We start from the raw sequence: 59,321 nt of genomic DNA, 5'->3' as shown, positions 1-59,321 counted from the left end.
GCGTAGCAAAAGGACAGGAGGTAGTGGTTTTAAACTAAAAGAAGGCAGATTTAGATTAGGGATTAGGAAAAAATTCTTCACTGCGGGGGTGGTGAGGCACCAGAAGAGGTTGCCCAGAGAAGCTGTGGATGCTCCGTAGCTGTGGGCAACATGATCTGATGGAAGGTGTCCCTGCCCGTGGCAGGAGAGGTGGAACTAAATGATCTTTAAGGTCCCTTTCATTTTGTGATTCTATGAGACATAACACATTGTAACATACTTCTGACTTTATAACCACAGTCCCTTCTCTTTATACTTTACCTTCTACTGAACATTTCCAGCAGTCTTTAATGTTACACATCTACTTATATCCTGTATTTTGCTAGTAAGCTTTACAATTGAGTCATCAGTTATACACAGTATACAGTGGCTGTGTGTGACTACACTGAGCCTTAATTAAAAATATCTTAACAAGCAAAGGGCATAAATTTTACTTTGAGTATTTAAAGAAATTTCAGAGCTTATAGTAAAAAAATCTAACAAGGGACTGTCTTAAAACCCCTCCATCACCAAACCTTATTTAAATGAAAGACTAAATATTAACTTGACATTGATACCTTCTTATCAGTAGTGCATTTGCATAGAGATTCTTCATAAAAACCTGCAAATTCACAATTATACCTTGCAAACATACAACTGTTCAAGCTAACAGTACTTTTAAAATATTCATTTAGTTCATGGAAATGGTATCTTCAAGTCACCTCCATCAGAAGATAATGACATGAAACACAGATGAAACGTTCATAGTTAGATTAACACTGAAAATTCAAACAGACAAACATAATGCAAGTATTTTAACAGAAACAATACAAACTTTCACTGGCTTAAAAAAAGATCTGAAGGAGAAATCTTGGCTATTTCAGTGTATTGCTCTACCTTACATTTAAAATGGTATATTTACAGAACTCTTCAGATGAATTAGGCTTCTACTATAAAACTAAATACTGGAATTCTGATAATTTGTGCAAGTATTAAAATATTAACATTTTAAATGTTAACATTACAATTTTAAATAGCCTTGCAAGTGCAATGTTACAAATATTTTTTAAAAATCGGAGCTACAATTTTATATAAGTTATATGAGTAAATGAAAGTGCTTTTCAAGTATTCATGTTCATTTGCAGTTGGGTTCTCTTGTTAAGTCAGTGCTCAGTGGTACAATTTAAGTATCAATCTTGTTTCAGTTTTGGATGCATGAATTTAACTGGATGGAATAAATGAAATCTGAAGGAGTTTGTGCTCAATATTTCAAAATAGTATATAATTCATGATCAATATTTCAGAGTTGAATATTAAGAAAATGAAATACAGATTACTTCCTGGAGGCTCTGTAATAACCCAGTAATGCTGTGGGAGCTTCTTAACCACAGAGTCATTGTAAATTCTGCTGATTTCTTAAATTATGATATGCTAAATGTTTGTTCTTTAGTAGAGACAAAACCATGGGAACAAAATAAAGCTCAATACTATCAAGTTCTGAAGAATTTTTAAGATCCCATAATCTATGTCAAAAGCATGGTGTCTAAAGAAGGTTTTCTTACACTTTCAATTAGGCAGCACTTAGCTGAAGTCACTCGAGAGCACAGCCAGTGCACATCAGCACTGTAGTGTCTACCCAGTGCACAGTGTAGCTTCCTTCCTGGCTAGCTGGAAGTCATTCTTATTGCAGTGACACAAATAATACTGTATGCCTGTTTCCCAGCCAAGGAAAGGTGAGCTAAGTGGGGAAATGCTTGTTTATTAGACAAGAAAACCAAGCCAAACCAACCCTAAATTAATCAATATGTATTTAAAAGTGCACTGAAAATATTTCATATCGAACCTGTCTCTCATAAGTGCTGGATTTTCATCTTAAATTATACCTGCTTTGAACACTGATCATCTGTAAGCTGATATTAGAGCATTTTGTTTGTCTTTGCCATTTGAAAAGCACACGACGAGGCACCATTAATGTCCTTCATTAAAGACTGGCAATACCACAGATTTTATCATGAAGATGCAGCTTAGAGATGACAGTCTGCAGGGTCTTCTCCAAAACTGTGTCATTACAAGCTTAATCCAACAAAGTGCTTTGTAATTTGCCAAAGACAAAAGTCAAACTGTTGCCCTACCTCACCACAGTGCTGCACTGGCAAGCATAGTTTTCTTTCCAGGTGCATTTCCATTGGACTTTAATAAATTATAGCTCTCCAAATTTAAGCAATTCTTTGCAATAAAAGCAGGGTTTCATGCTCTGTCAAGACTGGCCATTGTTTATACTGGTCTCTTCATGCAGACCTGACAACGGCTGATGACGTTTTCTAGTTCTCCTGCTTTCAATGTCTGTGGCATAGGTTTCCTAAAAGAAAGAAAACATTTACTTTTTGTTATTGCTGTTAAAAACTAGGGAGAGGTGATGAAACTCTGTATACGGAATGAAGTTCAAAAAGGCTAACTTCAAGATCCGGAAGATAGGTTGAGGCAATCCTGAGCAAAAATCCAAGATGAGTAGAAAATAGATTGAGAGGAGCCCTGAGGAGGAGGACTTGAAGTTGTTGGTTGAGGAAAAGCTCAAGGTGACCTGGCGTCGTGTGCTTGCAGCCCAGAAAGCCAACTGTAACCATGGCTACATCAAAGCAAGTGTGAACAGCAGGGTGAGGGAGGTGCTCCTCTCTTTCTGCTCTGCTCTCTACAGACTCCACCTCAAGTTTTGGGTTCACCCCTGGGGATCCCAACAACGTAAGGACATGGGTAAGGGCTTTAAATTGAGAAAGGGTAGATTTAGGTTAGATATAAGGAAGAAATTCTGCACTATGAGGGTAGTGAGGCATCAGAACAGGTTGCTTAGAGAAGACATGGATGCCCCATTTGTAGAAACGTTCAAGGCCGGGCTGGATAGGGCTTTGAGCAATCTGATGTAGTGGGAAGTGTCATTACCCATGACTGGAGAGCTGGAACAAGATGGTCTTTATGGTCCTTTCCATGCCAAGCCATTCTATGACTATGAATCAGATGTTTGTCTCACTTTAGGTCTCTTTGTGCTATGTAATGACCATAAACCTGATAAATGGGGATGTCTAATTTGATGGGAATTACTAGGGGAGACTTTGCTTGTTATGTAGGCAGTTACTGGCTTGTAAGCCATCTGCAGCATGGATGCAATGTGCATAGGTGAAGGAAGTAGGGCTGAGGCTGCTGAGAAAGCACAGTTTACCTGAACATTCTTCTTGGATTTAGTGATGCCAACCAGAAGCTGTAGGAGTTTGTGTAGTAGTTGCACGTCCCCCTGCCATGGCACTCTATGAATGGGATGGCTCGAAATTCTTCCAGACAAGATCCAGGAGACGCCAGTGCTTGGCCAGAAGCTTCTGAGCCAGCACTTGTATACTGTAACAACCAATCAATGCTTTTAGAGGAGAACTTTTGCATCAGCTTTTAGTAAACTGCAGGCAAAAAAAAATCTCTGAAGTTTATCATATGTTCTGTGCCATATCTTGGACAAGACAAAAATTAGCATAGATTAGTTTTATCAGACTCACAATGAAGTACAGAAACTTTATGAAAATTCAAGCATAGTTATGCTATTTCTTAGTTCTTGCAAAGGCCTTTTTCTGCTCTAAGAAAAGCCTTAAAATGTAAACGAGCAAAATGTCTATAAAATAGCTGGCTTCCATCCATTTGAGGGCTACAGTAACTGAATTACAAATAAGCTAAATTTCATCTTGTGTGTGTTGCTCCCATTCATATTTTTGTTAAATTGATTCCTTCTCCAAACACAAAAAAAACAAAGAATGCATTTTCATTCTCTGATTCTCTGACAATGCTTGTAGAAAGAGCTCTACAACAATTTATGACAGCAGAATATTTGCTGGAAAAATACATTTAAATTTGATGATGTTTGAAAAGACTGTAATTTAGCCAGAAGCTGAGAAAATTTTTTTTCCCCAAAGATGTTTATTATAACTTAGGGCCAAATGACAGGAGCGACAACAAATTCCACACTAAAAGGACTTTCCATCATGCAACAAACAAACAAAAACAAACCAAACCAATCAGACCTTTGAAGAGGGATTTTTATTTCTGTCTCTTACCCTCATTTGCTGGCATCCCTATGGTATGCCTCAGTCATGGATAACAAAGATGAAGTGCCACTCCCCTGGTATAGATACACCCCTTATTCCCATTCTCAGATCTCACCTTGCAAGCACATTATTTACTTTCTTCACTAATATCTCATTATGGCACCAAAATTGCTGAAGCAGTCCTCTGTAGAGAGTGTACTGCATTTGTTTTGATTTTAGCTTTCTATGAAGATTGGCCCAAAGACCTGAATTACAAGAAGAACTGCCAGGCATAGTAGCAGGTAGCTTATTTCTGTGCATCTGTGGTCAGGACTGCTTTAACCACCCCAGGCCCCAAACCTGTCCTCCCAAGAGCTCAGCAGAACACATGAGTGTGCAGTTATTTTTGTGAGACTAAAATCCAGTTGTTTTCCTTTCATTATGCCCCCTTTTCCTTCTGCCACTTATTTCCTGACAGATCGGAATAGTTGTTTCTATGCTTTTGTCATTAAATAAGAGTTAATAGAATTATTGTCTCATTCCAGGCAAAGAAAAAAAATTAGCCATTATTAAGACACAAACATAGATGAAAATGCTACTGAAAGTGAGATGAAGGAAAATGAGTATTTCCAGTGTTTTTATCTTTACCATAACAAAAGAAAATCCCTTCCAGAGAGATATCCAGCCTCCTGGACATGCAGGAACTGCAGTTGTTTGGCTGTGAACTGCTATTACCATTGCAGGTCCTTCACAGACAATGCATCTGTAAGAAGAAGCACGCATGCATTCAGTGCAGAGTGAGGGAAAATATGTAAGCAGACCAAAAGCTGCATCTGCTATGATACTAGCTACCCAAATCTAGGGCTCACTAGAAATACTGTACCTCACTTACATTTCTGCTGTTGAATGAGGAGATCAGTAAATTGAAGGTAATCCAAATACCCTTTTTTGCAATATCTATTAGACAGAAGTTGGTGAAAGATAAGAACTAATTCCAGAGCATTTGACTTTCCTAATACTGCCTTTACCAAAGTAACACTCTAAATTTTACTTTCATCACGTGCTCATTATTTTATGTTGCTATGGTTTAGATCAAAGTTCTGTACCTTTATTCACTAGTATGAAATTTAAAAAATACTTTATTTCCTAAATGCAAAAAGTCTGAAGCTGAGCTACTAGATTGCAACAACTGTGTAGAGCAGACTAGAAGGAAGAATTGAAAGCTTGCCTTCCTATTTTTTGTTTTTCTAATCCTGGTCTTTTAAAGCTTTCCCCCTTAAGAGGCTCTTATCTTTTTCAGGCATCCTAAAGCAAATGAAAAGGTTCGCATTTATACGAGGGTGTTTTATAGCAGAGACCCTTCAGCTCCAGTTTATAATGTTCTTCAACAACTACAGTAAATTTATTAGATGTAATTGGAAACAGAAATTGACTTGTACTGTATTACAAACATTGAAACTGTCATTATGCCACTTTAGCCTGCTTCTAATATATATGACATGAGTATTAAAAATATGTGTGTATGTGCATGTGTGCATATATACCTCTACGTCATTACGAGCAGTAGAACTGTTTTCCCTTTTCTCATGTCAGCTACACTAATTAAGCCTGTGGCAGTACCTTACCTATAATCTAACTTTTCTCAGAGAATACTGAATATCCGATATATTCAGATGAGTAATAAAAAAAATACATAAATTAATTAAAAAAATCAAGCAATTATAAAAAATGCTTCTATTTACTGAGGTAAAGGTGCTTCTCTAAGATTTATTGTTCAAAATAACTTGCACTCTGTGTGGCTGCTGGCCAGAAAAACTAAAATTCTTATACTCTTACCTGCTTATATGGGGCTCTAGTGCTTTACCAGAAATTGGTGCCATGTCTACTGGCATTGCTGTTGCAGTTGACAGCCAGTATGAATAGTCATTGCGAGAAGCAAAACTGCACACATCGTTGGTATTGCAGAATAAGAATGGCATGGTGGTAAATCTCTGCAAGCAGCTACCAGCTGTTCCTGAAGTACAGAAGAGAGAAATTTGTGACAAATAGGAGACTATATTCAGCATGACAAAGGAGACCAGGGAAAAATTTTAAAAATTGATGACTATAAAGAGTTAAGGTCTATACAGTGAAACTGCATGAAATCAAAATACTTATCACATAGATAAAAGTAAGTATTTAAAAATCAAGGGCCAAGAACAAAATCTGTTAAAAATACTGTCTTACTGAATGATATCAGTCCTTGACACAATGGCAGGGATTAAACACAAGGTTATGAGGCCATTTCTGACACTATAGCACTCAATCTGTCATCCACAAAGCACTGTGCTCCCCTACACCTCATAATATTACTGTCAGCCCTACACAGATGCTACTGACATTTACACTAGGCATCTATTCAGAAGTAACCAAATTGCTCCTGAAAACATGTATGGAGAGCAAAACAAAGTATAGGAGAAGAAGGAAAGCTGTCTTTTGAATTGTGATTACTGAAATTTACTCAGAGCAGCAGACCACTGATAGTTGAAGCCAATGTTCATCTCAGACACAACGAGTTTGGTTTCATGAAGACAGCTTAGCATTACTGTACCCTACAGAAGGTGATATGAACATTTCACTAATATAGTACCAAGGTCTTGTCCATGCGCTCGTTCATTTCCTTGTACAAAAAGCAGTGAATAGCCAATGTAGATTTGTGATGTCCCAGGTGGGCATGAAGGAATCTTTGTTGATTGACTATGTCGAGTGAAGATAAAACCTCTTCTTGTTGGACCAGTGGTGGTAGTACCTGGTGATCCAGGCAATCCCTGTAGGCCAGGGAAGCCAATCAATCCAGGTTGCCCTGTGAAGGTGAAGCAAATATCATCATGTTCTTTGAATTCCTGCTTTACTTGAATTAGTGAAACCACTTGAAAGTAAGCAAAAGAAATTTAAATTAAAAATGAATAACAGTTTTTACTAGATTCATTAATTCCTTTGAATCTAGCTCACCTAGCTTTCCTTTTTGGACCTAGCTTTACTTTGCATCAGTTTGTGGCATTGTGAAAACTTTTTTTTTTTTTTTTTTTAAGTTTAAATTATTTAGTTTAAATATTCAAGTTGACATCATGTAAAGGCACACTGATTTGAACAGATTTTCAAGTGGGTGAGTAAATGTAGTTAGTAACAGAGGAGCACAGTCAAGGCACACTTTTATAAATGTTGCAAACTACTATTGCTGTTGTGAACATGAATCTGTTAAAAGCTAAGCATGCGCTACTGCAACTGTTACAGAATCTCAATATATGCCAAAAGAAGACTTGATGAAAATTGGGAATACAGTTTATTTATAATTTCAGTAGTAGTCAAACAGATGTCTGCTTTCTTGTACCTCTTTGTCCTGGAAATCCCCTGTCTCCTTTTGGACCAGGCTGTCCTGGTTGACCTGGACGACCAAAACTTCCTGGTAGACCTTTTACTCCTTTAGGTCCTAAATAGAAATCAAGAAAAACAGATTAATATAGCAGTATTATGCTAGACTTTAATAAATGAAATTAAAATCCCTCTGTGAATGTAGCTGTGTTAGAATAAGAACAGCAGTGCAAAGTTCACAAATGTTGGGTCTGTCCATAGTATTACTATCAGCATATTTCACATTAAGAAGATGACAAGGAAGTACTGAATATATTTAGAAAATGATTATTCTCATAAAGAACTTGTACATAAATCACAGCAAATAGCTTTTACTTTTTAGCATGTGTTAAACTATAGGAATATTTCAAAAACATAATAACAGGTCATAATCATGTTGTTCACAGTTCATAATACCATAAATAATGTAGCTCCTTTGTAAAACAAATTTAAGGAAGGTGTAAAAGAACAGTTATTTAATGTCTGCTTTGTTATGCCAGAGGGAATTTTGTCATTCCCGAGTCAGTCAGGTCCAAGACTCTGAGAAGTTCCCTCCTGGTGTGGAAAGCTGTGGTATGAGAACATGGTTGGTGGTTGAGATAACATCCACCTCATCTCACTTGATTCTTGTTCCCACGTTCCTCACAGCCATGGCAGGCTTCACTTCTACCATTTTTGTTGATTAGCCTTATACTGAGGGAAAAACTTGCACGCTCTTTGACTGCAGGTGTGGTGAGCAGATGGAATGGGCCAGGTTACAAATACAAGGTTGTTAACAAGGCAATAATAAAAATAACAAGAGTTATTTTAAAATTCTGAGACGTATTTTAAAAAATATATCAATTTTCTATCCAGCTGTGTGTTTTCCTGCCAAACTGAAATGTTCCATCGTATGAGACACACAAACATGTTCAGAGATAAAATTATAAACTACCTTGTAATCCAGGAATCCCTTGAACTCCTTGATCACCTGGTGTGCCTGGGATTCCTGGCAGTCCAGGAGGCCCCTTGCTCCCTGGGACAGAGAATATTCTCCCAGAGACACCAGGTGGACCTAGAAGAAAAATGTAATGAAGAACTCTTATGTTAAAAACAAGCAAAATTGTTAAAACAAAACACCACCAACAAAATCAAGCTAAGTTAGCTGGTATTCCAATAAAAGTTGTAACAATAGTTACCGGGTTGGCCTTTTGGTCCCCTTGGTCCTTCTGCCCCTCGTGGTCCAGGTGGTCCTTGATTACCCTTCTCTCCTGAAGAAAGAGATTGGAAATACGTTTGGTTTTTTTTTTTTTCTGCTTTGAAATGTCAAAACAACTGTCAGATTTATGAGTCTTGTGTGATCCATGCAACCTTTCTGAAGAGTAACACAGTCAGCAGCCTCATTTGAAATAGGAGAGTGCACTTCTACGTGTCTTTTGTTACTTTGGAATTCATAGGCCAAGTGTAATCTGTTAATAATTTGTTTCCATATCCCTGTAATGCAGTTCAACTCCCTTCAATCCCAATTGTAAGTTATACTGATGGCTGTCAGGAGGATTATGAAGTTCTTCAAAAGTTTGAAACTTAACAAACAATTCCTTTCACAGTGTAAAATATGAGGTTACATCCAGAATATTCCCTAACAGCTCTGCTGTAAATAATAATAAAGGAAAACTTTTACTGAGCCAGGAGATTTGACTGACAGTGTGAAGAAATGAGAAAGTATAATCATTGTCTGTACAGTGATTTTTAAAATTAGAACTATAAACATAAAATATACAGCATGGAACACAAAGCAGTGGGTTTAACAAGTAAATGACAATTGTGTATTATTTTATATTAGGTAACTGAAAATGAACATATTGGAATGATGCAGGCCTAAATCAGATCACACACACACAGACAAAGTCTTAAAGAACTCTTAGCCAGCAGCTTATCTGACTAACCCTTGGGAATATAAAATCAATAAGTCTAATACATTTTATAGTTTGTCTGCTGATAAACTGGTGAATGAGATCATAATTGGGACTGTTTTATGGCAAGAAAACAACCTAGTGCTTTGTATCATAATTATGATTAAATACTCCTGAGTTCATAGCTAAGAGGTCGCCAAAAATCACATCGTTTAGTGGTGGTGTGGCATTTCTAATTAGCAAACCCTGTTCCAATGTCTTTACACATCATTAGTAAGACGAACATTTTGAAGTTGCCTGAAATGGAGACAATTGAAGCTGCAGCCGTTCCTCACTTTAACAGCATTTTGAACATACTCAGAGCATTTAACTACAGAAAAAATGCTCTCTTAGTGAATGCTTTCTTTCACAGCTGACATGCATTCTGCTCTTGACGGAAAAACTCCATGTCTCTAGGATCTGACCTGGTAGGTGCTATTACATATACTGTTACAACACAATATGGAAATTTTTCTGTTTGCCTCACAGAAGCATACATAGAAAGTACATGAATACCTTTTACACCTGGAAATCCAAGAAAGCCAGGATCCCCTCTAGCACCAGGATAACCTGGCCGACCTTCTACTCCCTGGAAATCAGATATCATCAATAATGAAGACAAAGCAACATCTGCATGCAACAAAGAACATTTCTTTTTTGTTCAAAAATACTTTAAGGGTTATGTACATGGAACATCCCACAACTAAAATAATTTGCTCAATTTTTCAGCATGTTAGAAACAGTCATATCATTGCTAATATCATTCTGTAATACCTAATGGCCAAAGAAATGACATGTCAGAAATACTCAACGATTCCTTTTTGGTCTGCTTAATTTTACGACAGCTGTTTTTAATATCCATTTTAGTATCTTTATTACGCATTTATTTCTTTCACTGTGGGTGTTATTTTCATGGTAAGAATGAAATTTACAATTGAAACACTGTTTTCAATGTTTTCAATGTAAAAGAAACACGTAGCATTCTTTTCACTGACTTTTGGACCCGGAGGACCACTGTCACCAGCTGGGCCCATTGGTCCTTGTATGCCATCTGCTCCTCTAACACCTTTGCTTCCTTTTATGCTCATAGTGGGAAGACCAGGCAGCCCTTGAAATCCAGGAATACCTGTACAGAAACAGAATATATAAAGAACACCACCAACACCATTTCACATACATTACATACAATGCAGCTCTATAATGGTACTTAATGTTCATTGTCTCAGTGATTCCCAAGGAAATACACCCATTTATTTATTTATTAAAAAAAATAATAATAACTAAAATTCATTTTTCTCTAGCCTCTTAATTTAATCTGAGATCAGAGATGAGTTCTTGCAATCCTCTGTAGCACTACAGTTTGTTTGTTTTTTTTATATCCTTCAGTTAATTAAGTCTGGAATACCATGCATGGTATCTCACTTCTTTGAAGTCAGATTTCAGACACCATACAGCTTGCAAAGGAAGAAAGCAAAATTGAGTGGAGGGTAAAACTTATATCATACTGCATGGACCATTCTGGTGTTTGCAGTTGTAACACTGCATGAATTCATAAAGGAACTACCTGTTTAATTATGAAGTTCTCTGGGGAAGAATTCCCTCCAATCTTGAGTTTTGGACAGGCTGAATTCTGCTTTCAATTATCAGTATATCATTTCAGATAAATAAGGAGTTATAACAATATACCTGGTCTTCCATCTGCACCAGGAATGCCTCTATTCCCTTTTGGGCCAGTAATTGCCATGCCTGTTGCTCCTTGAAATCCAGGTAATCCCATTAAGCCAGGAGGTCCAATGGGTCCTTGGTCACCCTGATGACCTTTCATACCTGGTGGCCCAGGAAAACCAGGCAGCCCCATGTCCCCTTTGACTCCTGTAGAGTATAAAGAATATATTTGAGGAGAATCGGCTCGATGGTGAGATGGTATGACAACTTTCAGAAATAGGACTACACAGAACATATGCTTTTACCACACTGTAAAGGTGGAATTCAGCCTTTGGTTTTAGTATATGTCTGTCCCCAATGCCATCTTGCTACTGTACAGCAAAATGGTTACATGAAGGCACAATGCAAGGTAGTGTACACCCGCTTTTCTTTTAAAACTCCACTTCAGAGTTTGCTCATACAAAGGAAGAAACTTGAAGAGAGGGTAGAAAGACCAGATAGGGGAATATTCCCCTATTTCTTGATGTAGTAGTAGAAGCAATGCTAGTTCAAACATCAGAACTGTCAAATCCTATTAAATTAAATTTTGGATAAAACTAAGAGCACAATAACACTACTTGGTAGAGCAAATTCTCAGTTACAAAACACTATTTTTCAACATAGTCTCCACTATTAGTTGTACATTTTGCCAGTAATGAACAAGAGTCTGCATGCCACACTTGTAAAAATCTGCACCAGTGGAGCAGACCCACTGTTTCACAGCTGCTATGATGGCAACATTGGTAAGAAAATGTTGCCCACATCTTTCATCATCTTTCATCATCCTGACTGAATGGAAGTCAGAAGGCACCAAATCTGGACCATATGGTGGGCGTGGCAGGACAGTGCAGCCAAGATTGGTAATGTGTTCTGTGGTCTTCAAACTGGTACAGAGCCTAGCATTATCACGTTGGAGAAGATAGGCTGTCTTCTTCTTTGGCCTGACTCTCTAGAAGTTCAAACCTTCAAATTAGTCAGCATTCTGATGTAGCAGTCAGAGTTGATGGTTTGCCCAGGTTCCAGGAAATCCAGAAGTATACAAGTCCTCTCCTGTACCAAAAGTCAGTGCATATATCAAGTTACCTTCAAGTTACCTGCTGATGGCTGCATTTTGAACTTTTTCTTCAATGAGGAATTAACATATCCTCACTCCATGGACTGCTGTTTTGACTCCGGCTTGCAATGGTAACACCACATCTCATTACCAGTAATGATGTAATTCAGGAAATTGTCACCTTCAGCCACATATTGGTTCAACAGATCCTGACAAAATTGCATACAATGTTCTTCCTGTTCCTGTGTGAGTGTTCATGGTACCCACCTGGAGCAAACTATGTGATATGCCAATACTACCATCATCATTTCCAACACACTGAATCTGATATTCAGCCCTTTACAGAGTTTCCAGGTCATAATCCACTGATTTGCAAGGATGAGTTGATCAAGACACTGTTCATTTCATGGTTTGACTGCTGTGCATGGCTGTCCAGCATGTGACTTGTCTTTCACGTCACTGTCACCACTGCTGAAACACACCACCCACCACCTCACAGCACTCACATCCACTGTCGGTCTCCAGAAACATTCAGCAAACATCAATTAATGCCATCAGGTGCAATTTTTTTCTGTATGGAGGAATTCAATTACATACATTTGCTTCATACACAATTCCTTGTCAGCCACAATTCTGTCACATTGCCCCTCTGCTGCCATCTGTTGCACGGCAAGAAAGTTTAACAGAGTTTTGTAGAGAAGGTTCTATCTCTACTGCTGTATCACCAACATCTGCCCCGATGTTTTGGGACAGCATAATAAAAGAAGAGGCATTACTTTCAGAGCAGCCCTTCTATGTGCCATTTTAAACATCTAAAAACAACTTAAAGATGAAGACTCTAGTATGAAAAAAATGAAAAAAAATAAAGCTCCTATTTTCTGGGGGAAAAAAAAAAAACCAACAAAAAACTCACCTCTACGACCAGGAACACCTTGAAGGCCAGGGATTCCTCTCCCTGGTGCTCCTACAAAATATTAGGTCACATTATACTTAATAGACCAGTGTAGTTGCTAAAAAATGTAATTGTCTAGCACTTCATATTTCACTTCAAAATTCACTGAATCAAAGCATAGGTTTTTGTTACATATCCAATAACTGATACTTTATATTTTGAATCAGTTCTATCCTGAAAAACAAATGATATTTGTAAGCTTTTCTTTACAGCAGGAATTCTTATTTACCAGTTGTATATGAGGCAGAGTCTATAATAAAAGACAAAACTTATTTTCAAGAGGAAAAAGCCAAGTAACAATTTGCATTAGTTAAAAAGAAAAAATAAAAGAACATATATAGTTATAAAAATGAAAATACTTTAACGGTGATTACTCAAAACTGAATATGAAAAAACACATGAATATCTAAAGTACAGGTGTCAAGAGGATGGGGCCAGAATCTTTTGTCAGGGCAACAAGCACAGTTTGGAGCACAGGAAGTTCCATCTGAACATGAAGAAAAGATTCTTTACTTTGAGGCGACAGAGCACTGGAACAGGCTGCCCAAAGAGGCAGTGAAACTTCCTTCTCTGGAGATATTCGAAACCTGCCAGGACGCTTTCCTGTGTAACTTACTCTAGGGAATGCGCTTTAGCAGCAGGACTGAACTGGACGATCTCCAGAGGTCCTGTCCAATCCCTGCAAGCCTGTGATTCTATGAAATGGCTTATTAGGAATGCCTTCTCAGGATTTTATTTTATTTTTAAGGTATTAATATATAAGAATATTTTGACTGTAAAACATTAGAACATTCTGTCAGAATTCAGCACAGGATTGTATCTATCTGTGGACACTGATGATATCAGGAATGACATGTAAAAGCTGGAAGCTTTTACACACTGATTCCTTTCATCCTTTTCGTGTGTGAAAGCTGAGACCCCTTCTTTAAAGGGATTTCAGTTCTCCTAGGTTTTCTCAGGTGAAACACATAATAAACATTAATAGCAGTGCTTAGACTCTTGCAGAAATTAACATTTTAAGGGGAAATTATGACAAATCACATGTATAATAGATGAGTGATATGCATTTCATTAATAGCATGTACTACAATTACATAGAAAGTCAATAAATTAAGTAAAATTAAAAGCCTTCTACCCACAAAGTCCTCTTCAGCTCCACAGAATTTTCTTATTAATTCTTCCCCCAAAAATTCCTGTCAGTTTAGCTGGAGAAAAAAAGTAAATTTTAAAATATAATGCAAGTATTTCACTGCAGTTACCTGGTTCTCCCTTTAGTCCTGGGGCACCTGGCATACCGTCCTGACCCTGATTACCTCTTTCACCAGCAAGTCCATTTTCTCCAGGGTATCCAGCAGCACCTGTGAATTAAAAAGGACCACAGTATCATTTTTTCTTCTATTATTTTACACAGAAAAGAGAGAAGATCTGAATTTCTTTTATAAAAAAAATTATTAGTGCAGCTACTTCAAAGATAGAGATAACCATCTTGTATAAAAACATTTGTCAGAAGCAGACTATCTTTTGTATTGAGTCACTGGACTTCAGTGGATTTAGAACTCTCACAATTTCCACCATTCCCACTATTAACATGGAACCCGTGGTGCTGGAAATCCATACAAACAGCATGCTTTCTTTCCCTAGCTTTATTACAAAATCAAGTTTTCCAGTAGATTCTGATCTTTGCTAAGTGCTGATAAGCCAGCATTAGTTCACTAAAGCCAACAGCACAACATAATTTAGATGAAGATCTGCAAATGAGAATATTCTATGCCCTTTTTTGAAGACAGGGACTGACTGACTTTTGTGAAGTCTATATTACAAACCTCTTCTGCCACATATTTACACACTACCCCTTATGCATTTTCTTAAATGGCTCAATATTTTCTGCTGCTTTAAGAAATGACTGCCATGCTCTTCCTCTTCTTTCGTCACCAATTTACTTTCTCCTTCATGTCTAGTTATGTCTTAGTTTATTATTCCCTTTTAGTAGGTAAAACAAGCCTTTCCTACTATCTGTGTTGCTATCGTATCTTGAGACTTTTGGACTGAAAAAAGAAAAAGAGTATCAAGGAAAAGGTTTCACAGTACTGAAGTGAAATTAAAACTTATTCCCTGAGCTGAACTGAGAACACTGAAAATAGGCTGTTAAAGAACTCAGCTGAAATTGAAGAAGACAAACAAAGCTTCATACCAATATTAACAGAGAATGTAACTATATCAGGTAAAGTCTAAAAGCTCATAATAATATCAACTGTCTCATTACAAAGAAAATAATAAACCAGAGGGCAGCAATCTGGAAGAAATGCTATATACCATACCAGGAGGGCCTGTAACACCCTGTTGTCCTGGGTGGCCCTGCTGTCCTTTAACACCAACATCTCCAGGAAGTCCAAGTCTCCCTGTAAGAAAGAGTATGGGAGAGAAAAAGAGGCAATTCCTATTATCTCTTGGAATGTAGTTAGCCTGGATGTGCTGACAATAAAGGAGCTGCTTGAAGTTTATGACAGCTGAATGTAAAAGTGCCACCCCACAGGCACCTTGCGTAGCTTACTGAGAAATTCTCTTCTAATAGAATATCAGCATTTAATCCCTCTCCAAAACAAAACATACCTGGGTTTCCAGCAACTCCTGTTTCTCCTCTGAACCCAGGTAGTCCTGGTGCTCCTTTATGTCCTGGCTGACCTTGGGATCCTTTTTCTCCTTTCCTGCCCAAGGCCCCAGGAGCCCCTGGATCTCCCTAAGAAATAGCAGTTGCACACAAACAGGTAAAGAATGACATTATATTCTGTATTTGAAGAATAGAAAAATCATGCTTATTTTTAAACTTACAAATTAACTTTAGTCCTTAGATGTTTTTTTTCATAGACTTTTTCCAATTTTATTCTAACAGTTGCTCTTTTGATAAAAAAAAAAACCAACATTCTACACATAATATACAGGTATACAAAATAGTAAAATGCACATTTTATCTTGAATTACATCCAACTTGCAGAACAACAATCTCTTTCTTGATATCCAGCCAATAAAGAAAGTAAACTGATAATCTGGACAAATTACAGGAAGTAATAATAAAAAAATAAAAAAAAATTAAAAAATAGTTTTTCATCATCAACCACATCTTTTGGGTAAACTCACATGTAAAGATTCACAGTTAACCAACAAACAAAACATGTGAAACAAAATTGCATCCACTTTGTCTAACTCATATCTAACTAAACATACTACTAAAAAAAAAAAAAAATTTTAAATGGTATCAATAGGCTTTCAAAAACCAACATAGTTTTAGAGTACACAATTTTGGCATTTTCTGAGACTATTTTTCTGCAATTCTTGATGTACAACAGGATTTTTGTATGCATCATCATAAGCATATTATCTACTTATCTCCTGCAAATTCTACAATTCTTGCTTACACATTTTTCTGTTTCTATTGTCAAGGACTCTGCTTTTTAATATGACAATGTTTCTATTGCCTCTATACCTGAGGACCAGGTTCTCCTGGGAGTCCAGGAGATGGGTGCCCAGGGTCTCCTTTTTCACCTGGAAAGCCACCATAGCCTGTTGGACCAGGGTCACCTGAAGTTCCTGGAAAGCCCGGAGATCCCTTCTGTCCTTTTTGACCTGGAAATGAACAGATAATAACAGCATTCTTAAATGGATCATAATCACAAATCACATTTCATGCTTTGGTAACTAGTGCTTGTATATTCAGATATACATTCTTCATCAGAAATAAAGTATTTTGTACAATTACTGATTTTAATTCCAAACATGTTTAAAAAAAAGTTTATTACAATTAACAGTATATAAATTAAATAATTTGTATTTAATTTATTATCTCTAATTTCAATAGTTGAAACTTGTAAGTCTTATGACCACTAGCCAGGCATTTGGTTACAAAACCAGATTAAGCCACTATACATTACCATGAACTGAATAATTAATGACCTGAAATTATTATTTAAGAAGTTATTATAAGCTATATAAAGAGATAGTCAGTTACAATACATTATTAACATCCGGTCTAAAATTCAAGAAAGAGAGAAGTCCTTTCTATAATTCAGGCAAATGCTGGGGTGTAAGAAGTCTAAAAATACTGCAGAGAATAAACCTCAACTTGAGTAAGTCTTGTCTGTGCACTTACAGTAACTGCTCAGATCTGCGTGAATACTTCTGTACAGCTCTATCAATTTACAACATGACTTAATAGAAAATAACCTGGAATTCCCATGTTCCCTTTGTTTCCTGGTGCACCAGGAAATCCTTGTCCTCCAGGAATCCCTGGAAGACCCATAAATCCTTTGACACCTGCAAGATGAAAAAAAAAGTGTCATCTTCATATGCCCTGCTTAGATACTGTCTAGTAGAGCTGAGATTAATATGGAATCTTTTACTTCACACATTGCATGTTGTCTTGTCATTTTATAAATCAACAAACAGTGAATTTTAATTCTTTCTAGTGCTCTGGATGCACATAAAATTATCAGTATTGTTATCAAGGAAAAAAATTAAATATCTTAAATATTGACACTAACATATTAAGGTTTGTGACTCACCACAGCACTTCAGAATGGCAACTGAACCTTTGAACATTTTATCAAGATCAGTAATTTCTGTTCATACGTTGGACTTTTCTTCCATGGTTCAGCTGAATTCAGACTGGTCTCTTGGTGTGTCACAATCACTTTAGATTAATTTAGCTAAATTAACATTCAGTTTAACAATTGCAAAGTAGAGCTTCATCTAGACATCTAAATTCCAGGGTATTGGTAATCCCTGAATATTTAGGCACGTCATGTCTGATTTTCTCCCATAAAAAGTCAGAGAGTACTAAAGTATTTGCAGCTTTTTTCGTGATGGCTACGCTGCAACAACTACAAAGGACATATCGGTGATGATAGTGGTTAATCCCATCATGATAGGAGACTAAAATTATTTCTCATTTCATAATTGTCAAAATTTCTATGTATCTAATTACACTATTGCGATTACTAGAAATAAATTATCTTAAAGAACAAAAAATACAGAAATACGGAGAAGTAAAATTTTTTAGTAGCATTCATTTGGAAAAAAACCCACCATATTCATTTCTCACTCAAGGCCGACGTGTATCATTATGCATGAGGGCCTGGTGATGTCAGAGCAAACTGTGAAAGGTAGGTTTATAATTTACACTGAATTTTTTTAAGACTTATACTGAAGACCCAGTAACTTTCAAAATAATATTATCTTACCCTTCATGTGATATGGTAATTTTCAACATACATACTCCATACCTGGTACACCAGGTACTCCTTCAGATCCAATAAGACCTGGGGAACCTTGGACACCTGCATCTCCTTTTTCTCCTTTTAGGCCCATTCTTCCTTGAACTCCTAAAATGGTTTAAAAAAAAAAAAAAATTAAAAATTGCAGAACAGCATTTTAGAATGTGAGTTTTCTAACTCTTCTAAAATAATGAAACTGCAATGGAGTAAAATATTTTATTGACAAACACAAGAGACAAGCTCACAGTCCATGCCTTCTCTATTTCCCATATGAAGACAAAAGGAAGTTCCTGAAATCTACCACATGAAAAGGTCTACACAAAGACAGACAGCATTAGTTGAGCTTGCACAACTCATATGCCTAGTCTCTGCTAATATTACACAGAAAATAAATCCTCTGACAGTCAAATATATCTAAGCAGAGTCAACTTCTTTACGAATATGGTACTCAGCTGGTAAGCACACTTGTTTCTGCTCAAAAGCTACTGTGTGTGTAAAGACACATAGGATTTATTTATATAAACTTACAATCACATTTTATTACTGATTTAACATTACAATGTGAGGATTATTAAGGATGGACTTGGCAAAACAGAGATAAATATTCAATGTAATATCCAGCTATCTCACAAGAAAAGGCAGTTAGAGTGTTCAGCAATAATTATTAGAAAGCTGTGTGAATACTTTGAGTAGTAAAGTTACTGTCTTCCATATGTTAGAATCCACTGAAACTGCAACACACATGACAACCCTAACTAGCTTTGAATGATGAAAAAGTGAATGGGTACCTTTTGAGCCTTGTTCTCCTTTATTTCCAATCACAACCAAGGTTTCAGATGGTCCAGGAAAACCTTTGTCACCTGGTTCACCTTGTGCTCCAAGAAACCCTTTTCTTCCTTTTAGCCCTGGAGAGCCAAAAGAACCTGAAAGAAAATATATTTTCTAAGGATAATATGTTGAACATGAATGAGACAGAAAAAACAAAAACAAAAACAGAGCAAGAAGCTCTGTAGCAAATCATTAACCATTTTCACAAATACCATGAAGTAGGAAAGGTGACAATTCAGTACTGCTAAAAGAAAAACTCTACTGTTCTGTTGGTTGACTGCTAGGGTCCAGAAGTCAAAGATTTACCAAGACACAAAGAAATTCTGGTTAAGCTCCTGTATTCTTAAGGAATAATGAAGGCACATAGTTTTGTCACTTGCCTCTGATACCAGGGTTGCCTGGACTTCCAATCCTGCCAGGGGGTCCAGGAATTCCTAACGGCCCCATTATACCTGGCTCTCCTCTAGGGCCTGTGGAAATGAAACAATAGAAATGTATTCATTAATACTGATCAGTAACATAGAACATTACTTTAGAAAGTTATGCATGTGTCTACGATTTAAATGGTTAATTGATTCTTTTGATTTTTTTCTCCATTTCTAGAACATAACCATTGAAGCAAGTTCATCAGCTTTTAACAACTGAAACAGCACTTACATACAGATCAACCTGGGTAGTTTGAGGGGTTACTATCAGCTGCAATGGCTTTTACCAATTATTGAAATAATTGAGAGTGAATGTAATATACTTGATATCTGCACTGAGCTGTGACATCTATCACAGGATGTGTGGAAAAGACATTCCTTTCTGACTCGGGAGCTGGGAGCCAGCCAAGACATGACAGCTCATCTCAAACAACATTAGAAGCCTAGGTTTGGCCTGAAGGTTCGTCATTATTTTTACAGTTGTATATATGAAAATGTACTTGCCATCTCCTTCCAACAGTATAACAAAGGATTTAAGAGTACCGAAAAATCTTTATTAAAAAAGCTGCATTACATACATGATTTCTTTTATTCTACCAACAAAGTACAAACGTGTTTCTGAAAAAAAATAACCCAACTAAACAGCTCATCCTATAGGGATTACCGACTTAAGTCAGCTCTGTAACAGTTTGAGTCATAACTTTGAGAGACTCAAGACATGAGCTTTTTTTTCCTTTTTCCCCAGAAAAAAGAAGAAAGGTAGCATTAATAAGCCATCCATTTGAAAAGGGATGCTGCGTAAGAGCTATTAAGTTCTTTACACTTTCATTATGCTGGGAAGACTCTGAATGTTAACTACTAGTATTCTGTTTCAGACATTGCCATACAGAAAACAATGTGAAGTAACCTGTTCTCTAAAGAGCGCTGTAGGAAACTTGGTACCGGTTCATAACAGCTTCTAGATATCCTAATGATGATTGATTTTCTTCCATTTAAGATCATACAGGTCTCTGTATGAAAACTGCTAATGTAAACTATTTCTGTATTTTCAACTTAGAGTTAATTACATGTCACCATGACTGACATCTTTTTGCAGAGACTGACTAGCTTTCCATGTCAAAACACATATTTGCAAGACCTTACCTGGCACACCAAAGACTCCTGGCCTTCCAGCCTGCCCCTTGAGACCAGGTAATCCTGTGTTTCCCAGGAGACCTATTAATCCAGGTTCCCCAGGCTTTCCATCAATTCCTGGGATACCCAAACCAGGAGGACCTAGTTTGCCTTTTGAACCTAGTGAACCTCTTCTTCCTAAGAAAAAATACATGACGGTGTATGTAAGTATACCTTGCTGGAAAATTAACCTTCATCTCTATCTTGCCATCGTAAGCACAAAGCTCTTCATGAACTCTGACAACTATACAGAAGATATATATGTGAAAACACACAGGACAGATCAGACAAACGTAAAATACCAATTGTACATTCATCCTCCAAAAACTGTGGGGAGTGATTTCCCACCATGATAAAAAAAAATTTTTGAGTTCACATACAGGAGAATAACTGAGCTGAGTGTCTGAGTGTGTTTCTCTTGAAATGGAAATCATATGCAGTGGATGCAGGTACTCTGAGTTCCCGAACTGGTTTTCCCTATAGTTAAGACTCTTCCTCTGTTTTACTTCTTTATCAATAACATTGCACGATGTTCAACCCCATATGAGACAGATGACTGAAACAGACTTTTACCTGTGGAATTTGCATCAGTTCATAATCACTTTTTGGGCTATAAAATGCAATCTGACTCTTAATTTATCTTAATCAGTTGTCCGCTTCCTCCAATCTGCAGATAATAATTCTTCTTAAATGAAATCTCATTTTGTTGCAGATTATCCCATAATCAATATCCATAAACAACTTCAGATCCCTCAGGACATTGGAAGGCAGAAATAAAACCCAGAACCACTTAGCCAAAAAGCTTGTTTGATTTGGAGCATCCTACCTGGTGGGCCTGTAGCTCCCTGGGCACCTGGAAAACCTGGCAGGCCAGTAAGACATTCAGCCGGTTTCCCTGGAAAACCTGGATCCCCAGGAACACCAGATGAGCCTGGATCTCCTAAAAGAAAGGAGACTATTTTCATAACAATTTAGATAGTAGTTCGAAGCTTTGAGTGAACACTGTTTGACTTGGCTTCCCTTTCCTTAAAATACGGATGTAACTTGCTGTGTTCCTTATGCTTATTTGACCACAGTACCTCTTAGGCCACTATTGCCATCACGTCCAGCATGCCCTGGTAAGCCTGGAAGTCCTGGAAATCCAGTATCACCTTTTGGGCCAGGAATGCCACGACCTCCTGGTGAACCTAGTTTGCCTGGCTCTCCAGGAATAATTATGCCTGGGTCACCCTGCAACACAGAAATACGGACAATCACTGTGTACTGTGCTTTGCAAATCTGCCAAAATATTTTCTTCACTCTGTGATCAGCTAGATTTTTTTTTTTATTAATCATCATCTTTTCTTGGGGATCTTTCACTTTGCCATATATATTGTCTACAATTCAGTAGAACACTGGATGTTTCTTATTGATCAGCTGCAGATTCCATACCAATATATTAATTTGTCCAAATAGCTTTTGAACTCTTACCTCCTACCTCTAAGAAATTGCTACTAAGCATAAAAAGGCAATTCCCTCTGTTTGGCTGTTACTGCATTATGATGCTTGCTTAACTGAAAAATGTTGGACCTATACCTGAAAATAAATTTTTTCCTTTATTTTACATGACAGTCATTTTTTTCATTATGATGTTTATTTAAGTAATCAAACTCAGCACCTAGAATATTCACAATATTCATGGTTTTCTTCTTTTCCCCTTGTAATTCTTCTGAACACTGTTTTCCATGAACACTGTTTTTTTATGACAAACATGTCAACTCTCTTCCTTGAAAGGAAAAGTTGAACTGTTTGTTCTTACTGGCTGACCAAAGTGTTGGCTGTTAGGGGTACAAGCAAACCAGTATGTTCTTAAGGCTCGTGAGTAGAGCTTAGCATATACAAGCCACTGATTACATATTTGGACCAGAAAGGTCACTTTAAATAAGTTGTTCTGTGGCATGAAGCACAGCATAAATAATAATTAAACAAACAAACCCAAACAATTTAAACCTTCATTCTTTGTCATATTAAAAAAAGAAACAAACAAACAACAACAACAAGACACATAAAAGAATGTTATATGAACACACACAAAAGAAGAAATGCCATCTTTTCAAAACAGCGAAGCGTTATTATTTTGTTCACATTTAGATCCTGATTACAGATTAGTCAAGTGTCCTACAATTACATATGCCATCATATATTTCTGAGTAGCCATCTTTTCAGAAGCTGTGGCATTTATTAATTATTTATTTTGCTGAAAGCAAAGCAATAACCTCACTGTGCTGTGAAAACAGAAGTACCAAAACATCCCAAACATCTGGAGATCTGAGATCCTGCAGCTTTAGTTAAAATTTTACTTTACACTTCTCTTATAAGAGATTTCATTTGATTGATTGTGCATCACAGGTCACTAAATACAGGAGTTCTTATTTTCCTTACATTTCTTAATTTATTTGCACACTGTCACATTTAATGAATGGTACCTATGGAAAAGTCTGTGCTGTATTTCTACACAAACCTTCTCTCCTGGTTGTCCTAGATTTCCAGCGCGGCCTGGCTCTCCAATCTTTCCTTCACAACCTGGTGCCCCTCTGCTTCCAGGAAGTCCTTTGTCTCCTGCAAATGAAATAAAATGTCAGACCAAATGCTGTATTTATCAACTTAGTTTACAAATGGGTATTTGTATGTCTGCTGTTAAGCACTTCTTTCACTAAGTTATACTTAACACGCATCTGCCACGCGGTCTTATTCTCTAAGTATTATCACAATACTCATTGTAACACTGCTCAGTTACTCATTTCAAGTGTTAAATAACTGTCTGGAGTGAACCTGTTGATGTGCCAGTTCCCTACTATTCTCTTCAACAAGCTACATTGTAGTAATTTTAGTATCATAGCTTTCTACTTTTTGTTTGTAGGTTTCCTGGTGGGGCTATGAGAGCAGTTCATATTTCGAGAATCCAAAGGCACATATAAAAGATGGGCACGACTGTGCACGAGGAGGGGCCAAATTCACAGCATTCAAAATGCTTTCTATTTCCTCCAGAATAGACCAGATACAACACTGCACTGAATCAACACTGATTAAATTAAAGTACTGCTACTTTTTCAGCTCTGTTGCATGCATGCAGGTAAGCAGAATCCATCTGAAGTAAGTGAGGAGTGAGGCACTCAGAACTATTTATTAGGCCAATATTCCGGGAAGCATCAATTCTTTGAATCATCTTTTAAAATATCTTCCTACTGACAACTTCAGTACATCTCTGAAATACTTCATATTTGCACTCTGAACGCAGTGTTGCAATTATTGCGACTTGAAGGCAGTAAAATTCTTTTTGTGTTTTTTTGTTTGTTTGTTTGTTGTTGTTGTTGTTTTAAGATCAAAAAATATGTTTTACCTTTTGGGCCCGGATTTCCAGGAAACCCAAGCCCTGGAAAGCCTGTGTCACCTGTTGGCCCTGGATGCCCCACATCACCTGGCTGACCACTTGTTCCAATCCTACCTGTTCAAAGAAAATACATAAACTGTGATGCATCTTACCACAGAACTTTATCATATAATAACTTGGTGTTTTCTAGTTTATCATTATTAATTAGAACATCACTGTAGATCATACTATTGGATCTTTGACACTATTTATCCTCCACATCACTTACAATAATAATTGTGATCTTTGTGTTCACAACATCAAAGCAGACATGAGTCTATGAGCTAAGTCTTTATGCAATACTCCCAATTTCAATTTTTTTGAACAACTATGTACAGATACAAATCTTCCACTTGCTGAGGTTGTTCAAGCAATACATCATAGGGCTTAGGCTCAGAGCAGAACCAACTATATGAACAGAAGCTACCGTAAAACTGACGATAGATTTTTCTGTGCTCTTCAGGGCAGTTTTAAGGACTACTGTTCCATAACATCAAATCAAAGAGGCCTTACAGTTAGCTTCAGTCTCACTGCAATATTTAGAAGACCAGCTGTCAGAAAAGCACTCCTCTAAACCCAAGCCCCAAACCCACACATAAAGGAAACTCACTCACAGTATATTAGAACAATGGTTAATAAAGAAAAAAAGAGCCTAGAAACTTAGTAATATAATTATAAATAATTATTTAAGCAAGCTTACCACTACTGTATAAGTTGTGGGTTTTTTTTGTTTGTTTGTTTGTTTGTTTTTTTACTGTCACTACTGAGGGCTTAAGAATGCTTTAAATTTTAATTCTTCTCTTTTGAGGACTGCAGGAGTTGCAGTGTATTTTAGATTAGACTTTCCAAAATTATGTCAGAGGTGCCTTTTAGGATATATGAGCTGCAACATATACATCTGAAGTTTCTGTTTCTTGGAAAGCAGAATATAGCACCGCTTAGACCCTCCACTGTACTGCCACTGTGGTCATGGCCCCACGTGCCTTTTCTGTCCATTTTTATGTCTACTCCCCCTGGTTTTCTTAAAAGAGAAGGATATAGCTTATTCCTTAGTCTCTGTACCACAGAAATTCTTACAGTTCTCTCAAAATAACCCAACAGTTTTATCCAGCTAGAGATGGTAGAGAAATTCCAATCAGATCATCTGTGATTTTGACATTATCTAAACATACTCACCAGGCACTCCTGGGGGTCCGGGTAAACCATCTGGTCCTTGAGGTCCTGGCAATGCAGGCAATGGAGCTATCCTTCTGGTCTCTCCTTTCAGACCTTCAGGAAATACATTATCAAAGTCTCATAGTTTGGAAATATTAGGCATTTAAAAAAATAACAAGGAATCTACTCTGTTAAAAATGCAGTCTTCTTCTGCAGTTCCCATACTTCTGAAGCTCTGACAGATTTTGAATAACCTTGAAATCCTGACTTAATACAGGGGTATAATTTTATTGACACTAAGCCCACCTCATGACTTCCTCTCAGCGCTCCTGCAGTCTAGTGGAAAACCAGAAAAAAGAGCACAAAATGATTTCAAGTAGGAAATAAAAGTTATTGTCAACACCAACAATGACTGCCCTCAGATCAGATGAGAAGAAACAAACCAAAAAAACCTCACATCCAGCAATGTCTCCAACAGAGATTTATGTAGACTTCTTGATACGTGGAACAATATCACAAACCCAGAAAGAGTGACAAAGGCTCAGACAGATGTAATCTGATAATTGCATTTCTTTGGATAACAAATTCCCATCTTAAATGAGTCAACAATTCAGGTATACAGCATCCAATGTATCACTGCAGTTACAAGCACTAAGCTTCAGAATCCCAAGGATCTAAAATTCAAAAATTCTCTTTAAGAAGTGACTTAACCCTACCTTGAGTACATCTCTCCTGTCCAACTTCAAGTTCTTCCAGATTATACTTGCCTTTAAGTAAACACACTGATGATTCTGGTACTGATTCAATCCTTCCTATTTTCCTTGACATCAGCTCACACTAATAACTATAAAGTTAAGGGATCTTTTTTTATTATTAAGACAGTCTGGAACAGCACTGGAACCTGCTGCTGAAAAATGTGCAGTCTTTTTCCTTGGAAGTTTTCAAGGCTTGACTGGATAACCCTTTGAGGAACTTGTTCTAATCTCATAGCTTACCCTTCTCTGAGCAGGATTTTGGACCAATGGACCTGATAGGGTCCCTTCCAACCTCAGCTGTCTTATGACTCTAAGATTTTTGCTATTGTTATTTGTGGGACTGAATCTGGAACAACACACATCTCATCCTGAGAAAAACTTCCTATGTTTCATAATTTATATCTTTGTCTTCAGTCTCCCTCTGCAATTGAAATCTTTAACATGGGTAAAGAATAATAAAATAGTAAGTTACAAACCAGCTTCTCCAGGCAATCCATGTGGACCAGGCAGTCCTTTAGAGCCTTTGACACCTCTTATTCCTTGTGGTCCATATCCTGGCAGTCCAGGAAGCCCCATCTCTCCAGGAAAACCAGGGTTACCAGGCAATCCAGGTTGTCCTCTATCTCCTTTTGAACCAGCCAATCCCTATTAATGGTTACACATGTCTGTATTCCACAAATCACTTGCTTTTCATGCTAACTTTCAAAACAAAATGGCTGGTTCTCTGTGACTGTGATATCATATTATTTCAGCAGCAGAGCATCTCTGTTAAATGAAGAGGACTTTTATGACTGAATTAATTGTGATCAAGAAAATATGAATTTTAGTATCAGTGTTACAAGCATAGGGCATTCATTCATCCTTTTTATTAAAAGTGAAATAGTACAAACCAGCTCAATTTTCAATCACTGTGGCAGTACACTGAACGATTACTTTTTATTTTTCAAAGCAATATTTGGGGAAAAACAAAATTTCAACATTGATTCTCCTTGAATACAATGAGGTTAAGTTTAGAGAAAGTGATATTTGAATTGCTTTTACAATTTCTCAGCCAACACAGCACAATGATAATTGCTAGTTTCTTTCTGCTGCACAGAGAGCTCTGTCCCAGCAATTCTAGTCTTAAAGTAATTCTCCCAGCTTTTGTGGTTTTTCTCAGCCCTGACTGTAGATTAACTCCTTAAGACCAAAAAAAGAATCATTTGGACTTTTTATTTTAAGCATTGTGAGATAGAAAATCCACACAAGCCTCATTTATCTCTGGTAGTACACAAGGATATTTACTGTCATTCTTTTGTTTTCACTTGGGATTGGTTGCTATAGATGAGCATAGCACCTCTAAGTCAAGGAGAAGCTATTGAGCTGAAATACCACAAGAGGTAAAACAGATCATTACATAAAATAAAATAATTGACTAAGCTTTTCATGAATTCTGTATTCACTACAGATAGATAATGCGTACTCACCTCTTCACCTTTAGAACCTTTGTAACCTTTAGAGCCAGGTCTTCCCAGAAATCCACTTGATCCTTTTCTCCCTTTGTCTCCCCTGGGTCCTGGATCTCCTTGCTCCCCTTTTGGTCCCTCTGGATACACATACCCTGGCTCACCTTTTGAGCCCTTACGTCCTTGATCTCCTTTAAAACCTGGAGGTCCCTGGAAAAAAGCAACCAGAAAATTTCAGTGCTAGACATGTCAAGTGTTTTTTTTGTTTGTTTGCTTGTTTGTTTTTCAGTAGTATTTTGATTGAATACCTGAGAATGATTCTCCTCTCTATTTACTGAAAGCGCACACTTCAATCAGTGGCACAAATAAGAGTACAAGAAAATATCTTAAAATCTGAGATTTCTTCTCCTCGTGTGACTCTCTCCCTAGGAACACTGTAACTGCCATGGTTAGCTATCTGTAGCTAATTTCAGTGCTCTTTTCTTGACCCCTCAGGGCATAAAGAAAAGTTGAAAGCACACTCAGATCTAGTGACCTTCTGCTCATGAGATCTAGGGAGCTGGAAAAAAAACATTAGCAGGCTCTTTCAATTATACACCTGTATGCCACCACAGTATATATTTGTGCATGACAGTTTTGTCTTGGACAGTGTCTACTGTTCTTTCCCAAGAATAATTATTACTACAGGCACAAGTTAGAACAACCACCTGCTATGTCTGTTGCAGGTGCCTGCCAACCCTCTTCAGCAAGGTTCCCAAGAAGGAACGTTCTTTGTACCAGTAAATGGAGCATTATGATTTTCTCAGTACAGCTGGGGCTTTGGCAAGTCTGGACTTGCCAAGATATGCTGGACACAAGAGAAGTGAGAGATCCGAAAAAAGGCACAGTGGACAAAATATACAGTAGACATATACAGACAAAACTGTAACATGCTTAACAGCCACTGCCATGATGAACAGAATCTTGGCCTCCTCTTCATCAGACTAGTCAACTTTAGTGTCCTCAGCTTCTCCTCACAGGACCTGTCTTCCAGCCCTTTAACCAGCTTTGTTGCCCTCCTCCGGCCAGTTTCAAACATCTTAATATCCTTTTGCTATTAAAGAGCCCAGAATTGCACACAACATTCAAGGCAAGGCCACAACAGAAAACGGTTGAAATCACTTAGTGTAACACAGCATGTAACACCAGCTGTGACATTTACATGAAATTATTATGGGATCTGAAAAATAATCTGAAAAATGCAAATCTTACTTGAGCTCCTGGAAACCCTGGTGCACCTGGAGAACCTGGAGCTCCTTTGGGACCTGGTGCTCCTTCTCTACCTGCAAAAGAAACAGTGTATTTTGCAAAGGATAAAGAAACCAAGGAAATGGATTTTGACAAGCTCTGATAATCACACTGAGCACTGAATGTTACTGCCATTCACACTGACTGCATGAGCACAGGCTTCAAACAGCACCTAAGCTCAGTGCTCAGGCATAAATGCTTTTAGGGCACAGGCTCACTTCAGCAAATGGAGCTGCATTATGCACACTTATCGCAACATCAGGGCTATTTCAGGGACCCAGAATATTGCATGCTGCAGACATTCTCATACCAGTCCTGATTCTCATCCTAAAAGTATTGGCATTTTCTATTATCCCATGAGGAACACTGAGATCATTTACCAGGGATGCCATCCTGGCCACGTGGCCCAGGAGAACCAGGCAGACCAGGTGTTCCCGGAATATAGCTGCAATCAGTACACATGCAAGCTTCATCACCTAGAAGGAATATAATAAATTAGTTGTTTAACAGCAAGTAACTCCTAAGCTTAACAAATGTGTTATATAATTTGTTGCAGAGGGTAGCCAATATATCCTCGTCAAAGAGCAGTAGCAGGAAATGTGACCTTAACTTCAATGGAAAGTCACTTTCAAGCACTACAAGATTACCTGTTGCCATACAATTAATCAGAACTGACAACATTTAAATGACAACATAGGAACATCTACTTTTTTTTAAATCTCTTGATTCTTTTCAATTCTAATTACAGTAAGCTGTTTGGTTACTCTCTACTGATAGCCAATATTTTTCAAAAGAAGAAAGTAACACAGGTTTCAAGCTAATATGGCTTCATGGGACCACTTTAATGACTGACAAGAGGCATGCAAATTCAGCAGCTCTGTGGTGATAATTGCAGAAGGAACCTTCTCTCAAAGACCAATTGCTGGTGTTGGACATAACAACAGGGGAACACAAAAACCTTACCAATTGTCCCAGAGAAGGTCTACACCCTGACTGCAGTGCTATACAACTGATGTATGTTGCTGGCATTTGCACTGCTCTGAGCTGCTCTCTTCTGTAAGGGGAGGACAACATCTTGCTATCTCTAAAACTGTATCTAAAACCCCCGAACTTGAATAGCTTTTGAGGTCAATTAATTCAAAACTTTCAGAAGGTTTGTAAGTGATAGCTTTCTGAAAGGAAGCAGAAATGGAAAAGGAATTTTTCAGCTACGCATCTTAGTTTTCACATGAAAAGGCCAGTAACTGCCATTACACTCTGCTCCTGATTTCATTCAGAGGAAACACTCTCATGGAGGAAAAAAAATTCTACTTGTAATCAAAATATACAAAACCCTGTAGTGAGGCTGAATGCCATTTTTTTTTCAACTCTAATTTCTGCTGTATTATAAGAGCTCTCAAATATGGAAAGGCTTAGTCCACAACAGTAAGATTTCCAGGTGTCTCTGATATCTTGTTACCCCAGTGAACATTATGTCAACTCCGAAACACAGCCAGCAAACACAATCACTGACCTTTCATGCCCATGTCTCCTGGAGGTCCTGGAGGTCCTGCACACCCTGGCTGTCCAGGGAGTCCTGGTAGGCCTGTTCTAAAAGTTACTCTACCTGTTAATGAAACAAGCATGGCACCAATACATCAGACAGTTATTCATTTGTTAAAGCAGAAAAAAAGGTCCAGAGATGAGCTGGTGTCAGTATTTATTTAAGAGAGAACTACCTGGACAAGTGCAAAACACCTTTAACTTCAAATACATGAGGATAAGTACGGTAAAGCTAAAGTAAATCTCATCAGACTGCTGCTGGATCCATCTGTCCAGCCAGGGAGGTGCCTTTAGAAAGCACAGTCCCTGGTGGGGGGCATAATTACATTTTATTTGAATCAACAGAAACATAGCTCTTTCTTTTCCAGAACTGGAAAGAAAACTTTTATTTTAATTGTAGATTATTAATGCTGTTCAAGTATATTTGTCATAATTATTCTGGTGTATTTACTATCACTCTGGAAAAAACAGAAGATACATTGATCAGTACATCTGCAGGATAGATATCTTTAAGAGAGAAAAGGAAAACATTACATCAGAAAAGAACTTGTGTAAGCCATACCATATATAAAAGGAAACATGTTGTTGGTTCTTAAAGATGTTCTCCTGGTTAATACATGTTCTGAAAGTGTTATAAACTGCATCTACTCAATTGGTTCATCTATTGCTTTGCTACTATTTTGTTTTCATGCTGCCAGAACTTCAAATCAGCTCTAATGCCCTGTAAGACCTACAGATACCTGTAAGGTATCTGTGTGATCTCTCTAACTTTTAGAACAGCCCTTTGCAAAGGTAGTTTTACAGAAATCCTGCAGTTTTTGGAAAAGTTAATCTTAAGAACAGATTTCTCTCATTAGTCCTTCCTGTGATTATATAGTAGATTTTTAGTCACAGTTATACAGAACAGTAAGACATTTTTATACTAGGAAATCCCAATTTCTTCTTCCCAGAATTTCATTAACAACAAAGCACAGATCTTTGCTTTGCATGCTTTTTAATGAATAAGAAGAAATTTCGAAAGAAAAATTACGTTGTATAACTCAATATACACTTCATTCTTAAGTATTTATATAATCTAATTAATTAGATATTGAGATGACTCTAGATTTGCTGTTGTACATTGTGTATACAATAACAAAATGTCACCTGGTTCTCCTGGAGGACCTGGCAACCCAACAGAACCAATTCTGCCAGTAATCCCAGGCAGTCCTGGAGGGCCTATAATACACGAGCCCACCTGTCCTTTTTCTCCCTTTGTTCCTTTTGGCCCAGGAAATCCTGGGGGACCTCTCAGACCAGGTCTTGACACACCTAATTAAAGAGGAATAAATATAAAGGTAAACAAGAAATGGAACTTTGAAGCAAAGTAAAGTTTGCAGGTTGACCGAGACAAGCACATTGTCTCAGAGTCCGTATCATGAATCATTTTTTATGCTGTGATTTATTAAATAATTACAATGACAGGGTAAATATATTTTAAAATGTTCTTTAAACTCTCTTTAAATACTTGTCCCATCAAAACTTTTGGGTGACATATTTTTGCTACCTACAGTTATGTTCAAAGTCTTCCAAACTTAAGATTTTCACAAAGCTGATGGGGCATAATAGCGAGGTACTGAATTATTACACATACCTGGTCTACCAGCATCTCCAGGAGGACCCTGTGGCCCTGCAAAATAATTTAAAGTTTAGAACTTTAATTGAAAAACTGTATGATCTACAAGGCACTAATCAGTAACACTGACTACCATCTTTGGACTTCTGCATTCTATTCTCATTTTATCTTTTAAGAGTTTGGTTTTGCCTGTGTAGCAAATATACCACTTATGCAACTGTTGCACACTGCCATTTCTCACTAAAATCTGGTTCAAATAATTCAATACATTTTAATTTTACAGCATAGTCAAAATAAATGAAAGAAAAAAATTATTATTTTAGGGTGATAGGCAATTAAAAATAGCAAATACAATCTGTGAAAGCCAAAGAAGAGTAGTAGAACCTTCACAGAAGACTTACAGCCCTGATGGTTTGTCTATGGCATACATAAACAATACTCTGTTGGAATTATCCACTGAGGTCATTATACAGAATACGAGTGAGTTTAGGTGCTGAACTCAGTTATCCGTACAATGAAGTACATCAACTTCACTACTTTTAAAAGGAATTTCAGCTCTGCAATTTCACAGGAATCATTTGGAAATATTCTTGGAAAGGCAGAAACAAGTTGCTGGGTACTCAAAAATCTAGCCTGCAGAAAGCCCTTTGAGTAAACTGCTCTTTCCAAAAGATTCTAGTCTGAATAGGCTACTAACCAGGCATGCCACGTTGCCCTTTGGGTCCTGGAGGTCCAGGAGGTCCTGCATCTCCTTTTTCACCAACTACGTCATAATACTCTGTCTTAATAAAAAGATTGCATGAAAAGTAAAAATAATAAGAGTGAAAAGCACAGTGCATCACACTGACCATTTAGTTAGAACAATATTATTTCATTCATCATACTGACGTTCTGACACCATGAGACCTTTCTAATCACATACTAATTACTCACAAGCAGACAGAAATTGAAGTACAATTGTTAACACACAGCTAAAGCCAAAAGACTTGTACAAATAGAGGGAGCTGGGAATTCCAACCAAGTTCCTTAACCCTCACAGAACTCCTCTGTCTGTGAATGCAATTATACAGGCAAGGTACAAGTTGGAGATGCAATCATGAATATTACAGTAGCATGAAAATATTCTTGACACAAACCTTCAGGAATCAGTGTATTCAACTGCCTAAAAGTAGCACCAGCAATATCTAGGCTACTCTCCTAAGTAATCATATATGAAAAGGACAAAATCATCTAGTTAAGTCACAAATGCATATAGAAGTCATTCATTTAAAATTAATATTTATAATATTCTTAGTATATTCTTAGTTCTTGATTTCAGAGTTTCTTTAAGTGAACAGCAGAATCAAAAAGTTATTAGCTATAGTTCTGCTTTTTCGTAACTATAATTTTTTTGCTCTTTTCTGAATTATTTTGCATTGCATTTGAATTATTACTACCCAAAAATAAGATTACAGTAAGAGTTTTGCCTTGCTACAAACACATTACATTGAAATGCAGATGGATTACTAATACACAGATTTTAAAACAAACAACAACAAACTGCTTAAAACTAAAATTCACAATTTTTTTTTAATTAATTTTTTGAGAAGCAGTGGGCATTTTTACAGCTTTGCCATCATCACAAATTATTCAGCTTATTTGAAGTTACTTCTTTTTGAACAGAAGGTTACCATTAAATGCACATGGGGCCTTTAAGAAGGCCAATGGAGTGGAAATAACTGAAGTCTAACGAGATGCCATTTTTGCATCCATTCCTACATGAAGGGAGATGCCACCTCTGTGAAACACCCAACAATAACAGTACCTCCCAGAATGACATATTCCAGTAAGAGCATCATGAGGCATCTGAAATTGCTATATGAAATCTGTTGGGTTGATTCTAGTGGGTTAGACAAATGTTATGATGAAGGTAATTTACACTTACTTGACCACAAGCTCCAGGTGGACCAGTGTTTCCTTTTACACCCTTCATTAAAGGACAGAAATTGTTTATTTATTGGAAAACAATACTTGACATGACATTTGATATCCTTTGTTTACTTTGTACTTGTGTACTTTGTTTATAATATCAAAAGACTTCTATTCCCAAACTGTTTCTGTTCCCAACACAACTGTTCAGTCGTGTACTCCAAAAACTACAGAAACACAGCAGCAGGCAAGGATGGGCACACTAGTTCATGCACATCATTTATTAAAGTTGGCCCATTCTCTATTCTACATATTACTGTCATATTTCAAGTAAAGTAAATCATAATGAAGACAACATGCTGACACTGAAACATACCTTATCCTCCTCCTCAAAAATAACAACAAAAGCATTAGCCAATACCTTAGCTCCTTGTCTACCAGCCAGTCCTGGTTTGCCCTGTTCACCATTTTGTCCCTGCAGGTGATAGAGACAATTTTATGTTAAATTATCTCTTAACACTGTCATCAGTAAGATTCAAATTTGAATTTTTTCTTTTTTCATGGTAATGGCAATGTGAATGAGACTTGCTCAGGGGGAGAAATCTAAGTGAAAGACTCAGGTTACGCTAAAGTTCCTTGCCTGCAAGCAATACTACAGGTCTGACATGCAAACCCACATTTATAATGGCATATTCTACCAATCCTAAGGTGAAACCCCTCCAAACAGCACAAATGTATGAGGTTCTAATTTGTCCTCCCTCCACAAACTGATGTTTCTGAAAGAGGATAAACTAAACACAATGTGATATTCCCACTTATAGCAACTTCATCTTCCAGATCTTCTCCAATGTCTGTGATAATGCTGATCTCTACCACTAAGAGATGTCAGCAAGACCAGGACGGAAAATAATACAGACTACAGCTAAGGCTTTCTGCAAGCATAGGTATGTAAGGAAAAAGGATTTTGCCAGAGCAGATGCAGCTCAATGCACTTCTTGTTTGTAATGCAGAAATAGGAAGGGAACAATGACCTGGCTTTGTTGACAGAAGGTATTATTCGTGTTAATTGAATGACAAGACAGTGAAGTCTTGCAATCTGTCATTCCAAGTTTTTTATCAGACTGGAATGTTTAGATTGAGTGCTAAGGTTGTTTTGACACAATGAGGATAATATTTTAGTAGGAGAATGACATATGAGAAATCAGGTTTTGTAAGCTCACTGTGGTACTAATTCAATGTTATTAAAGTGAAATAAATATAAAATTGAATAACTGTTGAATCAGTATACAAATGAGATCATTTTGGGTATAAAATAACATAGTTTAAGTACTATATTTTGGCACTTCCTCCAATGTAACAATTTTAACATCTATCAGTCATCTCATTTCAGGCCAAGATGGCTGTGACCTTGACTGTAACTTTTCTTTGTAAAAGAATGTCACTGATTCTATTGATTAAAATTTGTCATTTTGTTTCTTGACTTTGGCTAAGGTAAGGTTTAACTCTCTTGCAAAATTTTCAATTTGATTAACTAGAATGAAATTCAGTTGAGTTAATTTTTTGGAATTTAGTGTTTATTTGACCTGGCTCAGACTCATTTGATAGTTAGCTGCAAGCAACAAGTCTTTTTATTTTACAAAGATGCAACAAGATCTATGCAGTGTCCTTCTCCCTCCTGCACAAATCTATAGGTATGTGGCATGTTCTAAGGCCAGTTTAATGACAGGAAATGTTTAACAATGCATGCAAATCAGCATTCTCAAACATATTTTGCAAAGCTGTGACAAGATGTGACCATGCTGAACAGATGACTGTTACTTAAAAAACATTTTTAAGGTTTCCTTCATTACCGGTAATCCAGGTAGACCCGGAGCACCTTCTTTACCAGGTTTACCCTACGAAGAAAAAATAAAATAAAATAGAAAAATAAGAAAATTTTAAAAGATCTCTAGTCTGGTTTACTGGATGAAAGAGTTTTTGCATCTTAGAAAATCTGATTTGAAAACTGGAAAGCAGAAGAGTAACAGCTTTTCCCTGAAAAGCAATAGAACAAAACTGCTTTTCAAGGAAGATTAACATATTGTGCCTTTTTCACATACCTGTGCTCCAGGTTCTCCTTGGTCACCCTTTTCACTCTGAGAATCACCAGTTGGCCCCTGTAACAAAAACACCCTCAAATACACGTTTTTAAGTCCCAGTTTCTAAATTAAATACATATTTATCTTTTTTTAAAATTTTATTTATCTTTAAATAGTGTAAAGATGAAGTGCAAGTAAAATAACATTAATAGGTATTCATTAAAGGTCAGAATAAATAGCATAATACTGGACTCTAAAGAATCGCCTTAATTAGGTGATGGTGTCTGAATGTCTGAATTTATGGGATTTGCTGTAGTCTCTTACTGTAAATCCCATTGGCCCTGGAAGTCCTCTTGATCCTTTTTCTCCTTTCTCTCCTTTCAAGTCCTATTACAGAGAAAAAGTAATAAATTCAAAATTTAATATGGTCACCAAGATGTTTCTGGGCTTATCTAAACATTCTAGTGTAGCAAATAGGAAAGCCTCAAATCACTGACAAGATCACTTAAGCATAGATAGACCTACTTAAATATCTAAACGAAAAAGCAACTTACTATCAGCACCCCTTCCTACAGCTAGAGGCACAAAGAAGGTTAAGAAAGGCTTCTACAGGTACACCAAATGGAAAAGAAAGGTCCAGGAGGACCTTTAGGTTTGCGACTACCTGAGGAGCCTGAACATCTTTCTGTCTCTGGATCTTGATGAGGTGTATCCCAGAGTCCTGAGGGAACTGGCTGATAGAGTCAGCAGCCTACTCTCAAGGATATTTGAAAAACTGAACGGACACATTTTAAGAAAAGCTTAGTACCTAACCATACCTACAAAGTGAGAATGGGTGAAAAGAAATGTTACAGGACAGTGAAGGTAACGATGCTCTTGCACAAAGTACAAAACAGTAAAATGGTTTATTTGAACTTGGTCTTTGACTATTTTACTACCGTCATGTTGTCTGGTCCACTTAATGTAACAATAACAGTTCCTGGTGGTCCAGGCGGTCCAGTTAATCCAGTGTCTCCCTTAAAAAACAAAAAGAAAGGAAAAATGAAGCAATTACAAATTTTTGTTTATCTGCTTGTTTCAAATTACGACTGCTATACATTTGACATTGTGATTTTTTTTTCTGTCTTTACAAATACTTGTTAACACCATCAACATTTCTGTTTGCTTGCTTTTTATCTCCCAATATATAGAAAATAGTAACTGCTATCTCCTCATCTCCTCTTAGGTTTCTATTATTCTATCATAAGCTTTTTTCTTCAACTTTTATGAGAAAAGAGTTTGTCCTCATATACTGCCATGTTTCCATCTTCCAGTAAAAAACTTCCACACATACACTGAGAATTTTATTCACAGTATCTACTTTTCCAAACATTTCACCATAGTATATCAGAAACAAAACTTAAAAACATTTTAAGCATTGCATGCAAATACCTTTCTTCCTTTGGTTCCTATTACTTTCATTCCCATAAGACCCTATAAAAACAAACAGTTTGGAGCTTTTTACAAAATTTATTTTATTAACACCCATAGAATATGCAAATAGATGTTACATATATTAGAAAGTTTTCATTTTCATTACCAATCTGAGACTACCTTAGGTCCAGGAGGTCCTGGTCTCCCTGGTATTCCCTACAAAAAAAACAACCACTGTGTAAAAAAAATTATGATATTCACACCTATGTAGGAACCCTGAAGTGCCTGGCTTTCACTGAGTTATATTACTTTTTTCATTTCTTTTTTCACCATTACCATTGCCATTTGTTTTGAGGTGAAGATACAGTAGAGATTACATGGTCTGACTGCAAACACATACCTCTGTTATAGTTATTTACATTAGAGTTTAATGTTAATTTATGGGTAGTTGTTTTAAAATAAAAAATTATGGCTACTTAGAATCATAGAATCAGAAGGTTGGAAATGACCTATAAGATCATCTAGTCCAACCATCTTCTCATTACCACTGCTACCACAAACTAAACCACATCTTGCAGCTCCTCATCCAGGCATCTCTTGAACACTGCCAGGGACGGCGACTCCACCAGCTCCCCTGGCAGGCCATTCCAGTGTTTGACCACTCTCTGAGAGAAGAAGTTTTTCCTCACGTCCAACCTAAACCTCCTCTGGTACAACTTGTGGCCATTTCCCCAGGTCTTGTTTGTTGCCTGGGAGAAGAGGCCAAATGCCCCCTCACCACAACCTCCCTTCAGGAAGTTGTAAAGCACAATGAGGTCTAAGGACAAGGATATGTCTGAAAACATGGAAATTATCATGCATTAAAATAAACAGGAAAAAAAAAAGAATTAGATGTATGCAGAAAGGTATGGATTTCACAAATTCAAGTCTCTCTAAACCTCAAAGAAACCTGAGAGTCAAATAAGTCCATAGATGACTTTAAAAATCAAAGGTTAAAGTAACATGTGATATTTAAGATCATACTCACGGAAGTTCCTGGAAGGCCCCGTGGTCCAGTTTCCCCAGGATATCCTTGAACACCCTGAGCACCCTGCACATTAAAACAAACAAACAAAAAACAACAAACCAAACATAACATGAATAAATGTCCTGGCAAGATGGTGAGAAAATTGTAATGCTAAGTTCATCAAACTGAATAACAGGAGCAGCACTGTCTCTTGATTTCCTTTTTATGTCTCAAAAGAATGCAGAAATAAAACTGTGTTTTGAAACACAGAATAGATATCTCTTCTAAAACTAAACTACGTTAGGGTATAAGTCCTGTTTAATGCAACAGTGGACATTCTAATTATCCATGTAGTCCTACTGTTAGACAAAGTAAGCCTGCAAGCTTTGGAATATTCTATGCAATAAATCCTATATTTTAAAGTTTCATTTTTGAAGAAATGGGAAATTTAAAATAAATCTATGTTCTTCGTTTATACTAACAGTCAAAAATAAACATCTACTCTGCTTTCTTCTATTAATCTTGATGTTTTGTAGAAAAAATACAGATCACATTGTTTTTTGTTAACAATTCTGGAGAAGCTGAACCAATTTTACTTCATGGGGAACTTTTTACCATTTCTAAAGTAGTTAATCTTGTCTGCAACCTGACTTTCTCATTCCTATTTAACTAATAGATAATGAAGACTGCTGGTTCTGAAGACAAAATAATTACCATTATTCTTGTGTACTTTGTGTTGAAAAGTCAGAAAAAAAAGTTATGATAAACTGTATTTGTCAGATTATATGAAGTTAAAAATTTTTAAATATGGTTATTTTCTCATTTAGAAATGAGTAATTGTAAAAAATACTACACATCCATAAATACATAGTACATAAAAATAATCTATTATATGGAAACACGTATATACATACAACTATAGGTATATATGCACTTAGATCTCACAGTAAGAATTAACTATTCATTACCTGATGCCCAGGCATTCCTGGCAATCCAGGATCACCTTTTGCACCATATCCTTGGTCATATCCATCTGCAGGGCACCCCTGGACAATCCAATAGAAATCAGATAGAAAGATATGCTTGCAAAACTTTGTAATGGATCTTAGGCTTCAAATCTTCTAACAGAGTATGTAGGGAAATAAGCAATATCAGAATTGCAAGACGATGATAAATGTCCACTACAGATAGTTCTATCTTAAAAAATGATTTTATTAAACAGCATATAACTTTTTTAGGCATCCAAGTTCTCTGTACTAGGAGTAGTCATCATTTCAGATCTACCTTGTTTTCTTATCCACAGTCCTGAACATTTTTTCAGTTTTTCTGTTGCTTTTTTTTTCCATCTTCAACTACTCTCTAGTGCATTTACAGGTTTCCTTATGAATTCCATAAGCTAACTGAGGAAGAGCTTAATTCTTTGCATGCTTGAAAGACAAATTCTGAACAAGCAACAACTGTAGTTAAAGGAATTGAAAAAAATATACAATTTTGTATCTCAAAATGAGTACAGACGAAGCACCAAAATTTGTTGTACTTCTGGAAAATAACCCTGTTTACTGTGAATGATGACCTCAAGTACTCATTTTCAGCAGCAAACATGAATATTAAGTCTTGATTTCCAATAAGTATTTCAGATGATATACCGTAAATGACTGACCTTATCTCCTTTGATGCCAGCAATACCCTACAGAGATGAACAATCATATTACTAAAACAGAAAAGCAAGCAACAATGGTGAAAGGACACATTATAAATATTCATTAAACTCAGTGCTCTTGAAATAATTTATTTTCACAAACACAGGGTAGCCAGGTACACATTTGCTGTGCCTGATTTCAATTTAGGAAAAAAATGACATACTATCAAAAAGTAGTCCAGACACACTGCTGCAGTTCTACACAAGCAGACAGAACAGTCTTGAGGTCAGATCTTAAAAAAATTTAATATAAAGCAATAGGAGAGTTGGTACAACAAAGATCATGTTTAGAAATTATCTGATTTGAAGCCACTAGAACTTGACAGGTAGCATTGCTTTCTCTATTTGTTGTCTGTAAGCTTTTTTAAAAAACAAACTTTTACATAGAAAAAAAAATTGGGTAAAAACAATGCAGCCACAATAAAAGTATTGGCTTTAATTCCTAGTTCTGTTATTGGCTTAAGTAGACTGTATCGTCAATGGTATGTGGGCACGAACTGAAAATGGAATCTATTTAAATACATCCTGTACACCTTTAAAGATGTGTTAAATTTTCATGACTATGCCTTGCGTCATAGAGCTAATATCAGATAATGTATTCACATGCATTCATTGCCTAAAACGTTGAGGCCTAACGTATCAGATTATGCATCACTTTTAAGTTTTGCTTCTTTACTGCACTCTATTCATTGTTAATAAATTGGGAATACCTATATATTTCAACCGTCATTACCAGCTAATATAAGGCTTTACAAAACTGCTTCACTGAGTGTCTGTATGCAGTAAAAATGCATACAGTCATGAATTTCAAAGACACCTACTGGAATGCCTGGAGCACCTCTTCTACCTGGAGGACCTGGGAAACCCCGATCACCCTGAAATTAAGAGCAATTGTTAATGCTTATTATTATTATTATAGCAAAGATACAAAGAGGTTTTTTTTATGTTATCACACTAAAATTATACTTTCTATCAGATTAAAAGAAGTGGCATAGCCTGACCTTACAGGTCAGAGATCAGAATTTATTAGTTATATCAGACCAGTTTTCTGTTTTTCTATAAAATGCATTATTTTCCATAAAAGGCATTCTTCTCACTCCTTTCAGATTGAATTCTTTCTTAGTATTAAATTTTTCTATTAGTTGCCCTTGGGATTTATGAATTGCCAGCTGCAAGCTAGATACAGGTAAATCAAAATGAACTAATTTCCTCTTCCATTACCCATGTTAAAAGAAGGACTGGTTGGACAAAGCTGATTAGGTCTTCTGGATTTTAGGCAAAATAATTTCTTTCTGTCAAAACAACAAACATAATTCTTAACAGTGCAGGACATTAACTTATATTATTTAATTATTCTTGCACATAAATATAGTGCTTTTCCTTCCATTATTAACTGTCATGATTCAATTTTTTTTCTAGTCTGTAAAGTCATAAACCAAAACAAACCAAAATTGTTGTATATTGGAGGGAAAATAAGAATGCTTTGGCCATTCCCAAACATAGTCAATCACAATCAAACCAGCTTGGTTTGTACCTTTGTGCCGTTGCAACCTGGAACACCTGAGCGCCCAGGGTGCCCAGCAATTCCTGGTTCACCCTGAAAAACATGTACAAAATTGACACAAGCTTTGTTTTTGCACATTCATATTACCTACAGCAACATTGAAACAGTTTGGAACAGTGTTTCACAAAACGTGATAGATTACAAAGTGTACTGAAATCATTACAGTGAGTAAGAATTGCTGATGCTAAGATTGTTATCTATAGGTTAACTGACAGACAATTCAGATGTTGACTCTGGAGTGAGTATGCTGGGCTGAGAGTAATTGTGTACTGAAGAGTATTTTAAGAGAAAAATTGGATAAGTCAGATTCATTTTTACTTACTGGAAGGCCTGGGGGACCTGAAAATCCAGGGATTCCTGGGACTCCCTAATTGTACAAAAACAGTAGAACAACGTCACTAATATTATGGAAAATCTCATCATGCAAATTTCCTTTTTTGTCATACTCTAAATAGAATGACACATTCCATGACATAAATTTAAAAAATACTTTGAAGGCACAGAATCACAGAATGGCTTGGGTTGTCACCATGAGCAGGGTTGCTATCCACTAGATCAGGCTGCCCAGGGACCTATTCAGCCTGGCCTTGAACACCTCCAGGGCTGCGGCACTCACCGCTCCTCTGGGCAGCATATGCCAGTGTCTCACCACAATCTGGGTAAAGAATTTCTGCCTAACGTGTAACGTAAAACTCCCCTCTTTTAGTTTAAAGTTATTCCCCCTTGACCTATCACTACCTGTGCTTGTAAACAGTTGGTCTCCCTCATAGTTATAAGCCCCCTTTAAGTGCTGGAAGGCCACAGTGAGGTCTTTCTAATGCCTTCTCTTTTCCAGGCTGAACAAGCCCAGCTTCCTCAACCAGCAGCCCTTTGATCATCTTTGTTGCCCTCTTCTGGACCTGGTCCAAAAGCTCCATGTCTTCTGCTGGTGGCCCCAGGCCTGGACTCAGTACTCCAGATGAGACCTCATGAAGGCAGAGTGGGGGGCAAAATCACCTCCCCTCCTACTGCTGGCCACCCCTCTTTTGATGCAGTCCAGGATACAGTTGATCTTCTGAGCTGCAAGCACACACTGATGGCTCATGCCCAGCTTGTCATTTACCAGAGCACCCAAGTCCTTTTGTTCGGGGCTATTCTCCATAAGTTCTTGTCCCAGTCTGCAGATGCATCTGGGATTGCACCGATCAAGGTGTGGTACCTTGCACTTGGCCTTGTTGAACCTCTAAGGTTAACATGAACCCACTTTTCAAGCTTGTCCAGATCACTTTGGATGGCATCCCTTCCTTCTGTCATATTAACTCATTTTTCACATATTACTGTTAGCTTTAAACAGGATATTTAATACATACAAGCTTGTTTAAAACAAAAGTACTTACTCGTATACCTTTGGGTCCAGCCAAGCCCACAGGCCCTGGTGAACCCTAAACCAGAAATGAACAACTGCATATTTCAATATAATAGAGCAAATACAAAAAAGGGTATGCAATATTTTTTAATATTAGTACCAACGTGTGCATATGCAACTATATATATATATATATATATATAGGATATATAGGATATATATATATATAGGATTTGTCTATTACAAACACTAAAAGAAACAAGCATTTAATGCAGCTTCTATACATGGTGGCATTCTGCCCTACCTTTCAGTGTTTATAGGAGATATACCTCATCATAGCTCAAAAAATAACTGTCAGCATCTTAAGAAAGCAGTTTCTATAGATCTTTTCAAACTGTGAGGACCTCTCTGCAAGGAAAGAGTTGGAAACCTCGCGTCAGTATTCAAGAGTTTTTCACCTCCTTGGCATGAATGATGTCAATGTAATGTAATGCTTGGCTATATTCAGGTACCAGCCGCTCTAACCTGTGCTGTTTTGTCTAGAAAGGAAACCGAGGAGCAGGTTGAAAGGGAGCTGAAAAAATGACAGCAGAACCTGTCACAGCACAGTGTAGACAGAGTGTGCTAGAATTGCTGCAAGATATTTAGAGCATTACTGACAATAGGAGAGAACTTTTATTCTACCTTGAAAGGAAATGGGGAATGTACAGAACCACACAGCTCCCAAAATCCTGCCTGACAGTTGATTTAAGATAAAATCACATGCACTGGATTAGTAAAAGCTCACACAAATATATACTACAATTTCTGATATTCAGGCAAACAGAGATGTCCTCACTAGATAAATAATTCTTTCTGCAGAAGTTATTATCACTTATTACAAGGGAAGTGCATGACTGAATACTTTTTTATGTATTCAATGAGTTTACATAAACAGCTCATCAGCATCTACAAGATTTACCATAAGTATCAGTTCAGCAAAATAGAAGAGACAAATTAGAACATAATGCAACACCCAAACAAATTAAAATTATAAAGAAACATTTATTTAAAGGTGTAGATAAAGAGTGAAGCCACAGGATGGAGGCCCTAGATGTGGTGTGACTATGGCAGTGCTGTCAGCCTTTCTTCTTAACTTTCATTATGTCAGAGTTCAGGCCATACTTACAAATAGCTTATTCAGCAAAGAGTGATTTTATTGATGACAGCAGGAATGTAGGTCTTCAAGACATATAAATATATAAGAATATATAAATAACATGTTTGGATTTTTTTTTTTTTAATGAGCAATTTCTTTTTTTCCAGCTCATTCAGAAATTACTGAAAACTCATATTTTGACTGAGTTTTTGGCATGTTGGCAAGTAAGACTAAGTCATCAAAGTCATTCTCCCCAGAGTTTGGGTAAATATAAGGCATTTCCTAGACAGAACAAGATTTAACTGAAAAAACATATTTTGCTTCAATTTTTCTTAAATCTATTTTCCATTATTTGCCTCAGTAATAGCTTGTTTCCCCTCTTTCTAGCAACAGATGTCAGAGCACACTGTTTAGACAAAATTGCAGTTATGTTACTGAAACATATTTAGACGTGTGTTCCTTGCCTCTGGCAAGTCAGTCCAAGTGCTTTTGCACAAAAACTTACCTTCATATCACCTACTTCCAGTCAGTCATTCAAAACTGAACATTGAAGCTTCTAACCACATAACATCAATCACTAAATGGGGGATTCCTGAACACGTGGTTTTGTTGCTGTTTTTCCTGTTCTTTTTAAAAACAATTATTTTTCCAGGCATATCTTACTTCCATATTCAAGCACAAAACCAGTGTCTTTCTCTCACCACTGAAACCTACCTTCGGTCCCTGTGGTCCTGGAGGCCCTTCTGGACCTGGAAAGCCTCTATGACCAGGTGGTCCCGGAACACCAGGGAAGCCTTTTTCACCCTGTAAATGATAAGAAGTCTTGAAAATATTGCTGATTCCTCTTTTTGATAACTAATTTGTAAGACACTCGTTATTTTTAGTACCTCTGAACTTCTACATTCGTGTCTACTACTGTGGCAGATAGATTACCCTTGCCCATACTCACCTGGGCTCTGCCTGCATAATACCACTAAATAAACATGCTAATTATGAAGATATCAGAAGACACAAGTATTCAAGTTTTCACAAAGTACAAGATTTAACTGGAAGCATGAAAAGTTTAGGACAGTAGTTGTTACATATTTCTTGTTTATATTTCTTTCCCATGCTTAGCCTCAACAAGAAACACAGATTTGAAATCACCATAGCACTCCTAATTTCTGATTGGCAAACATAATGACTGCTGTTACACAGCAAGGCCAGTTCCAAATCATTAATATCTTTCTTCATGAAAGCCAGGGGAAGAATCAGCGAAAGTGAAAATGTAGTAAAACTGTTCAGATAGAATAAAAATAAGTTTAAGTTACAGCATTTTAACATTTGACTGTGTCTCAAAAATTAAGCCATCCAATTATATTTCCACATCCTTTTTAAAGGCTAAGTGCAAATAACCAAGCCATGTGAAGCAAACATGGAAGACTAAAGTTAGCCAAGTAGGATAAGGGAGGTGAACTTACATTAGGAAGGGCACTCTCACTTTTTAGTTAAATATAACAAACATGCAAGTTTTATCCTGGTTAAAATAAAGTACTTCAGGCCTAGGGACTCATAGAAAAGATTTAACTCCTTAGAAGCAGTTTAGCATGATCTCTTTTACTTCTTCTACCCATTCTATAATTCTATGACTTCATTGAAGATTTAATTATTCAGGACTGTTTATATCACAGCGTGAGATGGAAGAGAGAGGATGGGGTTATCAACTCCTTTGGAGCCTATTCTCCTTCTGTTTTATCAGAAGAGACTTGCACACAAAAAGCATTTGCAATTCTGCTGTGCATAAATTATCTTACTGGTATCCTAGTATTCAATATACAGTAGAGGCTCCAAAAAAAGACTTGAAGACCTGAAAATACCTTGGCTTGTCTCTGCACCGATTCTCACCCCTCAAAACCTCACCAGATTTTAAATATCACCTGAATTGTGAATGTATATATACACCTATATATAAACACAGAAAATAATCTCAGAATATTTAATCACAAATAAAGGATGAAGAGAGCATTACAAAGCGTCCATGAGATCTGTATCACAAACAGGAACAGCTTTTTATAACAAATTATTTTTTTTCAGCCAGTACCATCCCAAGAAAGGCAGAAAGGAAATGTTGTACCAAGATGTGCCACTGGAGGGGGTGCGGTACTATCCCATAGAAAACGAAAGTAATTCTGAAACTACTGAACAACACACTTACTGCAGCAAGCTGTAGGATGCACATCAGCTGTAGAGAAGAAATGTGTTTGCCTGACCACTCATCTCCATTCTGCACCTGCAGTTTCACCCACACTTTCTTCAAGATTTTTCAGGTTGGAGAATTTCTTAGTGTTGAACAGTTGTGAAAATGTACCAGTGAATGTAAACTGTCCTCACCTTCAGCAGTGTTACCTACTAATTGCTCAGTAGATTTAAAAGGGAACTGATGAAGACAGGTTGTGGGTGTTCACTCATCAATATTTCTCTTTTAGTGAGCAGCTTATTATTTTTTTTCTTACTTTTCACATTCTATTATGAGAGAACTTCTCTCCACCAAAACTAAGCCTCCTAAAGGTAAGAATAGCAGTGGTGCGGTACGACATACTTCATACATAATTACAGAAGAGAAGTCTTTACCAACCAAATGTATTGATCAGTAGGAATGATCACAACCCTAAGTATATATTGAGATCGTGGCGTGTATACATCGGAAACCTATTGTCAAGATTTAGTACAGCAAACACTGTGTCCCATAGTTACCCTGAACTACAACCATGACTTCTCTAATAATGCCCCTTTCATTGTGAATCAGTTGTTTTTCAAACTACAAGAAAGAGTTTGAAAGAATTTTTGGCATTTGTGTAATTCAGGTTTGTCTAAAAGCCACACTGAGCCTCTGCCAAGCAACTATTGGCAACAGGCAGAGTTGCAGTTCTGTCGCTTTTGATAGACTTGACACTGTTGTCCTGCTCCTGACAAGGTGTTTGTGATCAGGACCCAGAAACTCATCTCGGTCTAAAGATTTCTCTGTTTGATACCAGAGCATGAATCTTCCCTCATGAACTGGAAAAGGTGAGGTCAGTGGTGGGTGCAGGTAGGCAAGGTCCAGAGGTAGAAAAAGAGTACAATGAACACAATGCCATTATGAAATTTGCAACAGGAGAGCTGATGCTGCCAGGATAGCGAGAACTGAAAGCATTTGCTAGGAGTTTATAACAGGAACCTGACCAAACACCACGCAAAACTGTAAACAAGTATTAATTAATACTGATAAACATAAATTGATTAATAAATACATTTTAAATTCTTATTCAGTGTCCAGAGTTATTTTAAACTTTTTTTTTGTGAGATAACGTATTGCCTTTACAATTTACCATAGACCTCGCTGACAGAATACCAGCACCAAATAAATTCACTTGCTGTACCAACTCAACTAATGCATTAATAATTTTCCACTCTAAACTAATCCTAGGAAATATATATTTGCTCTTACCTTATTGCCTTTCACGCTATCACAAAAGCAGGGGCTTTTACCTTTGCATACACAGTTCTGTAAAAAAAAAAAAAAAAAAAAAAAAAAAGACAAATTATATAATAAAATCATTTTCCTCATCATGTTTCTTGGTGAAGGACAAATGAGAACTGGTTTTTTTTTGTTTGTTTGTTTGTTTTTAAGATAATAACTTTAAAAAATGTTCATGAAGAGTGGCACTCAACAGAAGAATATTGCTCAGTGCAGTGTTTTGAGACATGTAAGGTTGCTGCTTCCCTTTAAAAGTTGGGGTGAAGGCCAAAAAGCCGTGCTTGACAAACAATTAACATCAATACAAAGTCTAAAATTCAACAGTTTGGAATCACAGCACTAAACACTGATGATTCATTTTAAAATTTATAAACTAGTGGGGAAAAAAAAAAAAAGACATTCAGTAAGTAATTTGATAGAAAGTATAACTACATCAGCTAGCTCATGTGCTCAGTTTGAGCAGGGAGCTCAAGCAGAGCTGCAAAACACATCTGAGATCCCCTGGGGAATATGAGAAATGTTAACCTCCCTATGCCCTGTTCCTGCCCAGCTATCATGCAGTCAGGACCTGAGCTAGCCTAGCCCACCTGGGATGACTCTGCAGAAGACTTCTCAATGCTCAGGTAGACATATCCTATCTCAGTGTAGTAAAATAATCTTAATGTAAATTTTTTACATATTAAAACATTGTTGGGATTATTGAAGCTATGCATCTCATACAGAGGTGGAGTACAATGTATTTATTGTTTTTCTTTGTATACTTAAACTCTTCCCTTTGCTTCTGAAGCTTTTGCTGAATGACTTTTTCAATTGTATCCCTTTAGAAAGAAGGTTATTTTTCAGGTTACCTTCTCATTATAATATATATATTGATCACAATTACTTATACTGTGGTGCAGTTCCAAACAATAAGAAAGTAACAAATATCCTATATTGGTTTTAAGAATATTTTTACAAGTTACATAAAATTCAGAAAAAATTAAATAATTGTATTTTTAATGGGATTAAAGCCTTTAAGATAGTATGATATAAAATTTCTATTTAAATCTTGAAGAAGACTTTAAGTATAAATACACAAATATAAAGTTACAGACAGCTCAAAATGAACTGAAAACAGTCTATATGACAATCAACGTTCTTGTTTCCTATTCAGTATCAATGCCTTCCAACACCAGTAATTATTTTCTTCAAAACAGTACATCTTAGGGACACATCTGATAAGCAGTATAAAACTGGAACCTGATCAGTGTTCAGCTTACAAAGGAAAGATGTAAACATACAGTATGCAATAAAGGCAGTTCTCAATCGCAGGTCCCATATGTTACTCCTGTATGGAGCTGGTGAGTGACTCAAGCTACCACATTCTTAAGGCTTGCATATGCAAGTTGTAAATTAACTGCAAAATCTATGAGACCCAATTACTCGGCAAACTCAATTGCTAAAGCAAAGATTTAGCTTACAAATTTAGTAGACGCATCAGCCCAGGAAAGGTGCTGCTTACTCAGAAAAAGTGCCTGAAGTATTCCAAATTCTCCTGACTGATTCAGCTTAACCAGGAGCACACCCTTACTGACCACACTGGGCTTTCCTGAAAAACAGACATCACTTTCTCTTACAGCAAGTATTGGCTACTTGCTATTATATCTCTATGGACCTCAGTGAAGTTGCACCTTATTTCTAATCATATAGGTAATATCAAAAGCAGGTTCATTACAGAACTTGTATGCAAAATAGAGTTTTCAGGACATGGAGAAAAATAAGCAAGGAAATTATTCTTCCATAATGGATACAATCTGTGGAAAAATAGTATGTATGGATAGCGAAGAAACGTCTTCCTGTAACTTATAGTCACAGATCAATCTAAAGTTAAATGCAGGAAAATATAAAAGTTTATGATGCTACATAACTAATCAGTGTTATTTAACTGTTTGAAGAAAAAGAGCCTTTCTTCTTCAGAAAGTGAGAATGCTTAGAATGTGCTTGATTTGCCATTAGCTAGCTTTCAGATCGATTTAGATCTCTTTGTGAACACAGATAACTTTAAACTAAACTGAAAAGACCAAAGATGATTTTACATTACACAGACAGACAGATGGATAACACTAAATGTTTTGGCATATGATTTTTACATAAGATTGGATTATGCCTTCTGTAAAGGGGCTGTGAACCAAAAAATCATTGCTCACTTACACCACTGATGTTGCCTGAATGTCTCCACAGCCTTATAAGATGCCTGCTTCTTCTTTATCAAAGGATCATAACACAACAACAGTATACAGTCAAGTTATACAATTGAGGCAATTAATATTAGTTATTAAAACATTATTTCTCGCAATAATGTCTTCGTAAGTAGACACATTACTGCAGCCACATGCTGGCTGCACGTTTTTCAGTTCTGTGACTTGTAGTAATCGACTCAATTTATTTCAAACAAGTAGATAGGAAGATGGAACCAGATTTCCAATCCAAAAATCTAGGCCAAAGAACAAAGCAAAGTCCCTCTATGAACAACAAATCAAATGAATTAAGCGGTGAACCGAAATTTTAAAAAACAGTGAACAAACAAAACAATGACAACAACAACAAAACATGCAGAAAAACACTGTGTTGTTGAGGAAAGGATGATGAGCCAATATTTCTCCTTACATGCTGTTCTATAAAGAGATCTAGAATGACAGAGGAGTCAGTGTTTGTTTTTCTAGACTTGGAGAAGAGTTGAGTAGGTCAGCTATAATATATATATATGCACATTTAAAAACAAAAAAAAAAATCAACACAACACAAGTAAACCTGCACCAAAAATAGAGATGCAGCAATGTGTTGTGGCAAGATCAGGTATCACATACTGTAAGTAGGCTTCAGATGAAGTCTCTATCAAAACCACACAAGATGAGTAATAAAGGCATTCAGGTGAAAAGTGAGATGAAATTAAACGTGTTCTGTAGGAATATGGCAATTCTGTTGAAGAAAGGCTTAAATTTGCATTTGGGCCCAATTGGTCTTTAATTTCATGAGTGAACACCTCTGGTTCCTGAGGTAAGTCCTGGTTAATGCAAATGAAAGATGACTGTTCAACATGAGGAATTTTAACATGAATTAAGAGCAGTGCAAGTGACATCCTTAATTATACCAGACAGTAAAAATAGCCCAGGTGTCTTTTCTCAAATGAGTAGTGAAGATCTCACTTTCCTTCAGTGGTGGCTTTAGCAGCTGATCATGCTCATTATTAAAACTGTAGTCTGATTTTTCATTTAAATTTCATTTTTATTAGTATCTCACCTATCTTGTCACTGGGTTTTTATCTTCTAACTTCAAGGATCTCTAAAGAAGAACTCCACTGAAACCACTGAAACATGAAACCAGGTTTGTTGGACAAGATTATTATTATTATTATTTTGAGTGATAATACTTTTTCTTCTCCTCTTCTTTATTTCCCTTTTATTTTTCATTTGCTTTCCCAACTTCTGCTCAATAACAGTATCCTGAGCAGTCTATAATTTTGCAGGTCATCACAATAATCCTTTTTAAGTAGAAATAAATTATCTGCTAGTTTCCAATTTTCTGTATATTTTCTCTTAGATTTCTTCTTAGATTCTCTTAGATTTAATAGTAATTAAAAATTCTGTATCAGCGAGCCAACTCCTTAAAGAGCCCTGATTATGAATTTTCAAGACTGCTGACGCACAGAGATTCCTCTTGAGCTGTCTCAGTGCAAAGCAATCACTTTACACATTCCAGCTGTGTCTATAAACCACAACTGAGCATACAGAATAATACTGCTTAAATAGTTGATGTTCACATAATGTTTAAAACTACAAAAGGCCCATTTCTCTAATGATCTCTACCATGTGTTTTCTGTTACATCTAATAAGAATGGTTGTAAAATATTATGGTTGTATTAAGTGGGAAATTTTGCTTTAGCAGTTATCTGCACAACAGACTTGTGCTGGGGGATGTATGCTGCACAGACACACAGCACTTTTTGAAGAGCACTATGGCACTAGGTGAAGCTTCTGGCTTGGACACAATCATGTTTTCAACAATTTGCCCTAACCTGCCCAAGTAGCCAATCTGAGAACACAGCTGTCTAGAAAAAAGTTCTTACTGGAAAAGCTATATAAGAAAAATCTTTTTTCTGAGTCTAAGATGTGCTTGTATTAAGATACTTAGCTAGACTAACACAGTTAGTAATTCTATCTAGGCACGGTTAGTAGATACGTGACCTTGGCAGCATGTTCCTCATGCTGTACAAATGTAAATCATCATGTAGTCTACAAGATTCTGGAGAGTGAAGTCCCCTCGCTCCAAAACACTGCTATCAAAACAAAATACCACTCTCACAATTGCTATCTGTATACTAAAAGTTTTTCATGCATTCTAAGCATCAAACATGAATTCATTAAAATTATCAAAGACCACGAAGAACTTTGTGTTTTTTTAGTGATTGCTGCACCAGTACAACAAAACCAAATTATTAAGACTTCAATAAGTATAGACAACATAGAACAGAAATAGGAGATGATCAGATGAAGGAAAATATGTCAGTTCCCAAACCCTGAAATATTGTGTAGTCACTTGTGAACTGAAAGGCAGCCAGACATTCCTACCTTAGAAGACTCCTGTTAGCAGCAATGAATGCTATCAGAATTCATAGCATTTTTCCTACCAGATGAATGCCTTGCACCTGAAAAAATTATTTTGTTTTTCACTTTCCATTACAAAGAAATAAAGCTGCAACTTTAATTTTATTTTTATTTTAATAAACAACTCTGTAATATTTTATGCATGGAGAGCTGATCTCAAGGGACGCTGTGGAAGACAACTGTAAGACACCACAGACATCCCTGTTATTAAATAAGCTCCATTAAACACCTGTTTTGGGAACCTTGCACAGGGAGTGCAATACTCCTTTTCAGTATAATGGACCTTAGAATGCTGGGCATGTGCTGCTGTCAGTATGAGGTGAAAAAGGGAAGTCCTAAGCATTTATGATCAGAGGAAAATTAACTTAATATCATTTCACAAAAGCACTGTTTTGTGTATAATTAACAAATACACAATTTTTTATCAATGAACACCCAACATGCACCTATCTATATTTGATAAGAACCTCTTTACTTTCTGTTCTTAATTTAAAGCTGTCTGGAATTCTTTTGGGAAGTATCTGTTCTTTTATGTAATACAAAGATCTGTTCATAATTGCCTTTGCAAGCCAACTGAAAACTTATGTTAAAACATTGATATGGATAAACAGGAGATGCTGATGTAAATTAACAATTAGACAACTTTCTATGATATTATGGGCGTGTGTGTATGAAAACTCTTTTCACTTCAGAATTTTTAAACAGTTTTGAAAACTGAATCAGTTTTAAAACTAAAAATATATATATATATGTTAAATAAGAACTTTCTTAATGACAGTTTTATACAGTTGGCCAAATACATTCATTATAAGTATTCATATTTATCAACAGAAACAAGCCAACAGAAGCTTTACATGGAACAGTGAAACGGATACAAAATTTTCCTTACACTTCTGGTATCTTTTGTCTGCGTTTAAGTGGGGTAAATTAAGTGTTTGAAAATGAATCACTTAAAATACCTGCAAATTTTCTATTATACTTATCTATTCAGTGTAAAACAAGTAAAATGTTGTCATTTAGAAGAAAAGCACTACTGAGTTTCTACCAGTCAAAATTTGTGAGCTCAGTGATGACCACTGAGGCCTGTGTTGTAGAAGCTGCCTCAATTATGCAGTATCTCTATAACATTTTGGGGGCAGTTGAAACTGCCTAATTAATCTATGGTGGGTGGGCTTTTTTCCAGTGTTACTTTTCTTCTATGAAGAGGATACAAAATTGTTCTCTCTTTAAATAGAAAGAATCTCAGGTGGTTTTTTTTCTGCTAGAACTTAGGAATTTTTGATACTTCCAGTGACCAGTATCTTACTTCACCATTTCCCTAGAGTGTGAAGAGGCCAACCAGAAACTGGAGCTAACTGTTCATAATATACTCAAACTGGTAAAACCTTCCCAGGCAGTCCCACAAATACCATTGCTGTGCTTTGCTGTTTTGTGTTTTTTTTTCTTCTGATCTTGAACAGAACAAAGGGACAACACAAACAAATATTCTTCCTTTCCACAGGGAAAAAAAGATTAGGCAACTCAAGTCACAGAATTTTCTGCACAGCAAAATCTTAAGGGTGTTTAATAGCTCATTCATCCATGCTCTTCCTTTCTAAGAGAGAGTCATCTTAAATGAATAATCTAATAAATAAATCAGATAATTTAACCAGCTATTTTTTGCTATTCTACCTTAATATGATCAGTGTTATATCACACACCGTATTTCTTCCCAGCTGTTAAGTGTGGGAATGGTATTCACCATAAATGTTGTCTCCTCAGGCCTGTATATTTGTATATTCATTGAATTCCTGGTGTGCATCTTCTGTTAAGTGGTGCAAATAGCTATGAAAGCAACAGTGGCTTGCTCACAGAAAGCTTTGCACATGCTTTGGTTTTTCCTTTTTAAAAGGCTTTGTGATTTCACAGATTTAAAACAAAAACAAAACAAGAAAGGTTGACTTTTCTTGCAGCTTCCTCCAAAACAAATTGCGGAAAAAGTGCAGCTTAAAGCCCCAATTAAAAAGCCTTCACTGAACCAAGCCAAATGGAACACATCTAAACCTGTGAGTCTTGTATTCTACCATAAAAACTGCTAAGTTAAAATAGAAGACAAGTAAAGAAAATAAAGCTAATAATACTCAGTGTGGCAAAATAGAAACTTTTCTGTGCACAAGAGAGGCAGGGCCTGTAAACGGTTAAGAAGAAAAAAGCCTTTTTGTATTTCACCTTCTTCCTAGGCTCCTGTAATCCATGCCAACACACTGAGCCTTCTACTGTTACTTTGTTAGGCAGCAGGGTGAGAATGTGACAGTAAAACAGATGACCGGACATCCCATAAGAGCTGCCCTTAATAGCAAAGTATTTTGTTTCACAGACCTGTTATGATAAACCAGCTCTAGGTACTGCTGAACAGATCACCAGCAAAGACCTCAATATAAAATGCTGTTATTTCTGTAAGAAATTCAAATCAATTTAGAAAGAACCAGTGTTTACCTGCTAACTTTGATCATTTTAATATTATTCACTCAGCAATATAACTGGAATTATACAGTTTTGTTTGAATGTGTATTTTTTGCAGATTTGTTAGAAAAAGCAACAGTAAGTGTTAGCAGTTCATGTTTCACAAGTGTGTTACAAGGAAACCCTAGTGAGGTTCAGCATCTTTCAACTGTATGCTGCAGCATACAGCTCTAACTGAACACTTCACTTTTCTTGGCCACCAGAGCAAGCTCACACGTGGCGTAAGAGACCAGAACTCCACCAGTTTTGATGCATGAAGGCAACTGTGCCAATTTATGCTAACCCTGATCGTGGCCCAGTGAGAAAAACAGTTCAGCAGCACTCTGACACTGGCCTGTTTCTCTACAGGGACAATGGCTGCATAACAACTAATTAGAGATGCAATCAGGATCAGAACAGTCTAGTATAAATTAGGCCCAATTATCGAAGTAACACCCCCATTGACTTCAGACTTGGGATCATATGAACCAAGTCAAAAAGAGCACTTCACAAAGAACTTGTTTTTCTAACATGCTCAGTGAACTCTCTTTTGTATATTCAGGTGCATGTCTTCCCTTCTCAGCTGCTCTGTGCAACAGAGAGCCTGGATGCTTCCAAAGGAGGCAGAAAAGGAACGTTTTCACCGTGACACTGCTTTGTCCTTCTAGCATTTTGATCCCTGGCTACACAAAGCCAGTCAGCCTGCATCCCATTCTTAGCAGGCTTAGAGATGCTCATGTCTGAGCTAGAACATTGTACTGTTCGCACCCAGAGCCATACATTAAGACCTACTTCTGACAGTAATATAGTTTGTATATAATTAGGAAACCAATCAAACAAACAGATAATAAGCATTGCAAAAAGAAGAAAAGCTTACAAGTATTTGCCTGTGAATCCTATCCATGGAAAAAAGAAATTAATTGTGGAATATACACATTAATTGTGGAATACACACAGGTTGCAAACAAAAGGGATAAAGAGGATGGAAAAAAGATCTTCTTGAGCTCTGTAGTCACTAAATTTGCTATCTCTGCTCCTTTGCAACAATGACAAAAATACAAAGAATAATGATTGCTGTAAGTACAAAATACACAATACTTGACTTCATCCTGTGAGCTAATACAATAATTGTGTTACAATAAAAATACAGGTGATGTGAGGTGATGAGCATCTTACAACCTAGTAATCTTGTTCAAGTAGAAACCTTCTTTTCTCCTGAACGACATGGTGTCATCACAAAAATGAATGATGCCACTAAGAAGAAGCACTGATTCAGAATTAATGACTTTGATCAACGTATTTTTCTTATTACTCTCAGTTGCTACAGCAAATTTCAGGGAACACTGCTTAGATTCATGTTTCATTTCAAGATATCCATCACTCTAAAACATGAAAGAAAAGCATGAATGGTATCAACAGAGAGAATTGGATTATACACTTCTATCAAGATAGTACCAGCTTCAGCTGCTGTTAAAATGAAATAGTGGAAAATAAAATCTCTTCATTTTTTTCTGAGATGAATAAAATATATTAGAGGAATTAGAAAGATCTTGTTCCCTGACTAAAAAATGATTTTTTTCTCCTATTATTCTGAAGTATTTAATAAGAACAGTGGGAAAATCCAAAGGATTATAACATCAGTATTTGGAGTGAAGGAATACATTAAATAAGCTGAAAGCCTTTGACATGGGAAGATGCTACTTCTGCTGAGTTTTCAGAAGATGTGATTAGAGCATGCCAGTGGCCAGGAATGCAGATAATAATACTCCCTACTATGTGCCAGAAAATTCAAGCTGCTAACGACAGAGAAGTCATGATTGTGAAGACCAAAATTCACCATATAAACAGCAGCAGGCACAAATTAATAATTTTATTTCTTGTATTTGGGAATAAATTACTTATTGAGTAATAAAAAAACATACACTAAAAATTTGCCTATATTAAAACATCTTACAACATACACATGCAGCAAAAATAATGATTACTTGTCAGATATCAATTTATTTTTGTATGAATGTGTAGCACAATTTTAAAACACTCTTTCTTTGTAATGGGCACTGCATTCCAGATGCAGTGATTTATTCAGTTACTATAATAACTCACTTTATGCCAGTTAACATTAGCCATAAACTACGAGGTCAAATGAAACTGCTTGTTTTAAAATACTGATTTCCTCCATCATCTAGAAAAAAAATTCTTAGAACAGAATTTTCCCTCCAAAAATATCAGCATTTTTGTACCAAAACACCCAACCCAGAAACTGTGACAGCTGAATTATAAACTGATCTCTATTATCTGTTGTAAATATAGTTTTAACTGATCTTAGACAACTGAAATCCCCTGAATTGTCAGGGCATCACTGAATCAGTACTTTGTAGTCAAGCTTTGCCTAAACAGCAAAACTGGTAGAAAACTTGAAGTGCAGACACTTCTTACCATCCCATATCCAGCCCTTAAGACAGAAACGTAAACAAGGACCTGCTTATGACAGTGTTCCAGAAGGCTGGGAGCTTCATGATTTACCCTTGGCAAAAAGGCAGAAAGACTGGCAAATACTCCAGAATAGTACTGTACAGGCTTGCTAGAAAGTGGTGAAGTGCTTTACTGAGAAATATATGGTCTCTGCTCAGTACATCTCCTTTTTCCTTCCCTGGTAGGAAAAAAAAAAAAAAAAGCAACAAAACAACATAGATCTACGTATCCAGAATAAAAGCTTAAAGAAAGTATGTGCTGTGGGAGGAGTCCCTGGTATGCAGCCTATGCTCTTATGAGCCATCCAGAAGCATATATGATGATATTCGTGTCCTAGGAGCAATTAAGGTCATGAGAGGTACCAGCAAAGCAGGAGAATGGAATCAAGAAGAGCAAACTAGGTGAAAGACACAGAGACACTGAGTTTATTGATCGTGCTTTCTATGCAGAACCCGAAAAAACTTAGCACAAAGTTAGTAATTTACTGAAATGGCAAACAGATTCAGTACCTCTGTTCTACATAAGAACCAAGAGGTATTTTAATTCCTTCATAAACAAAACAATTGGATCATTGTTAAATGACTAAACTTGTCTGAGAGTTAATTTCAGAGCGCCATGAAAGAACACATGATATCGAGGTGCTTGTTCTGTTTCTAGGCTCCTTACCCACACTAAGTGGATGGAATAGCTGCAATATCTTAAAAGAAATGTCATTACTAATTGCTTTGCTTAATCTTTACAGCACGAGCAACAATAGCAGCAACTGAGTAGATGATCTGAAAGTTTTCTTATAAAGGTGACTGACAGTGTTTCCACACGCAGTGAGAACACTGAGGGAGGAATCAATACCATTGGTAATTGTTTGGCAAAACAGAACTTGAGGTTTTCTGAAACCAGCAGATTTTTGGAGGACACGTACCAAAAATGCCACGCCGCCCCGTTTGCCCTATAGCTAGTTGGCAACACCTATCGAACTGTTACAGCCAAATAGAGTAGAAAGGCTCAGCAAGGACTGAAGGAGAACAAACGGACCGACAGTGATGCACGTGCATCAGAGCCGAGCGACAAACCGGGCTCCAAGGCGAGTTTGCAGCAAAGCAGTGGCAGGCGCTGCAGACGGAAGGCGCTGCCTCGCGGTTCCCTCGGGGCCGCCCCACCCACACAGCGCCCCGCGCCCGCGCGGAGCCCCGCAGCCGCCGCGAGCCCCGGGGAGCGCCGCAGGGAGCCCTCGGGCGACGGGGAGAGGCGAGAAGGGCCGCGCCCGGGAGCGGCTCCGGGAGAACCGCTGCTTCGCGCCCGTGCGCGAACCGCGACCGAGCGCCGTGCGAGGTAACGGTACCGGGGCGATGCTCAGGTACGCCGCACGCGGGCGAGACGCGCTTCGCGAGGCTGCGGTGCATCGTTTCACCGCGCAACACGTTCGCGCGTCTCCCTCGCGACCGCCACTGCCGCGACGCCGAGGGGCACCGCTCTGCCCCGCGGGAGCTCGCGCCGCTGCTCCGTCCCGCGCACTCACCTCAGCCGCGGCGCGGCCCGGCCACGGCAGGGCGAGCAGCAGCAGCAGCGCCAGGCACTGTGGGCAGCCCCCGCCCGCCATCCCGCTGCTCGCGCGGCGTCCCGCGGAGCTCGGCCCCGCACCCGAACTCTGCCCCCGGCCCGCCCGCGGCTTTTGGCCCCGGGGCTGCCGCCTCGCACCCTCCTCGCCGCTCCCCGCTCCCCGGGATGGGCGCAGGGCTGGACGGGGCGGGGCCGTTCGGGCCACCCCTCTCCTCCTCCCCCCCCCCCCCCCGTGTCTCCTGCCTGGGGCACCGCGGGCAGCCGTCGTCCGTCCGTCCGCCCTGAGCGGGCGCAGCGCGAGCGAGGAGCCCGGGGCTTTCCCGCCTGGAACTGAGGTGAGCGGCGGAGGGGCAGCCCCTGGCGGCACTACCTGAGGCTGTCCCGCCTGGCCGCGGCACCCGCAGGCTGGGCACGCCGCGGGGCAGCGCAGGCGGCTCGGGGTACGGCTCCTCGCCTCCTCTCCTCGCCTTACCGCCGTGGCAGCGAGCGCGGGACCGCCCGGAGCGGGAT

General features: G+C 37.4%; 1 protein-coding gene across 1 annotated transcript; it reads right to left on the bottom strand.

Moving 5' to 3' along the window:
• Positions 1-2,292: 2,292 nt before the first annotated feature.
• COL4A3 (collagen type IV alpha 3 chain) lies at positions 2,293-58,965 on the bottom strand (the record flags this gene model as incomplete). Its single annotated transcript, XM_079539900.1, has 52 exons — positions 58,771-58,965; positions 47,629-47,685; positions 44,877-44,966; positions 43,056-43,100; positions 42,002-42,046; positions 41,650-41,712; positions 40,937-40,990; positions 40,077-40,103; positions 39,385-39,462; positions 38,438-38,500; positions 37,591-37,626; positions 37,429-37,470; positions 36,936-37,013; positions 36,322-36,384; positions 36,019-36,075; positions 35,770-35,814; positions 34,341-34,394; positions 33,936-33,977; positions 32,709-32,793; positions 32,030-32,065; positions 31,543-31,707; positions 30,368-30,460; positions 29,235-29,330; positions 28,819-28,889; positions 27,589-27,777; positions 26,599-26,767; positions 25,385-25,481; positions 24,183-24,283; positions 23,304-23,401; positions 21,883-22,033; positions 21,630-21,743; positions 20,774-20,941; positions 19,586-19,675; positions 19,166-19,300; positions 18,387-18,485; positions 17,329-17,418; positions 16,592-16,731; positions 15,721-15,847; positions 15,429-15,509; positions 14,370-14,468; positions 13,072-13,122; positions 11,087-11,272; positions 10,396-10,526; positions 9,917-9,989; positions 8,648-8,719; positions 8,404-8,523; positions 7,450-7,548; positions 6,709-6,921; positions 5,916-6,093; positions 4,728-4,842; positions 3,233-3,405; positions 2,293-2,377 (listed from the first exon to the last, which is right to left on the bottom strand). The coding sequence occupies exons 1-52, from the start codon at positions 58,849-58,851 to the stop codon at positions 2,293-2,295; spliced, it is 5,010 nt and encodes a 1,669-aa protein (XP_079396026.1). The 5' UTR covers positions 58,852-58,965.
• Positions 58,966-59,321: the final 356 nt, after the last annotated feature.

The sequence above is a fragment of the Tetrao urogallus genome (genome assembly GCF_951394365.1).
Source record: "Tetrao urogallus genome assembly, chromosome: 9".
NCBI lineage: Eukaryota > Metazoa > Chordata > Aves > Galliformes > Phasianidae > Tetrao > Tetrao urogallus.
The sequence above is the reverse complement of the archived record's forward strand: the minus strand, read 5'-3'. Positions and strand labels throughout refer to the sequence as shown.